This window comes from Cibotium barometz, chromosome 31, assembly GCF_041138505.1.
Source record: "Cibotium barometz isolate CiBa-2024 chromosome 31, ASM4113850v1, whole genome shotgun sequence".
NCBI classification, from domain to species: Eukaryota; Viridiplantae; Streptophyta; class Polypodiopsida; order Cyatheales; family Cibotiaceae; genus Cibotium; species Cibotium barometz.
Genome location: NC_141076.1, coordinates 22,291,627 through 22,363,715, shown reverse-complemented (window position 1 = coordinate 22,363,715; position 72,089 = coordinate 22,291,627). Strand labels below are relative to the sequence as shown.

At 44.7% G+C, this 72,089-nt stretch overlaps 1 protein-coding gene across 3 annotated transcripts; it reads left to right on the top strand.

Moving 5' to 3' along the window:
- Positions 1 to 25,827: 25,827 nt before the first annotated feature.
- On the top strand, positions 25,828 to 56,247 carry ERS (glutamate tRNA synthetase). 3 transcript variants are annotated; one of them, XM_086824872.1, is made up of 13 exons: positions 25,828 to 26,365; positions 26,816 to 26,934; positions 27,113 to 27,234; positions 45,096 to 45,278; positions 45,377 to 45,495; positions 45,746 to 45,794; positions 46,861 to 46,962; positions 47,041 to 47,143; positions 47,249 to 47,312; positions 47,501 to 47,615; positions 48,021 to 48,121; positions 48,260 to 48,416; positions 55,742 to 56,247. In XM_086824872.1, the coding sequence occupies exons 1-13, from the start codon at positions 26,031 to 26,033 to the stop codon at positions 55,982 to 55,984; spliced, it is 1,812 nt and encodes a 603-aa protein (XP_086680998.1). In that variant the 5' UTR covers positions 25,828 to 26,030; the 3' UTR covers positions 55,985 to 56,247. The 3 variants fall into 3 exon arrangements, with proteins under 3 accessions (XP_086680998.1, XP_086680999.1, XP_086681000.1); XM_086824873.1 differs by lacking the exon at positions 27,113 to 27,234 and having other exon boundaries at positions 25,847 to 26,365; positions 45,079 to 45,278; XM_086824874.1 differs by lacking the exon at positions 27,113 to 27,234 and having other exon boundaries at positions 25,979 to 26,365.
- The last annotated feature ends 15,842 nt before the right edge of the window (positions 56,248 to 72,089 follow it).

The window sequence follows — 72,089 nt, the reverse complement described above, 5'->3', positions numbered from 1 at the left end:
TTCATATCCCATTAGGGATAAGTATTCCACAAAACACTCAACAACAAGCATAGACAATGTAAACAAGACTCCCACCTTATCAAGAAGCCCACTATAGAAGCTTCTTTACCACAGAATCAATATATCTATATCTCAAGGATGATGTCCAAATTTGATAGAACTAATCAATACCTAGAAAAGTTTGATCAAATGTGCAAGGCCATGGAAAGGATTGATAATCCCACCAAGATTTGTTTATTTAGATGTCACCTCTAAGCCAATGGCTTATGTCTCTAAACCCACTTGAAAAGACTAGCTACAAGGTCTTGAGACATACATTCATTGTGGGATTCTCACCTAGTGGAGCTAGATAAAGTTCCATTACACAAATCTATAATCTCAAGTAAGAGGAGGGAGAAACAATGAGGGATTACAATGCCGGAATCATGTATCTCCACATGAGATGTAGTCCTTATAAGACTAGATGCATTATCACCCCGTCAATTGATTTATGATCAATCTCAAGAGCAAGAGGCTTTATGATCATGTCTAAAAGTCCAGATACTACATTTTGGTTGAGTGTTTCCATGAGATAATACACCTAATAGATAATATTAAAGATGTGAGACCCCTCTGCCCCCTCTGCCGTGCACCGGATTCCCGATTGTAGCAGCGGAAGTAGCTTCCTCTTACGCGGGGTAGGGTTTCTCACTCAGGGCCTTGCCCCCTCGAATGTCCGGACACGAGACTAACCAGGTGGTCATTCCAAAACCGAAACTGGGAAAATTTCCCTTGCCTAAAAAACGGGGATGATTCCACCTTTTTTATTTTCTTAACGAATTTTCTAACGGGGTCAAGAGACTAAACTAACCTTCACTTGATTAAACCAGATAGAAGGAAAACTATCACTGACTTAGTTTGAAGAAATCAATGCTTTTTTCCTAACCGAAATCGAGCACATCTCGTTGATCTAATCATTTGAGAAAATCAATGCTTTTTTCCTAACCGAAGTCAGGCACACAGCCATTGATCTACTCACTTGAGAAATTCTTAAGGTTTTTATTTAACTACTCGAATTCTAAACGTATTCCTATTATTTCAATTTAATTATTAAAACTCTGCTGATTCCAACCTCTAACCCCATCCGGCCCATGGGTTAGCCACCACCCAACCTCTGGAATCAAAGTATGGAGTGTTTGATAGTGAGGCTTAGATAGCAACAATATTAAGCTCATTTCCAGCACCATGGGAACCATGATACAACTCATTATTACTGCTAGGTAAAGCCCAACACCACAACCTATGCTCTTAGTTGCAAATCACGTGTAGAGGGGAGACTTATTCATATATTCCCCCTTAATGCCATTAATGCCATCACAAGGCTCTAAACATCGAAAGTTGAAGAACCCACTTACGAGGCTCTTCAGCCAAACAGTCCACCCTCCCAGATTTTAAGCCACTATGTGATGGAGGGAGACCAAATGTTCCATGTATACTTAGCCGCCCCGACTCCATGGGGACAGGACATGAATACTATGGCTAAAAGACCACCCATGCAATGTTACCATTGTGCAAGACCTCACTGACTAGCTGAGTGTCCAATTAAAAAAAAAGATGGAAAGTACCTCCATAGGTGCTTTCGCATCATTAACCCCTTTATACATTGGGTGTGGGATAGACCACATGTATAAGGATTATCCGCTGCTGAGAGTAAGGACAGTAGGAACAGCTCGTGAAGCTTATCCTAGCACCAGCATTAACTTGCTAAGTGTAGAGATGGCTTCATCCATATAGTCCCTCTCAACACAGTAACTAGATTGCAGAATAGACAAAGGGCCGTAGCTTATGCCTATGCAGAGGCATAGACCTCGCAAAACTAGGGACACGCAAAGGTTTTATCTTCAAAGAATATCCCGGAACAAACCCACGCAACTAGTGCTCGCCAAAAGAAAACCATAAAAATTGGCAAGGGGATAACCGGGTAGTTATTAAAAGTGGTTCATAAGATGGCACAACCACCCATGCATCAATCTCTTCATCAGAAAAGAAACATCTACTACTTTTAGCCACCCGTGCCAAGGGGGCAATTGACCCTAACCAGCTCCCTAAAAAGCTAGTTGAATACCCTAATCCCATCGAGGAAAAGGAAAGGCTCTTGGTAGCCCAAGAATTGGTCAAGGACTACCAAGCTCAAATAGAAGATGAGCTTCTAATAGCTTACCTAGAGCCATGCCCCTCGGTCTCCAACATGCAACCTACCGAAGAGGCTCAGGTATATAATAGAGAGCTCCCAGAATAAGCACCCCCTAATAGGCCAACACAAGTAGCACAACACCCACTGCAACAACTACCCCCCACCACCAAGTAAACCGGGTAGCTGAATATCTCAAAAAACTAGGGGATGACCATCTCAAAAGAATAGACACAGAGGTCCAAATCCCAATACCCTATACGAATAAGAGCTTGACAATGCGACGACAAGCCAAGGTGACCTTCCTTAAGGAACATCTGCTCCTTGAGACATTGTAGGTATCTCTTCCTTCCTCTCTTCTCAGATCCATATCCCCATTGGCACCTTGCTTCAAGGTAGCCCAAGCTTATGGAAGGATCTAAAAGATTGGATGGAGGGACGCATTGGGACATGCATGTAGTAATCTGTGGAGCTAGATAGCTCTAACGAGGCTGAGGAAGATGAACTCACTGAACCCCACAAGATGACTAGCACCCCCACAGTTCAAGGCAACAAAATCGGGCAATATTTCAAAGGTGATGAACTAAATGCTGCATTGCGAATAACCTTCGATGGCTTCCACGTCACTGCCATCTTGGAAAGGGAGGCAGGAGTGAGCATTGTCACCAAACAATGTTGGGAAAATGGGGGGCACCAACCATGGATGACATGACCTTATTGGTAAAACTCGCTGATGGAGCCACCTCTAGACCCATTAGTCTTTTGAAGGATTTAAAAATCAAGATCCTTGGAACCACCTTCCGCCACACCTTCATGGTGATGAACTTCAACCGATAGCTAGTTTCATACGACTGCATCCTTGGACGACCCTTCATGAGGGAAACAAAAATAATCCATAATTGGGATACCAGCCACATCTACATTCGAAGAAAAGATCAAACACTCAAGATCAACGTACGCACTTGGAAGGTTCATCCCATGAGCGGCTGACCCTTCGCGCAAAGGACTCTACCCAATCCACTGCAATCCACCTGTGTCAAACGTGCCATAAAACAATAGATGAGGAAAAGGATAGTGAGGCATGTGCACCCATTCTAGAGCTAGAAGACTCTGATAATTGGATGCATATCCTTGCTACCACCTTGGACATACTTCCAAAGCGCACGGGAACCAGGTTTGTGACAACCATGATAGGAAGGAGATTATGTCCCTCTACATGCCTTAGCACTGCTTACTTGCTGATATCACCACTCATGAACGTGAAAGAGCCGATAATGTGGAACCACCATGGGGAACACACTCACATAGAACTCGCAAACCCGATGGATTCCCTAGACAAGAACACTATGTTTTCCCTACTGATTCAAACACCCACTGGCTTAAACACGTAGGGGCGATTGAAGCACATGAACACTTCAACCAAATCTGGCAAAAGGAGTTCACCAATAACTCCCTCTTGGTCCACACAACCACCCCCAAGCCAATGGAACTCATTGACACTCAACCTGAACCCCAAAAGCTTTACTGCTCTGCACGCAAAGCATGCAACAAGAAGTTAGTACTAGTAGAAAAGGAAGCCAGAAAACTGATAGAAGAGGAAAGCACTAGGGAAAAAGAGACTAAACAAGTGCCCAAACACTTTAAAACCTTCTAGATGATTGATAGACTTGTACAATATGACTCAGCCCAAAGGTCCCATAATGGATAGCCAGGGACCTCATATGATGGTCCAGCCAAGGTGGAGGAAATTAATCTAGCAGATCCAGGTGAAGACCCAAGACCAATATACGTTGGGGATGACCTCTCGACTGAGGAAGATACCAGACTCATCGGTCTACTCACTGAATTCCAGGACTGCTTTGCCTGGAAGTACACAGATATGAAGGGTGTACCTCTTGAAGTAGTCACACACACCATTCCTATGGTTGATGGAGCGAGTCAGGCAAAGAGCTTACCCTATGAATACAAAGTATTCCAAGATGGTCCGGGAAGAAATCAATCGACTCATTGATGCCTGATTCATCTATGAAATTGAGCACATAGTGATAGTGCCCAAAAAGAATGGTAAAATACAAGTGTGAGTGGACCTCAAAAAGGTCAATGCTGCCACTATACGAGATCACTGTCCCTTACCCTTCACAGAGCAAGTGCTTGAAAGAGTCACAAGAAAAGGAAGCCTACATCTTCCTCGATGGATTCTCTAGCTACAATCAGGTATTGATCAACCCCAAGGATCAACACAAAACAGCCTTTACTACTGAATGGGGAACTTATACTACGTACAGCTTCCAACATTTGATGTGCATAGCCTACAAGGAGTATCTTTGGAAATTCCTTCTTGAAGTCTTTATGGGTGACCTCTATGTCAATTCCACGTGGAAAGCACACCTCGAATGTTTACGGAAGGTGCTAGAAAGATGCAAGTTGTACCGTTTCATTGAACCCTCTCAAATACTAGTTCTAGGTTAGGCATGGAGTTATCCTAGGACACATTGTCTCCAAATAAGGAATCTCCATTGATGATAGCAAGGTGCGGCTCATCCTTTTTTAATCCCATTTTGGATTAACAACATGATCCTCAATTGAGGACATTAATAAGTGTCATGAAAAGGCACTATAAAGGTTATACATTATGAGATATTGGCCACCTAAGGCCTAGTAAGTAAGTTTTGGGTGCCCAAGTGTGAATAAGGGCCAATTGTATATAAGGCATTTTCTCATAATGTAAAGATACAATCCCCTTTGTGCTATTGAGAGCTCTCCCCTTGTGACTTGAGAGAGATTGAAGGAGTGAGAGCATTCTAGCATTGTGCCTTTTTCATGCTTATGTGAGAGAGTGAGAGAGAGATTGATTGGCCTATGTGATGGTGTGAGCGACTCCATGGTGACACTGTGGAGGTGGAGCTTGGAGTTTGGAGCTTGACAAGAGAGCTTGGAGGCCTCAAGGGACTCGAGATCGAAGCATTGGTAAGTACCCTATGATGGTTGTGATCTATTGCTCATCCATTAGGTGAATGTGTAGAGTTCCCTCTTGGAGGTGTGGTAGCCCATAACATTTTTGGGGCCGCTGTCGGGGAAACACCTTTGTTTCTTTCATCCTCTTTGAGTTTCAGCTCCCATTTCATAGGATTCATTATTGCCTTTGCATTCTAGTAGTGCATTGTGTGGAAAAAATGAAGGGATAAGGTATGTGTAGTAAAGAAAAGATATGGGTTATGATGCTGTGTATGTTGTGGTGGAGTAGTTTAGGAAAGGATTCACTGGTTATTCTTGATAATTTTGATTTTCGCATCACTAAAAACACCAACATGAAGGAGCAGGTTGGGTATGGTGTTCTTCCTTTTTCAAAAAATTCATAAAAATCAAAAACATAAAGGACCATTGATTGAGCCAGGAACTTGCATTTCGTTCCTTAGGAGTGGAACAATCTAATTGTCATCATTTGGAATCACAGACTTCCGACGCAAGAAGTTCCATGTGAAAGTGCAGCAGTCGTTCACGCCATGAACCATTTTATGCAGTTTCATGCCACGAATTGCTCACTTAATCAGTGTCGTGATTATCGCCGAAAATCACGAGATTACCTTCCAAAAATATAAAACCCTATCCTGACACCTCTGACACAATGCAATTCGCTAAAATTTTAAGCACGTGAAAGTTTAATAAAACGTTCGCAGCGTGAACCATTTTTGAAGCGGTTCATGACATGAAACCCTTACTGTTTCACGACGTGATTCACGTGTAGGCCAAACCAAGGCTGCGAGGGTCGGCTAAGGAAAGTGACTTCGACTAAAATAAGGTATTTAACCCTAAGGTAGAAAATTTTTGAGCACGTGAAAGTACAGGAAAACCGTTCATGCCGTGAACCATTTCCTGCAGTTTCACAATGTGAAACATTCTCTGCTGTTTCACGGCTCCTGAACAGAGCGATATAATCAGAAGTGAAATCAATTTGGTTGGATTAATAGCTTATCAAAACATATATATACATGCACTTAAGATCTAAAAAACATATATATACATGCACTTAAGATCTGAAAAACTCATCGGAGACGATCTTATGCTTGGTGATAGTGCATCGAATCACCCAGGAACTTCCCACCAAAGAAGTGTGGGATCATGACATTCCGCAAGCACACACTTGAGTGTTTTGAGAAAGTTAACCGTCATCACTGAAACTAGTAGCAAAGAATCCATGGAAGAAGGGTTGAGGTACGCTGGGTTTGGGGAAGAGGATAAACCACATTCCCCAACCAAGTCCAATGGGATCATTGATATCGCCCGATGATTTTTTGGCCTCCAAACCAGTCATGTGATGAAGAAGTGCAATCTCCAGGGATGGGTCCATCAACTAGCGCTGGACTCAGTCCAAGACAAGAAGTGCCATTCCAAATGTTGAATTCTAGGCTGTCGAATACTGGCACCCCTCGAATTAGACGAGATGTGAAAAGTGCCGCTAAGATAATATTCTTTCCCACCACACCGACGAGGAAGTGTAATTAGACCTCCAACGAAGTGAGGTAGGACAACAACTCTGAGAATTGATCTTAAGGATACAAGAGCTTGATACTCATAGAACAAGAGCTGAGAGAAAGGAGATAGGAAGTGTTAACCCACTCCAACCATGAGGAAAGGAACCTGAAATAGTTACAGGTAAAAGTGAGGGAGAAATTCTGAACTTAGAACCCATCAACGAGGAATCCAGAACGGAGGAAGGGTTTACAACCAGAGAAGAAGAGGGTAACCTAGCTAACATGGCAGTAGAAGTAGAGAACCAACTCTATACCAAAGAGGATATTGAGCTAATGATCAATAACCCTACATTCCTACACAAGACATGGAGCTCTTAATTATACAAAAATGCACAGAGGCGACTAATGAGGATTCCCACAAGGGCAACTGGACCATTCCATGAACCCGAGATACCAAGAAGAGCCAATACAGGCAGGGGACGAAGTCTAGGAAGGGGGGAGCAATTCCCCAAAGGCCTAGGAGAACGATCCAGCCATGGACCTTAATGTGGCCACAAGGGCAGACCTATTAAATATGGCAGCAAAGACAGGGGATGGTCAGGGAACTAGGCTCTACTCTAAAACCCCGACCTTCCCAGATGAAACCCCATATCATTTCAAAACTTGTCCAAAAGTTCTGGGGATGAATATCCTATCCAACATGTAGAGATTATTGAATCCACATATGAAACCTGCGGACCGGTTAGTGATGTGATAATGATACATGCCTTCTCGCTGACCTTAGAGGGAAAAGCTCATCAGTGGTTCCGAACCCTTAAGCCTAAGGATAAGGTTAACTTCACAAGGTTAAAGAATATTTTTGTGCCCAGTTTTTGCCCACAGTGGTGACAGATGGAGCCCTATGGCACAATTACATTACATCAAACAAAAGAAAGATGAGTCGATGAGAGACTCTCTCGTCTAAAGCACTTAATTTAAGGTGCAAACTTGGGGAAAGGTTAACAGATGATCAATTGTTGCCTTGTTTTCGGAGGGGGGTTATAGACCATAAAATGCATGATTACCTGTACTAGCCCGACCAGCTACTCTTGATGCATGATGCAAATTGGAAATCGAATATGAAGATAGTATGTTAGAACTACCACAACCCGAAGATGTTAAAACATCTGCAACAACCATGACTTCGCGTGTCTCTCGAGTCACCAAGAAATTGGAGCTTGAAGTAAGCAAGTCGAAAACATAACTGTGGATGAGCTCAGTAATGCCATATTAGAAAAATTAAAAGTCAGGGAGGGAAGAGAAACATCTAGGCTTGGGCATAGCCACCTTTAGCCCGCAAGGAATTGGTGTGGTGCTCTATGTGTAGATTAAATCATACCACCACCGAAGGTCCACAATTAAGAGCAAGGCCATTACTCTATTGTGCTCACCGTGAAAATTTGGGAAATCATGACACTTCAATGTGTAGATATCCAAGGTTTCAAAATGTGGCACAGCTACCAGCACTTAGAGCCCCATTGGCTTTGCCAACACCACCTATGCAGATCACCACCACTGTTGGACAACCCAACTCCTCCTACTTACCTGGGGGGATATTCCGAGTACAAGACGCTTCGCCCTTGCAACACCAGTTCTACCGCCACAACCATCACAGGCAAAGATCAATCAAGTAGTGATTGAAGAGCCATTAGAAGATGTTGACATGGTGTGGGAAATAGAACTTAGCGTGGCTGAGGTTATACCAGAATACTACGTCCTACAAAATAACATGCCAGTATTTGTGTTTCAAACCACGGTACAATGGAAGGGCAGGGACATAAACTCGAATTTAAGAAGAGAACCTTTACAATGCTTTGGCTGTGGAGGGCCACATTGAGTAGCCGAGTGCCCAAACAAGAATATGAATCATACACATCAACCACAAGTGGCGACCTCGCCCAATGGCATGCCAGTGCTCACCATCCGGACCATTAGTGTACAATCTGGGAAGATCACACTGCTCAATGTCCTAACAAGAGCTAAAGCTCAACTTGGAGAAAAGGGAAGAAACCGGGTGGATGTGACTATTTCCAAATCTGGCCGCCATACAATCCAAGAGACGGATCCGAAGAAGATACAATTGATACCAGATCCACCCAAACAAAGGAAGTGGGGGGATCAAGGGATCAATCTTGGAGGATTAGACCAGTGAAAGCAAGGAGAACAACCAATAACTCCTAGGGGGGTTGGCAAATATCCCAATGCCAACGAAGAAATAAGAAAGCTCAAAGATGCCAAGGCCTTAGTCAAAGAGTACCAATGATTCAGGAAACTAAGCTAAGGACAGCCGAGTAAGGGATACCATCCATCCATGAGACGAGCCAACCCGGAATAGGGTATTGAACATGCCAGTCCCAATTTCAGAAGGAATAGAAGAGGACTCCCAAACAACACAATGTCTAGAATTTTTGAGGAAAATGAGTTGGGGGGTCCATCCATTCCTTCCCTATGGAAGAATACGAGACACCTACATGGGAAGAACCCTCTATATTTAAAGAACCCAGGGATATAGGAAGCCTTGCTGGCTGTACTATCCATGCCTGTCCAAATTCCATTAGGGCAACTGCTAACGCAATTCACCAACCCTATGGATGGACATAAAAGAATGGGTAGAGGGCGGCAGTCTATGGCCAACTAAGACTATAAATGAAACTATGCTACCCCTGGCAGACCAACTGATTTGCAAGCTAACTCTACAGGCAGGGAAAAGATAAAGTTATCAAACGCTATGTCCGAGAAGATGAATATGTCTTCCTTTTAGAAAAGACTCACTTTGCCTGTGGGGGGGCACTTCACAGCAGATATCACTGCACACAAAGTCCTCACAAATAACTGGGCTATGGTGGCCCACCTTAGTGGCCGATGTAGAGGAATATGTCAACCGCTTTAAGGACTGTATGCCCCTGAACCCCATTGTGTCCTTGCAACCATTCGAAAAATGGGGCATTGATTTCATTGGACCCATTAGTCCCGCAGCTAGATACACTCAAGCATGCTACATCATTGCAGCCACATATTATTGCACAAAATGGGTCGAAGTAAGGGCTACCCGTAAAGCTGATACGCGATCTACAGCTCTGCAAAATTCCTATATGAGTCAATAATCACTCACTTTGGATACCCCTTGAGATTGTGAGAGACAATGGCACACACTTTATTAATGAGGTAATCTAATTTCTCTTACATGAATTTCTCGTCACTCCATAGGAAATCTTCCCCATATTACCCCCAACAAGTAATGGCCAAGCAAAAAGCACCAATAAAGTTCTATATGCCTTTCTCACCAAAACGGTTGAAGCCAGCCGCACGATTGGGAACAAAAGCTGTCGGTAGCAGCACTCTAGGCCTATTGAACATCCTACAAGGTTGCTGCCAATGCGACACCCTTCAGTTTGACCTATGGTACTAAAGCGGTTATGCCTATGGAGTTCTTAGTCAAGGTTTGTGAATTATTGTAAAAGAAAAACTCACGAGCAATGTTCTAGGTTGTCCCCTGTTCAAGCTTGAAAAGCTTGACGAAACACGCCTCCTCGTTGTCTATAGTATGATTGTAGAAAAACTGAGGCGTAAACAATGGTTTGATTGATGACCAACTGAAGGACAAACAAATGAACAAGAGTGACATGGTCCTCCTCTTTAGCACAAAAACCCATAAAAAGAAACTCAAGCTTAGAGGCTTGGGACCTTTCCTAGTCACTAAGATAACCCCGCAAGGCGTAGTGCACATAGAGACGATGGCATCGAGATGGCAACATATTTCAATGGTAGCAAATTGGAACACTACTATGGCCTGTTTACTAAAACCACCCTCAGGGCCATTCATGAAAAAAAAACAATGAAAAAAATGAACATGAAGAAATGAAACAAACAACCTAATAAGAGGCTAAAGAGAGGCAAGCCAAACTTCGGGGGAAAAACATTGAGGTCAACATGGCCGAAGTTGTAGACCTTGAAGAAGAATATTGGGAGGTGAAACCTGCTTGGTTATGATTAGGAATGACTACCCCCGACAAGATTCACCCAAAAATTAGCTCTTATAGATATAGGGGCTAATTACAACTTAATGTCTTATGGCACATGGCTTTCCCTCGGGAAACCCCCATTAAAAGAGACTCTTGCCATAATCACAACAGTGGCCTCTCAAAGAAGTTCATTGTTTAGGCAAAATCAAAATCTTAATCCACATTTGAAATAATCCCTTGGAAGGGAAGTTTTATGTGATGCTTTACAAGAACCATGGAAAGAATCCCTTGGAAGGGAAGTTTTATGTGATGCTTACAAGAACCATGCGTGAGGATATTCTTCTCAGATGAGGTTGGATGGGACACAATCGATGCAACACAATTGGGATGCAAGGACTACCACCCTACAAACTGGCCTCCGACCAAGTTACAATCCTAATGACGGATGAAGAACCTGTGCCCTCTGCTCCCTCATGCCAAGATGATACTCCTCTCCTCACCACTGTTATTCCACCCTTCGATCCACACCGATCCATACCACTCAAAAAGAGGCCGCTCCCCACTCTAGACACTCGACTACCTCGAGTATCCTCTCAACTACCCAACTTGGCCGCCTAATCCGTACTCTCAAATGCCACCACTGTTGTCGACCCCCCCCCCACACAAAACTTACAACACTAACCCTATTAACAACTCTAACCAAATCACACAAGGCAAGCACTCTCGACAGTGGGTACCTAAGTAGCTTCTCACCACCTAAGGGTATTATGAAGGTACTACCACTCTACGGACCCCCTAAGGGTATTATGAAGGTACTACCACTCTACGGACCCCCCGCTAATTCACTTCCCATACTCATATACTGGCAACACAAGCTCCTAGTCCCTCTCGAAGGCAACCCATTCGAAAACCCCAAGCCCACAAGGTATAGGACCATCGCTGGCCCAAATGCTCCCCAAGGCCAAACCATCCTCGCTCACACCCTAAGCCTTTCCCAACAACAAATTATGGGTGGATCCCAAAACCTCTACTTCAAGCTCAACATTACTATGAAGGCAATCGCCAAATTTGGGTCCCCAAATCACCAAGATATAAACTCCCTACTCGTGTCATCCTAGTCTTGTCATTTCGCAATTATTACCAACCCTCCAAAGTGGCCTCTACCACTAATACTACACAGGAGAAAGGGAAGCAAAAACTTCACGAATGACCCCTTGCACTCCCAACAAAAGCCCATGGTCCATAATAATGAGATACCCTCGACATCGACTACTCCCCCGCCCGTCATTTATCAAGGTACCTCGGAGTACTCCCACTAAGCCTATAACCTCTCCATTCTTAGCTACTCCCTCCTTACAATCCTCTGAACTCCCCAACAAGGAGATACCAACCTCGCCATCACCCAATTGGAACCGTCTTCTCCATTTGGCGAACAGTGCACAGAATCAGTACAAAGCAATGGGGTGCTGGTGGTTACATAGCCCATGGGTACAAAACCTGTTTGCAGGGTGCCCACCAAAAAAAAGAAGCCACGGTCGTACCAACCTCTACCACCATTGCCCGGTCGTACCATTCTACATCCATTGTGCCATAGTCGCACCAACCAAAAGTCACGACCGTACCAACCTCTACCATAATTGCCACAACCGTACCAATGGCCATATCAACCAAAATCCATGACTGTACCATTCAATATCCCATCTGCCACACCCATACCCAACCTTGCCATGCCTGTACTAATTCACAAGTGTACGCTCGTACCCTGGAGTTGCCACACCCGTACCAGACTTTGCCACCACGGCCGTGTTCTTCCTAAAAACCTATAAATATGGACCCACCACTTCCTTTTCCTCACTTTTTGCTCTCAGCCTAGCCAAACTCTTGTAGATTCTTTTCCTGAGCATGCACTTCTTGTCCCCTATCCTCCACTCCGTGGCCGAGAACTTTGACTCCTCCCTGGCGGTCCACCCCCACACTCCCTAGAGAAAGAAGCACCCAACAGGGGGACGCTTTAAGGAGTATGGACGCCATCCCTCATAGCTGTCACACCTCGGGGAGAACGTGATGGAGGTCAGTGGAAACACTATCCACAGCCTAATGAAGAACAACCATAAGGTGGAGCACAAGCCCCTTTACTACACCAGGCTTGTTATTAAGTTGTTGTTACCGATCTAGCCCGCCTTGAGCAGATTAGGCTCGGTGGGCTGCCAACTGGAACCCTAGGGCCCAAACCTTTTCAATTGCCTCTATTTCATAGAGACTTACAATGCAAATGCCGCAACTGGCCAGGCGTTAGATACCACAGTTAAGCCCCAGACAGTGCATCTAAGTCTTGATGTGGTCCGAGAGATGCCCTGCACCTCCCTAGGATGGAACAGCCTTATGTGCATGTCACCAATGCCAACTGCCTAACACGCAGCATGTTCCAAGGCTCCGCCACCAAGGATGGGGTGGAATGGGCCAACATCACACAAGAGAAGCTTGTAATTCTAGCCAGGGCCTTATCATTTTTGCTCACAACCCAGTGGACATATAGTTTCATCAGGTGCAACCTCTCCACATTTTGGCAAGAGTCCATTAGGGCACACTCGTTAACTGGGAAGAATAGGGAGCTGCATTCTATTTGTGCCAACCCCCAAGGAAAGCTCATAGCCGCATCCCTAACTACTAACCAAGGTACTATAACACACTGCTGGATGGGAGGAGCTCCCCAGGGCAATTCAGCGTTGCAAGGTCCCAATATCATGCCAGCATCTCTCCCTCCCCCCCAATCCTCTCCCACCTCTCCACCCTAAAGCACCATCACCTGGAACCAAAGCAACATGAGAAAATTCCACTCCAATCTAGCCAGGGCCCAAACACAGAGGAGATTGCTGCTGAAGCCCAATGAAAAGCTGTTGAGGACGAAGCACAACCGAAAAGCATTTTTTGACCAAAACTTATACAAAACCCCACCACGTGCAAGCTCCTCTCCTTTCCCTAAGCATGTCAGAATGAATTCCAGTATAGGGTCCCAAAACCCTAGTTAGAAACCCTAATCAAGCTAGTGTTTCCATTAACAGATTCTCGAGATGTGGAACTAGAGTCACCAAGTGTTTGGAAACCCTCTAAGGCCAAAGAAAGCCTCAACAAAACAAACCTTGACTTCCAGCACTATCGTGAGGTCCGAGAGGGGAGGCTCTTCATCAGAAAATAGCAGAGCTGGAAGCTGCGAAAGCATGGGCCACCCACTCCCTCTGGCCCTCTCCCTAGCACAGTCGAAAGAAAGGTCGATGCATTGTGGACACCGCTCTATGGAGCTTCCCATCCCTACCATCCCTCCCTAGAAGCCCTCACAAACCCTTGAGCACAATTTCTAGACCATACACCTTAACCTACTAGAGCATGACATATTTATTGATGAACCCCTATCCCAAACCACCTTTTCTTATATACTAACCAAACTCCCAACCCATTGCATCTCCCTACTAGCACCTTCTTCTTTCAAGGGTAACTTTCTTTCACCCACCCTTCCATCTTTTTGACCTCCCAGTCCATCCTCTCCAAGCAAACCTTCTCAATTGGGCCCATCTCCTTTTGCTACAGCCAACCAACCAAACACACAAAACCCGTAGACCTAGCCATACTAGATGGGCTATGCCCTTACCCTTATTCCTCCCCCAAAACTGGAGAAGGCCTTCAATTCCTACTCCAAACTCCCTGACGATACCAACTCAGATGAAGACAACAACAACAACGATAGTGGAGGAGCCCTGGGCACCCATCCCCCTCAACAACCTCCATCTTCATCTCCCCCCCATCAGACTCCTCCTCCCAAATCCTCTCACCCCAGCACAAGCACCCAACCACCCCCACCCCCAACCAACACCACCACACTCACTCTCTTCCCCTCACAATCCTCTACACCCCCCCATCTCCCCACTCCACCTCCCTCACCAGCTCCTCCCTCACCTACCACTTTAACCCTCAACTTAGGCTTACCCATAGCCATCATAGATTTACCCTCAAAATCAGCTAGGCCTCCCCCATTATTTACCACAAGACTTGCCACCATCGCCTGACATTAGCCACCCCTCCACCTTCATCACAACCGCCAGCCGAAATCCCTTCCCCCACCCTTTTGAAAGAAGGAGAAATCCCACCACACCACTACCACCACCACCACGAGAGTAGGAGGAGATTGACCCTCTGCTAAACCCCCTCAATTGGCATGATCTACTCAATCGAATGGAGTTTGAGCAAGCCATACAAATCCTACTAGGAGGTGCCCATCACTATTGTTGATGATTGCATAGACCTCCATGTCGTGCGACGCTACCTCCATGCCAAGCATCGTAGCTAGAAGCACAAGCACCACCCTCGACAACGTGGTGGCTACCACAAGCCACCTACCCGCTACTCATCCCATTATGTTTGATCTCATTTGCAAGCAACCGACCTAGCGGCCTCCATTCGTTCTCAAATATTGTAAGGCGTCTCGCCAACTCCGGATCAACCTCGAGTATCTGCCGATCCGTCGTCGTCGTTGCTAGGCATGGAATCTCTTCCATGAGCAGCAGGCCAAGAACCTAAAACTCCTTTACAACTTCCCATGGTTCACTCCTCTAACGCCACAGAACCCATGCACTGAAGCTAACATGTTCAAGCACCTACATAATTTCATCAGCAATACGAGCAGGTGCCAAATCCCACCATCATAGCCACAATCCGGTTCTTCCACTTATTATCACACTATGGAGATATTCCCGGATTGGAGCCATTACCACAAAGGCACTCAAGGCTTGGCCTTGGACATCAACAAAGGCCCAACATTGAAGCAACTATTTGGCTAACGAGGATATGATGGAGACAACCTTATGGAAGAGTTACCGAGTTTTCCATTGAGCCCCCCCACATCCTACATCACGACGTGACTTCGTCTAAACGTACTCAATCTTCAAGGATATGATGGAGACGATCTTCTGGATGAGTTACCGAGTCTTCAATTGAGCCCCCCCACATCCTGGTACCTCCAAACCTTCAAGGATATGATGGAGACAACCTTCTAGATGAGTTACTGAGTCTTCCATCAAGCCCCCCACATTCTACCTCGTGACGTGACTTTGTCCGAATGTACTCAATCTATACTACTGTTAGATCCTTTGCTGAGTTTGAGGATGGAACTGAATTAGGGAGGGGGTATATTAACCACTCCGGTTAGCATCATTTTTCAAGCATGGTCACACTTCTTGTAACCTATCATTTTGTAACCACGTAAGGTGCTTATTGATAAAAGATATACATTTTTCTTAATTGAGTCTTGCTCTCTCTCTCTCTCTCTCTCTCTCTCTCTCTCTCTCTCTCTCTCTCTCGCTTATGGTTGCATGCTTGTATTGTAAATGCTTGCTTGTTTGATTGTTGTGTATGCATGGAGGGAGTGGATGGTGTTAATCTAGCTTCTCTTCTCCTCTCCCTTCTCTTGTCTTTCTCTCAAGATCCCTCTTGGATGCACATTGGCATTGAGTGGAGGTAGATATCTCTGTAGCTCCCTTCTTCTTTGCTCGTTACCTAGCTTATGGATCTCCACTTGGGTAACACAAGTGGTGGTGGAGTGAGCCCCTAACAGCCTCACAAATGGGAGTTAACCCTCATTAGAGTTGGCTAAATGCAAGTCTCAGAATCAACCCTTGCATGGCTTTATTCTCTCCCTCTCTTGTGCAAGGTAGTATGTCTTGGTTAACATCTTTGGCACTATTGCTATAGCGGGCAGGGAGAGACAAGTTCTCTGACAAAAGGCCAATTGGGAGATTTCTGGAAGGCCTAGATGACGTGCCCCTACATAATTCTTTGTATGCCTTGGCTCATACCTCCTTTGAGCAATGTTGCATGAGTGCTATGGACTTCGAATGATAACTTCAGAGAACGTGTTCTCTTGAACTCCCCAACACGAGAGAACCGACCAAGGCCAAGAACAGGTTGGTCAACCCCATCTCTACCCTAAGAGGGAGCTAGTGTGGTGCCCGATTTAACAAGATAACCATACTAGCAGTGTCCATATCTGTCACCTCATCCCAACCTCTACTGCATGTACTGCCAAAGATGGGGCAATCATGAAATCACAAACTGCTATTAGCAAAGGGCCGCTTAAGCCTGAGCCCTGCCTTAAACCCTGTCAACAAAACCAAGGCAACCGCTAGCCTTGCCAGCACTTGCGCTTCATAACATACCTCAATTAGGCTAGGAAGTGGCCCAAAGAGGAATCTTTAGGGTACCAGAGATGCCCTATATCCCCCCAGGATGGAACAGCCTTATGTGCGGCTCACCAACGCCAACCGCCTGACACGCACATCTTCCAAGGCTCCACCACCAAGGATGGGGTGGAATGGGCCAACATCGCACAAGAGGAGCTTGTAATGCCTGCCAAGGCCTTAAAATTTTTTATCACAACCTAGTGGACAGATACGTTTAGCAAGTGCAGCCTCTCCACATTAGCAAGAGTCCACCCCGCTATTAACTAGGCATAATAATATCTGCATACGGAGCTGCATTTTATTTGTGCCAACCCCCAAGGAAAGCTTGCAAACACATCCCTACTAACCAAGGTACTATACCACGTTGCTAGATGGGAGGAGATCCCTAGGGCAATTCAGTTGTAAGGGCCCGATGTCGTGCCAGTATCTCTCCCTCTCCCCCAATCCTCTTCCACCTCTCCACCCCCAAAGCGCCATCACCCGAAACCAAAGCAACAAGAGCAAATTCCACCCTAATCCAGCAGCCAGGGCCCGAACAAAGAGAAGATTGCTGCTAAAGCCCAACGGAAAGCTACTAAGGAGGAAGCATAACAGAAAGCATTTTTTGACCAGAACTTATACAAAACCCCACCACCCGCCAGCTGGCTTCTCTCCTTTCCCTCCTCATTACACGATGGCCCCTCTTCTCCTGCCTCTTCTCATAGGAATACTTCTGAAACCCTCCGCTGTGCATGCACATGAAGTTTTTTGATCACATGAAGCCTACTCTAAGAGCGTCCATGCATCACATGGGGAAGTTCCAGACTTTGCCCATGGCTTTTCCCGCATGGCCTGTGAAATTATCACTCAAATGATGGACTATATCTATCAGCACAACAAGAGATTCCAACAGTGGCACAGCAACAGATGTTGCTTGTGAAGACAGCAAAATGCAAAGGCTCTCTATACTCCCACCCTCAATATGCCACCCTCAATAATATCAACCTCTAACATGCCCTGGATGAGAGTGAGCGGGTATTGGAAAGCACCCTATCCTCCCTTTCATAGCTTCAAATGCAGCACAGGATATAGAGCAGCAACCTCTAACATGCCCAATGAGAGTGAGCGGGTATTGGAAAGCACCCTATCCTCCCTTTCATAGCTTCAAATGCAGCACAGGATATAGAGCAGCAACCTCTCCATGAACTCTCCCTCGCCTAGGTTGCAGCACAAGACCTCCTCCAAAGGTCAAGTCGAAGAAAGCCTCAACAAAACGAACCTTGACTTCCAACACTACTGTGAGGTCGTAGAGGAGGCTCTCCATCAAAAAACAACGTAGTTGGAAGCCGCTGAAGAATGGGCATCCCCGCACCCACCCATTCCCTCTGGCCACCCTGTCCCCACAGCACGATCGAAATAAAGGTCGACGCGTTGATGGACATCGCTACGAAGCTTCCTATCCTGGCCATCCCTCCCCAAAACCCCTCACAAACCCTTGAGCTCAATTTCTGCACCATACACCTTAACCCACTATAGTATGACATATTTATCGATGAACCCCTATCTTGTTTCCTCCCCCAAAACTATAGAAGGCCTCCGATTCCTACACCACACAGGTTGGGAAATCGTATATGATTCTTACAAATCCCTCAAGCAATACAAACTCCAGCCATACTCCGCAAAAGGCCTCCTCATCCTATACCAGCCCTGTCATTTACAGATGGAGATTACCCAAGCCACATGCAGTTTGATGACTCACATGTGGCTTTCCCAATGGAGCACACCCCTGAAGAAGCCGTAGCCACAAAAAGCTTTTTTCCACTCCAAACGCCCTAACAACATGACTCAGATGAAGACAACAATGACATCGGTGGCCGAAGGAGCCCCGGGCACCCATCCCCCTCAACAACCCCCATCTTCATCTCCCCCCCATCAGACTCCTCCTCCCAGCTCCTCTCACCCCAGCACAAGCACCCCCAACCACCCCCACCCGGCACCAACACACTCACTCTCTTCCCCTCACAATCCTCTACACCCCCCCATCTCCCCACTCCACCTCCCTCACCAACTCCTCCCTCACCTACCACTTTAAACCTCAACTTAGGCCTGCCCATAACCATCACATATTTACCCTCAAAATTGGCCAAGCCTCCCCCACCGCAAGCATTGCCGCCATCGCCTCGACATGAGCCACCCCTCCACCTTCGTCCACAACCACCACCCGAAATCCCTCCCCCACCACCCTTGGAAGAAGAAGAAATCCCCCCCACATCCTACCTCACAACAACGTGACTTCGTTCGAACGTACTCGATCTACTACCGTTAGATACTTTGCCAGCTCCGAGGATGGACCTGAATTAGGGAGGGGAGTATGTTAACCACTCCGGTTAACATCATTTTGGAAGCATGGTCACGCTTCTTGTAACTTATCATTTTGTAGCCGTGCAAAACGCTTATTGATAAAAGATATATGGGATGACCAAGCTTACGGCTTGTGTAATGCCAGTCATAGGAATGAGCTAGATGTACATAGAGCTAGAAAGCCAATTTTGGGCCCCCAATTGTAAATAGGCAACTAGCCATTGCAAAAAGTGAGCTCATGTATATAAGTCATTTTATGGAATATGAAAAGGGACAATCCAATTTGTCTCAATTGATTCTCTCTCTCTCTCTCTCTCTCTCTCTCTCTCTCTCTCTCTCGCTTATGGTTGCATGCTTGTGTTGTAAATGCTTACTTGCTTGATTGTTGTCTATGCATGGAGTGGATGGTGTTAATCTAGCTTCTCTTCTCCTCTCCCTTCTCTTGTCTTTCTCTCAAAATCCCTCTTGCATGCACATTGGCATTGAGTGGAGGTAGAGCTCTCCATAGCTCCCTTCTTCTTTGCTCATTACCTAGCTTGTGGATCTCCACTTGGGTGACACAAGTGGGGGTGGAGTGAGCCCCTAGAGGCCTCACATAGGGGAGTTAACCCTCATTAGGGTTGGCTAAATGCAAGTCTCTGAATCGATCCTTGCATGGCTTCATTCTCTTCTTCTCTTCTTCTCTGAATCGATCCTTGCATGGCTTCATTCTCTTCTTCTCTCCCTCTCTTGTGTAAGGTAGTATGTTTTGGTTAACACACATAGTTTGCGATAGGGAATCGAGTGTTGATGTGAAGTGGTCGATATAAAGTGGGTGTGAATGAGGTTGGATTTTCCATGAGTATAGAAGAATTCAGGACATCCAATGTAGCATGGACGTGGGTAAATTGTGACCTATGGGGGGTGACTTGCCAAACATGGCTAAGTGGATCTAGCCGTTTTAGCCTCTTTTTAAAAAGGTGGTAGCTACTCGATCCACGTGCTTAAAGCATGCAGTGGAAGGAAGTGAAGCATTATAAAGCTTGCCTAGCTTCGAGGTGAAATTTGGTATCTTTGCATTGGCCAGGGAATCTCTACCTTGCTTAATATATTAGCATTGTTGTTTTGCGTGCATAGCCTAATTGATTCTTGTCAGCTTTGGTTGCATTTTACCAGATCTTCTCCCCGATTAGGTTCTTTACCTAGTCCTCTTCTTAGGGGAGGTTTTCATGCTCTCTCTCTCTCTCTCTCTCTCTCTCTCTCTCTAAATGTAAATTAGTGCTTTTTAAAAAAGAAATTGGACTGGTATGTGGCATCATGGGCTTGCTTAGCCATGTGGTATAACAACCCTTATTTTTTTCTAAGATTTTTTTCGGTGCTGATGTGGTAGTTTGAGCCTACGTTTTCACGTAGCACATGTAACCCTAAATTTTTTTGGGTGATGATATGGCACTGTGGGCTTGCATTGCCACTTCTAGCTGGTGAGTTGGTGATGTGGCATGGTGCACATAGGTGTTGTGGGATCGTGGTGATCTTTTTAAGCCTTGGGGTTACTTAGTGATGTGTGGCTCTTCTTTGATGGGAACAGAGATGGGTAAGGCCACTGCGCATGGGCAAGGTATTGCATGCTTGGCATCTGTGAACTCCTTTGGCTTCTCTATAGGTGGCATCGGCACATGAGTCAAGGTGCAACCCACTACTCTCCATTCCTGCTTAAGCTTTGGGGATGGTGTTGGAGGCATGGCTTTTGACCTCCACTCCATCTTTGGTCAGACATTTGATGGCATGGTTACAAAGGCTTGTGATGCAGGTTTTCTCTTAACTTTGGAACCTTGAAGCCATTGCCTTACTCTCTTTGGTTTTGGAGATTGGGGTGTAGTCCGCGAGGTCTTTGGGACCAAACAAAAGGGTTTCTGTTGTAGCATTAATCTTCTAATACAAAGAATCTAATGGGGCTCATCGTGGGGTGGGTAAAACTTGTTCCATGGGTCTCCCGCTTGGAAGACCTTTTACTCATGGTAGGATTCTAGCTAAATGGTAGCTACCAGAGGTCTTTTGCTTGGGTATAGTACTTTCCTTGGCTAGCAAGGTACCCACTCCTTCTTTATGACCTCCCTCAAGGGTTATTGAGATTGAGGTTTGGCTAGCAAGGTACCCACTCCTTCTTTATGACCTCCCTCAAGGGTTATTGAGATTGAGGTTTGGGGAGTGGTCTTTGTCTTTGCCCGCAAGATTTTGGATCTCTAGAATTGTTTCTCAAACATGGCAAGGCAAGAGAAGTGCCGAGTGTTAGGGGTTACCAAAGATTTTGGATCTCTATAATTGTTTGTAAAAAATGGCAAGGCAAGAGAAGTGTTGAGTGTTAGGGGTTACCGAAAGTTAAGGGGTAGGGCTAGTGGTTGTTTTACCAACAATGGGTTCCATTGTGCTAGCACAATGAGCATAATATTGTTGTTATCTAGGCCTTAAAAGGAAGACACTATGTGCTTGTATAGTTTCAAGTAATTTACACACCAAACCATATCTCTCCATGGAAATAAATGTGAGTGTCTCGCTTGAGGAACTGCTGGTTGGGGCTGGCCTTAGGGTTTCCCTTGGGGCTGGCATTACCGCTGCTGGCCTAAATAGTTGAACATATTTTCTGCCAACTCATTCATTCTCATGTCCTTGACTAACACTCTAGTTGGTGCTAGGCCTCAGGGGGTTCACTTAAAAATATGTAAGTCTACTACATGCGATCATTAAGAGGGGTTTTTAAACCAATATTTTGAGAAAAATTTACAGAAAACTACTTACATAAGGGGGTTTTAAATGGCATTTTGAAAAAAAACCCGTAAGTTTATTAAAAAAAGGGTTAAGTTAAAATTCAGATAAAAGGGTATTTTTAAATACCCTTTAAACGCACGTTGTATGTAGTTCTTCCTAAAAGTACACCCCTTGAGTGCTAGGCACCCTTAGCCGTTGGAGGCTTTAGATGATGCAAGATGATGCGTCCCCTATTTCATGGTTTGGATGGATGACTTCTACTTCATCCTTGTCTTGGAAATTGTCTACTCGGTCTATTGCCTCATGGGGTGACAACACTCATCAAAGATGTGGTGTCTAGACTTGTATAGATGGTCATGAAGCTTCTTGCTCTTGAGATTGCTGATAAATCGATTAATAAGTGATAAGTCATCTAGTTTCTCATGGGGCTACATCCCATGTGGAGATACTTGGTTCTAGCAATGTAGTCCCTTATTGTTTCACCCTCCTCTCACTTAAGGTTATGGATCTGTGCGATATGGCTCATCTAGCTTTGTTGGAGCGAGAATCCTACAATGAAAGTGTGTCTCAAGACCTCATAGTAGCTGGCCTTTTCAAGTGGGTTTAGAAACTTAAACCACTGGCTTGCTTTGCCTCAAGGCAAAGTCCAAATGAATAGATATTGGTGGGATCATCAATCCTTCCCATGGCTTCACAAATTTGATCAAACTTCTCTAGATACTATATGGGATCTCTAGTTCCATCAAATTTGGTCATTATCCTTGAGATATGGATTAGCTTTGTTTTGCCCAACTTTGAGCCTCTAGGTGCTATGTTTGTTAGAACCTCATTTCCCATTTCAAATGCCATCCTAAGCATGTCTTTTGTGTATTCACGTGGTGGTGGAACATAAGGGAGTGGCTGTACAAAACCCTTTCTATCAAGTTTAAAAAATTCTTGCCCCATGGGGTTGGACTGTGTGGTTTTTCTAATGATGACACTTGTCTTATGCTAGATTGGCTTTGAGGCTACAAGCTTGCTGCATTTAAGGACACACCATGTGATTGCCCTCGTGGATCCCTTTGGTTTAAGGTAGTCCTAGACATTATCTCTTTACCCTTTCTCATCTAAATAGAGAAGAATTGGAACTTGGTTCCATGGTGAAGGAACTTGTACAGTGGGCTCCAAGGAGAGTGGGACTTTGTTTGCACTATGTGTGCTTACTACTGTATGTTTTGAGGAATTTTCATCCCTAATGGTACAACAAAGGAGACATGTCATGATTACTATAACTACAGTTATTGGGTTGCTTGTTGTTGCTAGTGGTGAGCTTGGGATAAATCCAACTCAGGATTGACACCAAATTGTGGCATCATATAGTTTGTCCACTTCCAGAGAGAGCGAGGAGGGGGCAAACCTTAAGGTTCTTTGTCCTACTTCTACTCCTTCACCAAGGATTTGCTTTAAGATAGGGCGGTTTGGGCCCCTTTTATGGAGTTTATAAACATTGTTCATAGAGCCAATAGATGCATCTAGGGCTTAGAGGACCATGGCAGCTCCTGTCTTCCTTCGCTCATAATTGTCTTTCATTGGTCATTTCTTCCCAAAGCTCCTCGCTAGAGGTGGATCCGAAGGAGTTTTATCTTCTTAATAGGGAAGAACATAAATTTTTCTCATTTTTTAGATTTTTTTTAAATTTCTAGGCTCACGTCTCTAGGTTCCATATATGTTGACTCATGCCTCCAGAATCACCTCTCTACGTTCTATATGTTAACTCATGTTTATTGACTCACACCTCCAGACTCATGTCTCTAGGCTCACGTGCGTTGACTCACACCTTGTTGACTCACATATGTTGGCTCACGCCTTTTTCTATAAACATTGGACAAAAAATTAATGTCTCAATAATTATACTTTACTACCCCGATAATTTAAAATTATAGTTGGTACAAACTTTATGACAAGAAAATCCTTAAAGAACATGAGTAGATATGTCCTTACTAGTCTTTTAGTAATAATTGGTTGGTATAATATTAGGTATACCTACCTAATAATCCTTAAAGGACATGAGTAGGTATGTCCATACAAGTCTTTAAGATAGTAATAATATTAAGTATACTTATCTCTAGACTCGCATCTATTAACTCATGGCTCTCACATGTCTAGACTCACAATAGTCCTCCATAGCGCAGCGGGCACCAAATATGTTTAAGTCTAGAACTCACCTTAGCCTTTCATTGGTCTAGGGCCTTATCTCTAGACTCGCATCTATTAACTCATGGCTCTCACATGTCTAGACTCACAATAGTCCCCCATAGCGCAGCGGGCACCAAATATGTTTAAGTCTAGAACTCACCTTAGCCTTTCATTGGTCTAGGGCCTTCGACGGAGTGTAACTTCCCGATGTGGGTGTGCTAGCTTGTCCATTGCACCCTCACTTCGTTATCACTCCATTATCACACTAGAATGCTCCTTTGTCCTAATGGGCTAAAGGAAGAGCTCTCTATGCCTAGATGGAGATAAAAAAAGATAGCCTTCGTGATGGTTATCTCTCACAAAAGGCAAGGGAAATAGTATACATACATGCAAGAATAGAGAAGAGAAGACTTGACAAGTATTCTATTGCAAGGGAATGATTGTGTATTGCTAGTTTTCACACTTCTCGATGTGGGTGTGCTAGCTCGTCCATTGCACCCTCACTCCGTTATCAATCCATTATCACACTAGAATGCTCCTTTGCCCTAATGGGGTGAAGGAAGAGCTTTCTATGCCTAGATGGAGATAAAAAAAGATAGCCTTCGCGATGGTTATCTCTCACAAAAGGCAGGGGAAGAAGAAGTAGCTAATGCAAGAGGGAAACCTACAAATAAACCTATCTGGCATGCATCCATTAACAAGTAAGCAAGATCCAATAGTATACATACACACAAGAATAGAGAATAGTTGACAAGTATTCTATTGCAAGGGAATGATTGTGTATTGCTAGTTTTCACACTTCCCGATGTGGGTGTGCTAGCTCGTCCATTGCATCCTCACTCCGTTATCACTCAATTATCACACTAGAATGCTCCTTTGCCTTAATGGGGTGAAGGAAGAGCTCTGTATGCCTAGATGGAGATAAAAAAAGAGAGGGAAACCTACAAATAAACCTATATGGCATGCATCCATTAACAAGTAAGCAAGATCCAATAGTATACATACACGCAAGAATACAGAAGAGAAGAGTTGACAAGTATTCTATTGCAAGGGAATGATTGTGTATTGCTAGTTTTCACACTAGGCCAAGCCAAACTAAAAATGGACTAGCCTCTATTACTAGTCTTAAGCAAGTATGTATATAAGTCCTTAGACTTTCCCTATTTGACATTAAGCTCAAAGTACGATCGCTTTATATGTTCCATCATAATACAAAAGATAAGTGCTCGTTCAAGTAGGTAAGATGGCAACGTGTAGGTTGAGCGGGTGAAAACATGTTAATCCTATGGAGTGGTTAAGTGTGTTGCTTAATGGTTTCATTAGTCTCATTGCTTAAGGTGCATCATTATGTGAGAACTCAGCTTAATACATCATTATGTGAGAACACTGCTTATGCTAATCCAATTAATTTTGTTGATCTCTTTGTGTGGGTGTTGCTCTTACAAATACTATGTCAAAGTCCCAGATCCCACTAGTCATCCTCATCCTCATCAATAAGGCACCGAAAGACTGATACGAGAGACCTCAATGAAGGCCCTACTTTTGGTGCAGATCAAATGCTATGGCATGGTAAAATGCTTTCATGGGCACAGAGTCATTCCCTTCAAGGATATGCTGACAGAAGTAGGCTTCCGGAAGAGGTTCGTCTTGTTTGCTTTCTATTTCATAAAAATGTCCATAAACTGACGGCCCAAGTTTCCATGAAGAAAGCCTCTCTAGAAAGCTGAATTCTATGCCCTCTCTCTAGAGACTCTCTCTCGTGTCTACCGACGTTAATACCTCCTCTCTCTCTCTCTCTCTCTCTCTAGAGACTCTTCTTAAAAAAAGAAGGTTTAGGATTGGAGCAGCCAATGCTATATATTGTTGGTACGACAAGAGGAAGGAGTGAGACAGCGCTATGGCAAATACATGTGTGCCATGGCTCGCCCACAGCGCTCCTTGCCTGCCTCACTTGATTCACAAGGCTCGCTTTTCCTCATCCGCTGCGTCCTTGGCTCGTCTCTCTCACCTTTCCCTCGAGCAGCTTGTTACTAGCAGGTGGAGCAGAGGCAGGTATCAGAGAGGCTCTGCCAACATCTTCATACAGGCTTACTCACAGAGCAGCAATAATGGAGCACCCGACAGAACTCAGCAGAAGTCCGGCGGCGTCCGTGTGCGGTTCGCTCCTTCGCCAACAGGCAATCTTCACGTTGGCGGAGCCAGGACTGCGCTCTTTAACTACCTGTTCGCCAGGTACATACATACAATTTCTGTCTGGGTGGACAATGATGCAAAACAAAATGCATTGAGCACTGTACAAAGGGATAATACATCAGACAGTAGCAATTACCTCACGGGGTGGGAGGGGCAAGGGTTTTGGGACCATTAATAACACGAGGAAGGCTAAGAATGTATCACTGTCACCTCTGATGTTATGTCTACTTCATGACTATGCATTCTATTACATCTGTGGGAAAGAAACGTGCCTTTTTTTCATCTTTAATGTGGCTGTTAATAATTTTTTTTTTCTTAAAAATGAAAAGATACTTTCTACCCTACAGAACTCATTAATCTGGGGACTGTTTTAGGAAGAAATGAAGGGAGGCTTGGTTATGAAGAAATAAAATGCACCGTAAGCTTCTTCTACTTCTCTTGTGTCCCCCCAAAGTCTGTACCCCAACCCAGCTTGTTTTGCTGTTTCAGATCACAAGGAGGGAAATTCATTCTTCGGATTGAAGACACTGACTTGGAGAGATCCACTCGTGAGTCGGAGGAAGCAATGCTGCGTGATCTTCTATGGCTTGGCTTAGAATGGGATGAAGGTTAGTCTCCCCTCCCTCCCCCCCTCATCTTTGTCCGATCTTTCTTTTGTCATGGATACATAACAATTCAGATTGTTACAAATTTAGTGTATGTTGTCATTGTTTTAAGATGTTTGCACAGCTGAAGTTGTTTGTTTTGTTCATAGAGTAGGTTAATATACTATTTTTCTACAATTAGGTCCAAACAAGGAGGGAATTGTGGGTCCTTATCGACAGTCAGAGAGGACTAGTCTTTACTTGAAGTATGCAGAGCAATTGCTGGCATCCGGTCATGCCTACAAATGCTTTTGCACTGATGAGGTTAGTTAAGTCTTTTTGTTACCTTCAATGAAACACTCGTTAGAAAATCAAAGGTTCTTAGATGCAGCCATTTTCTGCGTGAATTTACAATCAAAGGAGAAAAATGTGTTTTGCATACATCATAAGCCCATCTCAAACAAAAGAGTCACAATATCTTACCAACTTGAAATGTGAGCCCGATGATGTGGATAAAATGGGAGTGCTCATCAGGAGCGTGAAGGGGATCACTCTATTCCAACAAACTCTTGAGGTTTTACGTCTTGCTGCTACTACTCTTGATGATATGGTATCACTTTTAATTGAGGAACAAAGAGTACCAACCTAGTATTGGTATTGATCAAGGCATCATCATCACAAACAAGAATCAGAAGATCAACAATAAGATTCAATGCAGGTACCCCAGAAGGATGGGCCAGAAGGTGGCCAGTTGCTTCAAAAAGCAGAGCAAGAATAGCATCAAGCCAATCCCCTTGAAGAAGATGTTCCAGACTCCTTTGAAGAATATGCCGTTGATAAAGAAGAAGTTCATGCTCAATGGTCTAGGTCAAAGACCTCACTTTAGCCGAGGTCGAGGACGAGTGGGCTTTTGTCACATGCACTCTGCACTCAGTGCATGGTGACAAGATGGCTCATCATTAGCTGAGCAACATTTGTACATTATTAGAACCTAGTAGGATGATATTTGTCGTACACCGTGATCCCATTGTATATCCTCAGTCCAGGATAAGTCAGGCACGAGCTACGTAGGTCATTCCTCAATCTTAGGGGGTTAGTCAATCAGTCAAGTCCCTTAACCCACTTGGAGAGAATCATTCATGCATGTAGAGTCAGTAGAAGCCTTAGGGTTTGCATCAGAAAGCACTCTGCATCCTGCATGATATGCATTCATATGCTGTGCATCATTTAGAACATCTCAGAAGCCTTAGGGAATTTACGAGGATTTATCTGGTATATTTTATGGTATTTATTTAGCATTTAATATCATTTATAAATATAAACTTTATTAAATAAATGACCAGCCAACTTGACCAGCCGCTAGTTTGTATAAATAGGCTTGCATAGGGCTTAGTTCTCCCATTTAGTCTTCAGTGAGCTAGGCACCTTCCTCCTCAGCACTAGGAGCATTCCCCGCCTTTAGCCTAGATTGGTTCGTGCCCTTCTGAAGTTTGTGTTGTGCTTTAGCCTTCTTGCAGTCTCCTTAAGGAGCCCACAGCTCCGCAGTCATCAGGCGCAGCCCTTCGTGCAGTCCATTCGGTAGCCAGCAGCTCCACAGTCCCTATAGCCATCAGGCGCAGCCATCTGTACTCTAACGCAGCAGTTCTATCGCTTCAGCCCATAGGCGCTTGCGTACAGCAAGTTCCCTCTGTGTTTGAGCATAGATCACAGCCAGCAAGTATTCTAGACAGTTCAGTCCTGTGTTTGCAGATCTACAGTAGTTTCCAGCATTGCGTTTCAGTCTATAGTTTGCGTTTCAGTCCCGCATCAGTTCTACAACAGTATTATACCTTCTGTGTATCATCCATACATGCAACAGTCATCTGGTGAAGGTAACATATCATTCATAAGCATTTACAGCATAGTTACATAGCTTAGAACAGTCCACCGCAGTCCTTTCTCAGCCTCAGGTGTGCAGCCCTTCCTCATGCCCTTGGGAAGAGTGCATAGGCTCGAGATCAGTTCATTGAGGTGTTTCTATAGCTGTGTACAGTTCAGCCAGGCTTCTGATCCTCCGAGATCTTGCATTTGGCTTATCTACAGTCCACAGTCATTCTCTCTAAAGTAATAAAGAAAATACTATCTCGTTATTGGAATATTGTTAAAGTCACGAAACTCAGGTTACAGAAGATGGTGTGAGCATTTGTGTGACAGGATCCTCCAATACGAAGATTTCCGTTGCATATTACATTGGTATCAGATTCAGATTGTCCACACACACCGTATCCTAGCGTGGGGGCATCCTTGGATGGTTAGATTGGATTGCGGCACGACCACCGAATTCAGCATCATGTCTATAGAAGAGAGTACTCATCAGTCGGAAGATGTCTCTCCCGAATGAGACCATGTTCTTCCGCCTATAGCAGACACCATAGTTCTTCTGAGAGCTCAGAACCAGCTGCTCATGGAGCATCTCCAACTCTTAGAGGCAGCAGCAGCAGCACGTCCTCCTCCGCCTCCAGCAGCACCCGACTACATCTCCCTCTTCTTTCAGATGGAACAACAAAGGAGAGAGGATGACGCCCGAAGGAAAGAAGAAAAAGCAGAAAGACGGGACTATGAGGAAGCCCAGCGCAGGATCGACGAAGATCGGCATCAGGCTGAACTCGCCGCTGGGGAACACCAACATGAGCTTGATCGAGAACGTATGTTACTCGAGCACCAATGGGAAAAGGAGGCCATACACTTGAGGTATCAGCAGCTCTCCTCAGTATCCCCAGCCATAGGTGTCACCAGCCCACAGTCCACAGCAACATCAACCACCGTCATTCGCAATCAACCAAACTTCAGTAAGTATGATGGTAAGTGTGATCATTCATTAGTTAATCAATTTATTCATCAGTTTAATACTCATTTTCCATTAGCTAGGATCACAGACCCCCAAGATAAAGTCCACTTAGCGGCTCCCCATCTCACTGGTGAGGCAGTCACTTGGTGGCAACATTGGTCTAGTATTCATATAGACCAGGCCACAGGTGTCACAGCCTTTGACTGGGACATCTTTGTCCATGACCTGAAGACCAGATTTCTCCCGCCCCAGTACATGACCGGTCTGAAAGATGAGTTCTATGGACTTAGACAGAACGGATCCCCAGTGCTTCAGTTTTCCGGTAAGGTTATCACTTTAGCACAGCAGTTAGGGTTATCTGCGCAGGCCAAGATGGAGCAATTCATTCGTGGATTGGATCTTAACATTCGGTTCACAGTTCGTAACTTTGAACCTAGTACATATGACCAGGCTTTGACTCTCGCTCAGAATGAAGAAATGAAGATGAACGGAGGCAAGCCCAAGCAGTCATCACAGTCCAGTACCAAACCCCAACAGGGGAAGGGTAATTCGTCTTCTAAAGACACTAAGACAGACAATAGTCCCAGCTCTAGTTCAGGGGGTAAGGAATCCAAGCCTAAGAAAACCCCTGAGGAAAACACTCAAGCAGGCATCATTGGAGGCTATCTTCCTCCAGAGGAGCAAAGACAATATCAGTCAGAAAACAGATGTTTTTTCTGTCACATCATAGGGCATGGTAAGAAGGATTGTCCAAAAAGGCAAGCAGAGCAAGCCTCCAAGGAGCCTTCTGCCACAGTTGCCGCAGTATCCCCCACTCCTCCAGACCCTTCTACTACCACCAATGCGGTTCAGATCTTACCTTCTATGCATTCCATGCCATTCGTGGTACTTGATGCTAAGCAGGAGGGTGAGGCAACAACCACACAGAAAAGCCTAATTCGAGCTTATGGCTCTGCCAAGGGCCAACAATTCATCATCCGTTTTGACATGGGTAGTTTTGAGGACGCCATCTCTCCCCAGTTGGCTACCAACATGAGATGTACCTTAGTGCCCTATTATTTGGAGGTAGATGGGTTCACACCTGGTCTCCGCACCCACATTTCCCAGAAGGCACAACAATTTACCTTTGAAGTTCAAAAGGTCTCATTCCAGCGAGATTTCATTGTCTCTCCTCTTTTGGGATGTGACACGATCTTAGGAATTCAGTGGTTTCGTCAGTATGAACCTATTCCCAATTGGGGGCAGGACATCTTTATTATCTCTAAAGGTTTTCTTGAGTCTGTTATGATTCGGGGCGATAGAAGCATTCCTAGCATCCCTATGATTTCTCATCTCCAGGCCAATCAAGCTATCCGCAAGGGAGCAGAAGGAGCATTGATTTATGCTCAGACAGCTTCTATCTCATCGATAACCGCTGTTTCATCATCTTCAGTCCCTTAGTTGGCAGATCTCCTTTCTCATTCAAACATTTTTAAGAATGATCTCCCACCCAGTATCCCACAGTTAGTAGAACCTCCTAGCAAGTTTCCCTCTTGTCTTTCCAAGATTTTCAAGGGCACGCTAGAATAGCAGTCAGTTCTCAAACATTTGAAACCTGTTCCTTATGCATACATTTTCACAATCACCACAGACCACGAAGCTCTTAAGTGGCTCCCGACGATGCCAAGTGCCCAGTGGAGTGCACAACACACTCGACAGGGTCAGCTCTTCCACCAGGTTGGAGGAATGATCAAGTACATCCCTGGTCAGCATAACCCAGTAGCAGATGTTCTTAGTAGAAACACCAGCATCCCGACCAGTCAGGATCTCCGGAAAAGACTTAGCAAGCATAGAAGATTACATTGTATATCCTCAGTCCAGGATAAGTCAGGCACAAGCTACGTAGGTCATTCCTTAGCCTTAGCGGGTTAGTCAGTCAGTCAAGTCCCTTAACCCACTTGGAGAAAATCATTCATGCATGTAGAGTCAGTAGAAGCCTTCGGGTTTGCATTAGAAAGCACTTTGCATCTTGCATAATATGCATTCATATGCCTGTGCATCATTTAGAACATCTCAGAAGCCTTAGGGAATTTACTAGGATTTATTTCATATTTTATGGTATTTATTAAGCATTTAATGTCATTTATAAATATAAACTTTATTAAATAAATGACCAGCCAACTTGACCAGCCCCTAGTTAGTATAAATAGGCTTGTTTAGGGCTTAGTTCTCCCATTCAGTCTTCAGTGAGCTACGCACCTTCCTGCTCAGCACTAGGAGCATTCCCCGCCTTTAGCCTAGACTGGTTCCTGCCCTTCTGGAGTTTGTGTTGTGCTTCAGCCTTCTTGCAGTCCCCTTAAGCAGCCCACAGCTCCACAGTCATCAGGTGCAGCCCTTCTTGCAGTCCATTCCATTCAGCAGCCAGCAGCTCTACAGTCCCTACAGCCATCAAGCGCAGCCATCTGTACCCTAACGCAGCAGTTCTGTCCCTTCAGCCCATAGGCGCCTGCATACAGCACCCTGCCAGGCCCCATTACAGCAGGTTCCCTCTGTGTTTGAGCATAGATCACAGCCAGCAAGTATTCTGGACAGTTCAGTCCTGTGTTTGCAGATCCACAGCAGTTTCCAGCATTGCGTTTCAGTCTACAGTCTGAGTTTCAGTCCAGCATCAGTTCTACAACAGTATTCTGCCTTCTGTGCATCATCCATACATGCAAAGGTCATCTGGTGAAGGTAACATATCATTCATAAGCATTTACAGCATAGTTACATAGCTTAGAAAAGTCCACCGCAGTCCTTTCTCAGCCTCAGGTGTGCAGACCTTCCTCATGCCCTTGGGAAGAGTGCATAGACTCGAGATCAGTTCATTGAGGTGTTTCTACAGCCATGTACTGTTCAGGCAAGCTTCCGATCCTCCGAGATCTTGCGTTTGGCTTATCTATAGTCCACAGTCATTCTCTCTAAAGTAATAAAGCAAATACTATCTCGTTATCGGGGTAGGGGGCCCTTCAGTGGGTAATTTAGGACCCAATCTGGTGTACAGTTCTCATATATCTCTCTCTCACCTCTTTAAAGTTTGAAGTATTAAAATGGATTGCTAAACTCACGAAACTCAGGATACAGAAGACGGTGTGAGCATTTGTGTGACAGGATCCTCCAATACGAAGACTTCCGCTGCATATTACAGCTTTCTAAGCTCCTTTTTCATTATGTGTGAGTCATGGGTTTGTTGCCCGAGGAGTCTCTCGAAATCTGAGTTAAATAATCCTGGTGTGTGTTTTTTCTTTATATGTTTGTATTGCCTTCATTTATAAAAGGCTTTGTGTTATGTTTTATAACTATTAGGAGCTAGGGAGGGTGACGAAGAGTTGCCCTTGCTACTTCGGTCACTTGCTGATCGGAGGATTAGCATGGCACGGGAGGTACCAAATACTCGCTTTGCTTGTAATTTTCATACGCTTTGTCGTCTATGTAGCCAGAGATTGGCATTGAAGTGGTAAGCCTAGAGCGGGCATCTCGGCCTACTTCAAAGGCAGCGTTGGGGCAACTTTTTTTTACCAATATCGTACATGATGATTTTTGGCCGGAAGTCAAGCATTTGCTTTTTATTTGCTTGCCAATTGTAAATCTCATGTGCTTGGTGGATGGAGATGTACCATACATGGGAAAGATTTACCAGGCAATTGAGAGAACGTGGAACAGTAGAGCACCACGCGCGAATTGGATGAGCGGAGGCCAACAACCGGCCGGGTCCCCCCCCCACTCGAAGATATCGTGAAACCACCGTAAAGGTGGGGGACGAGGGGAGACCAATGGGCATTTAGCCCTATAGAGAGGGGTCAAGCCGATCCCAACCCACTATGTGGGATAATACACTGCCACATGGCAGTGTGACACCCCTCCTGGATGCGAAGCTCGATTCTGAGAAGGAGCTGACGAGGCTCTGATGCGAAGCCCGATGCCGAGCAGGAGCTGACCAGGCTTTGATACCATGAGAGAATGTAGAACATTAGAGCACCACGCGCAGAGCGGAAGTAGAGCATGTGAGCGAATGCCAACAACCGGCTTGGTCCCCCCCACCCAAAGATCTTGTGAAACCACCATAAAGGTGGGGGATGAGGGGAGACCAATGGGCATTTAGCCCTATATAGAGCGGTCAAGTTGACCCCAACCACTATGTGGGATAATACACTGCCATATGGTAGCGTGAGGAGCACGAGGGCAAGAATTCTTTCCAACAATGATGGATCGGATGATTGAAAACATCCGCACCATTGAGACAAATGAGGGTAGGATTTAGGAGCTGGAGGATGTTACGACCCTGGGTTTTTCCCTCTGGACAACAAGTAGGTGGGCACGGGCACGGGATGGACAAGTGTGAACAGGCATCAAGTTTGGGTATGAAAAGGAAACCAATATGTGGCCAGCCCAAGTGTGAAAGGGGACAAAAGGGATTTTGATTTTGATGATTTAAAATATTATTTTTATGGAGGCATGTGTTTTTAAATCCTTGCTTTTGGCGTTTTTGAGAGAAAGCGCATCACCTCCTTATAAATCGAAGGGTGGCGAATTCGAGAGCAGGGAAGGTGGCCGGATGGTTTACGCATCTCTTGGAGCAGCAGCCGCTGCCGCTGCCGCTGCCGCTGCCGCTGCCAACGAGTGCAGCTACTGCTGCCGCCGCCGGGTGTTGCTGGTGCTGCTGGGTGCTGACAGGCGGGCTGTGCGCATGGCTACAACTAGGCGGGTTGCTGCCAGCGAAAGGACACCAAACGAGCTGCTAGCAACGAGCAACCAGACAGGTGGGCAGCCAGGCAAGCGTTAGGCGGACAACCAGTCGGGCAGCCAAGTGGACGCCAGGTGTGGGAAGGCGGTGCAGAGGATGGGCACATAGGAGGGAATATGGCCGGGTGCTGGCGCCGGGCGGTCGTGGAGCAGGTTACTTGCATGTGATAGCGAGGCGGGCGGTTTTCTGTAGCATGGAGCAGACCGCATCATTGAGGCATCTCCGCAGCTAGACCGGACTGGCTTAGACCAGCAGGATGGAAGCGGGTCTATGGGTCTTTGGCACCGTGATTGGATGGTGCATATGTGGATTTATCTCTCATGGAAACAGGACATTGGTCTTTCGAGAAGAAACAGGACTTTGGTATTGAGGATACAGGTCTATGGTTTATGGATACAGGTCTATGGTTTATCAGATACAGGTCTTTGGTTTCGTGTGGAAAGCATGTCTTTGGATTCATGTGAACAGGTTCTAGTTTTCTCGAGGTTACATGCAAGCTGTGACTATAGGAAGGACATGTGGTTTGGTTCAACACTACTGCTGATTAGGAAAGGGTTGTGGGATCCATGGTAGAGATGGGGAAAACCTTTTCAAGCAAGGAGGTGTCGTACAGGTGTGCCTTCTCTATGGAATGCTTTGCTGTATAAATCTAGACAGGAGATGACTTCTAACACCCCCTCTCAGCTCCTGGCTGTGTAACCAACCACTGGGAGCTGGGGTGCCGCCTGAGCAAATCCTGAGAGAGCGACTTCGTGAAGAGGTCCACCGTACTGTCCTCCGTCGAACAGAACTCTAGCAAGATGTCATCAGCAACGATCTGTTCACGAACAAAGTGCCTCTGGATGACCATGGGTTCCTCCAATGGAAGCCCAAACCTGCAATGTAACCTCCTCTTGCTCCGTAAAACTGCTCCTGGGCCATAAGTAGATCGGAGATCCCCTCGTGTCCGAATCTCCTCCCCAAACCGAGTCACTCCAACCGTGGAGTTGGACTCCATCCAACAATCCCCCTCCTGTGTACAAGAGTCCATGATCCTTCGCATGTCGCAGAAACCACAGGAAACGCAATCCTGCCTCCCAAAGAGACATCTGCAACCATGAGCTCAACCGCCTCATCAGGAAGCTCCCGTCCAATCTGGTGTCCATCTACCAGATCCATGAACCATACAGCTTCTGAGTCACAGAGACATCACACTGCTCACAAGGATCACCACCTGTTACGGTGCACAAACAAGTCCTGGAAACCTGATGAAACCTGTCAACCACCCCCTCTGAATCCGGAACCACAAAGCCTGGAGAAACCACCTTCTTCTGCAAGTAAGCACCTGCCACCTGCCTGGCTTTCCGAAAGGTCCCCGTGGAAAGAACATCCTCAACTACTGGAAGTTCTATGTCCCGAACACTACGAGACATCAGAGCATAAGTGACCTGTTTAGCTTCCTCTGACTCACTAACACAAGAACTACCAACATCAGTACTGGAAAGTTCCTGCCAACTGCTGCCATCAACAGTTAAGCTATCCACCACCTGGTCTCGGAAAGCTCGCACCTGCAGTGTATCCACACTTAAGTGGCCATTACCAGACTGCCACTCATCACAAACCTGAGGACCTGGGAGAGAGAGTGCTGAAAGCCTGTAAACTCCATTCTCCACTCCGCCTTCCCAAACCACCTGGCCTGTTGCTTTGTCCCGGAGAGCAACAAAATGCTCGTCAAACTCCACCCGTACGCCAGTCTTGCACACCTGATGCACGGACAACAGATGAAAACCAAGTGCCGGAACATACAACACCTGGGAGGAATGCTTCCCCCCTCTGCCATCGGGAACTATCTCCATCGTGCCCTCACTGTGAACTGGGATAGTGGACGTATCCCCAGTAAGAATATGACCAAAAAGCTTGCAGAGATCGTGTAAACCGGAACGGGAAGGAGTCATGTGCCTAGAAGCACCACTATCGAGAATATACTCCCGATTATCCGTTGCGGAGAGTCCTCCAATCTCCTCCCTGCCTGAAGAAAATGAAGCATCGGTGTCCATCACCTCCAGGTGCACAAAAGCCGGAGTCTTGATGATTGCTGCTGAGGAGTCTTCACCCTTCTCGGTCTTCCGCTTGGGACATTGCCTCGAGTAGTGGCCTTTCTCGCCACAATCATTACAGGTCCTCTCTACCTTCAGTTTCTCGCGGCAGCGTCGGACTTCTCAGAAGACTTCTCCGATGAAGCCTTCCCTTTGCCCGAGTTACGGCCTTTCGATCGTTGGCCAGTAAAGGCCTCCGAACCTCCACCCTGAGGAGGGTTCGTAAATCGTTCCTCCTGGTCCAGGACCATGGGCACAAGCTCTTCCCACGTGATGGTGCTGAGCCTGCCACTGGTAATCAAAGAGGAGTAAAATGCTGAGTACGAAGAGGGCAAATGTGACAGCAACGTGATGGCCATGTCGTCTGACGATGTCTCCTTCCCAGCCTAAAGAACTTCCTGCTGAAGAGCCTGCAGCTTGTTAATATGCTCCCGCATCGTCGACGACTTTGCAGGGCTCATAACCCGCATTTGTACTTCCAAGGAAATCCTCTTCATGGGCGATACCCTGTTGTAAAGTGAGGCCAAATGCTGCCATATACCTCTGGCCAGCGTCATGTGCTTTACATGATTGATTACCTGTGGTGTGCAGTTGAGGAAAATAAACGAACGGACCCTGGCGTTGACACGATCCCACATCTGTGTCAGAGCCTCCCGGTCCTTTCGGGTTGACGGTAACTCCCCTTCCTCTACTTCCGGCCGTGGAACACCAACAACGACGAAATCGGCGAGGTCGTAAGACTCCAGAACAGATTTCATCATCACCTTCCATATGCCGTAGTTGCTCCTGTCCAACTGACGGTCCACCGGGAACGTGGGGAGTGTCGGGATCTTCACATGTCTCTCGGCCATCTCAAACAGATCTGCCATAGCGGGGATGTACTCTGAAAAGGGTGGGTGGGTGGGAACAAAGAAGAACTGATACCTACCAGTGGCTGTCCAGCAAATCAGCCCGCCTTCCTCTTGCTTCTCCTCTTCCCGATCAGCCCGAAACAGTCCACCAATCAGCCACAAAACAGTCCCCTCTTGCTCACACAAATCCCAAGACCTATCTAGAGCCTAGTGCTCTGATACCATGTCAGAATATGCAGCGGAAATGATGACCAAATCTGGGAACACAAGAGCAAAAACGCAGGCAGAAAAACAGCACAAGAGAGAGAGAGATGTAGGCGTGTAACTCTGCTCTATATACACAAGAAGATCCCGAGAAATGATACAAATAGTGGTATGGGGCTGGGGGCCTATATATATGCCCCTGGGAGAGCAGTCGGCCACCATAGGAAGTGCCCACGACTACTGAAAAATGTCCACGACTGCATAAATGCAGTCGGCCAGCAAAAAAGTGCCCACGACTGAGAAACTGTAGTCGGCCAGCAGTCCAGTAGCCCATGACTCATGTGTATGCAGTCGGCCAGCACTGGAGTGCTCCTGGCATTCTCTGGCAACCCTCCCAACCAGTGGAAAAATGGGAAAAAATAGGGGAAAAATACGGGGAGTGAGGAAAAATGATAAAACACCTGATAAGGGTGGGCACACCCACAACAAAGGCCCTGGTGTATAAATCTAGACAGGAGATGACTTCTAACAAGCGCATCACCTCCTTATAAATCGAAAGGTGGCGGATTCGAGAGCAGGGAAGTTGGCTGGCTGGTTTACGCGGGCGCATCTCCTAGAGCGCTGCTGCTTCTATTGGGCGCCGCCGCCGCCGAGTGCAGCTGCTGTTGCTGTTGGGCGCTGCTGTCGCCAAGTGCTACTGCTATTGTTGGGCGTTGCCGCCGCCGAGTGCAGTTGCTGCTGTTGTTGGGCATTGTCACTGTCGCCGCCGCCGCCGCCGGGTGCTGCTGCTGCTGCCGCCACCGGTTGCTGCTGTTGCTGGGCGCTGACAGGTGGGTTGTGCGTATGGTTACAGCCAGGCGGGCTGAGCGCATGGCTACAGCCAGGTGGGTTGCTGCCAGCGAAAGGACACCAAACGGCTGCCAGCAACCAGCGACTAGACAGGTGGGTAGCCAAGCAAGCGTCAGTTAGGCAGACAACTAGTCGGGCAGCCAGGTGGACACCAGGTGTGGATAGAGGATGGGCACACAACAGTGAATATGGCCGGGTGATGGCGGTCGTGGAGCAGGTTACTTGCATGTGACAGCCAGGTGGGCGGTTTTCTGCAGCATGGAGCAGACCGCGTCACTGAGGCATCTCCGCAGCCAGACTGGACTTGCTTAGACCAGCATGATGGAAGCGGGTCTATGGGTCTTTGGCACCGTGATTGGATGGTGCATATGTGGATTTATCTGTCATGGAAACAAGACATTGGTCTTTCGAGAAGAAACAGGACTTTGGTATCGAGGATACAGGCCTATGGTTTATGGATACAAGTTTGGTTTATCAGATATAGGTCTTTGGTTTCATGTGGAAAGCATGTCTTTGGATTCATGTGAACAGGTTCTAGTCTTCTCGAGGTTACATGCAAGCTGTGACTATAGGCTATAGGAAGGACATGTGGTTTGGTTCAACACTACTGCTGATTGGGAAAGGGTTGTGGGATCCATGGTAGAGATGGGGAAGACCTTTTCAAGCAGGGAGGTGTTGTACACGTGTGCCTTCTCTATGGAATGCTTTGCTGGATTAGCGAGAGTTCTTATTTGGAAAGTCCTGGGTGAAAAGCTATAAGGGATCCTATCGGTAGAGGATTCGACAAGTTGTACTTTGTACTCATATTTGATCAAGTAAAGAAATACTGCAAGGGGCGCCACTGCGTTTTGGGGCCAATCGGTTGTTAGAAGTCATCTCCTGTCTAGATTTATACACCAGGGCCTTTGTTGTGGGTGTGCCCGTCCTTATCAGGTGTTTTATCATTTTTCCTCACTCCCCGCATTTTTCCCCTATTTTTTCCCATTTTTTTGTGGCTTGGGAGTCAGCCCTGAGTTGGCAGGAGGATCCATTTGCTGGCCGACTACATCAGATGTGTGTACTGGAGCTGGCCGACTGTACTTGATGCAGTCGTGGACCCTCAGAGCTGGCCGACTGTATATGCAGTCGTGGAGCCTTTTTTAGCAGGCCAACTGCACATGTGGGGGCATATAAATAGGCCCCCACCCCCATACCACTCATTGTATCATACTGGGATCTTCTTGTGTATATCAGAGCAGAGTTACACGCCTACATCTCTCTCTCTCGTGCTGTTTTTCTGCATGCGTTTTTTTGCTCTTGTGTTCCCAGATCTGGTCATCATCTCCGCTGCGTATTCTGACATGGTACCAGAGCCTAGGCTCTAGACAGTTCTTGGGATTTGTGTGAGCAAGAGGGGGACTGTTTTGTGGCTGATTGGTGGACTGTTTTGGACTGTTCGGGAAGAGGAGAAGCAAGAGGAAGGTGGGCTGATTTGCTGGACAGCCACTTGCAGGTTTTATTCCTTCTTTGTTCCCACCCACCCACCCTTTTCAGAGTACATCCCCGCAATGGCAGATCTGTTTGAGATGGCCGAGAGACATGTGAAGATCCCGACACTCCCCACGTTCCTGGTGGACCGTCACTGTCAGTTGGACGAGAGCAACTACGGCATATGGAAGGTGATGATGGAATCTGTTCTGGAGTCCTACGACCTCGCCGATTTCGTCGTTGTTGGTGTTCCACGGCCGGAAGTAGAGGAAGAGGAGTTACCGTCGATCCGAAAGGACCGGGAGGCCCAGACACAGATGCGGGATCGTGTCAACGCCAGTGTCCGTTCGTTTATTTTCCTCAACTGCACACCCCAGGTAATCAATCATGTAAAGCATATGACGCTGGCCAGAGGTATATGGTAGCATTTGGCCTCACTTTACAACAGGGTATTGCCCATGAAGAGGATTTCCTTGGAAGTACAGATGCGGGTTATGAGCCTTGCAAAGTCGTCGACGATGCGGGAGCATATTAACAAGCTGCAGGCTCTTCAGCAGGAAGTTCTTCAGGCTGGGAAGGAGATATCATCAGAGGACATGGCCATAACGTTGCTGTCGCACTTGCCCTCTTCGTACTCAGCATTTTACTCGTCTTTGATTACCAGTGGCAGGCTCAGCACCATCACGTGGGAGGAGCTTGTGCCCATGGTCCTGGACCAGGAGGAACGATTCACGAACCCTCCTCAGGGTGGAGGTTCGGAGGCCTTTACTGGCCAACGGTCGAAAGGCCGTAACTCGGGCAAAGGAAAGGCTTCATCGGAAACTGAAGGCAGAGAGGACCTGTAATGATTGTGGCGAGAGAGGCCACTATTGGAGGCAGTGTACCAAACAGAAGACCGAGAAGGGTGACGATTCCTCAGCAGCAATCATGAAGACTTCGGCTTTTGTGCACCTGGAGGTGATGGACACCGATGTTTCATTTTCTTCAGGCAGGGAGGAGATTGGAAGACTCTCCGCAACGGATACTCGGGAGTGGATTCTCGATAGTGGTGCTTCCAGGCACATGACTCCTTCCCGTTCCAGTTTACAGGATCTCTGCAGGCTTTCTGGTCACATTCTTACTGGGGATACGTCCACTATCCCAGTTCACAGTGAGGGCAGGATGGAGATAGTTCCCGATGGCAAATGGGGGAAGCATTCCTCCCAGGTGTTGTATGTTCCGGCACTTGGTTTTCATTTGTTGTCAGTGCATCAGGTGTGCAAGACTGGCGTACAGGTGGAGTTTGATGAGCATTTTGTTGCTCTCCAGGACAAAGCAACAGGCCAAGTGGTTTGGGAAGGTGGAGTGGAGAATGGAGTTTACAGGCTTTCAGCACTCTCTCTCCCAGGTCCTCAGGTTTGTGATGAGTGGCAGTCTGGTAATGGCCACTTAAGTGTGGATACGTTGCAGGTGCGGGCTTTCCGAGACCAGGTGGTGGATAGCTTGCCAGTAGATGACAGCAGTTGGCAGGAACTTTCCAGTACTGATAGTTCTTGTGTTCGTCAGTCAGAGGAAGCTGAACAAGTCACTTATGCTCTGATGTCTCGTAGTATTCGGGACAAAGAACCTCCAGTAGATGAGGATGTTCTTTCCACGGGGACCTTTCGGAAAGCCAAGCAGGTGGCAGTGCTTACTTGCAGAAGGAGGTGGTTTCTCCAGGCTTTGTGGTTCCGGATTCAGAGGGGGTGGTTGACAGGTTTCATCAGGTTTCCAGGACTTGTTTGTGCACCGTAACAGGTGTTGATCCTTGTGAGCAGTGTGATGTCTATGTGACTCAGAAGCTGTATGGTTCATTGATCTGGTTGATGGACACCAGATTGGACGGGAGCTTCCTGATGAGGCAGTTGAGCTCATGGTTGCAGATGTCTCTTTGGGAGACAGGATTGCGTTTCCTGTGGTTTCTGCGCCATGTGAAGGATCATAGACTCTTTTACACAGGAGGGGGATTGTTGGATGGAGTCTGACTCCATGGTTGGAGTGACTTGGTTTGGGGAGGAGATCCGGACACGAGGAGATCTACTTCAGGCCTAGGAGCAGTTTTTTGGAGCGGTAGGAGACAGTCATCTTTTGCCTTGTCGAGAACAGAGGCAGAGTACCGGGCTGTTTGTGATGCTGCTTGTGAGGTGGTGCGGATGCAGAGGTTACATTGCAGGCTTGGGCTTCCACTGGAGGAACCCATGGTCATCGAGAGGCACTTTGTTCGTGAACAGATCGTTGCTGATGACATCTTGCTAGTGTTCTGTTCGACGGAGGACAGTACGTTGGACCTCTTCACGAAGTCACTCTCTCAGGATTTGCTCAGGCGGCATCCCAGCTCCCTGTGGTTGGTTACACAACCAGGAGCTGAGAGGGGGTGTTAGAAGTCATCTCCTGTCTAGATTTATACACCAGGGCCTTTGTTGTGGGTGTGCCCGCCCTTATCAGGTGTTTTATCATTTTTCCTCACTCCCCGCATTTTTCCCCTATTTTTTCCCATTTTTCTGTGGCTTGGGAGGCAGCCTTGAGTTGGTAGGAGGATCCATTTGCTGGCTGACTACATCAGATGTGTGTACTGGAGCTGGCCGACTGTACTTGATGCAGTCGTGGACCCTCAGAGCTGGCCGACTGGCTGCATGCTGCTGGCCGACTGTATATGCAGTCGTGGAGCCTTTTTCAGCAGGCCGACTGCACATGTGGGGGCATATAAATAGGCCCCCACCCCCATACCACTCGTTGTATCATACCGGGATCTTTTTGTGTATATCAGAGCAGAGTTACATGCCTACATCTCTCTCTCTCTTGTGCTGTTTTTCTGCATGCATTTTTTTGCTCGTGTTCCCAGATCTGGTCATCATCTCCGTTGCGTATTCTGACATCAGTGTCCTTGTACTATTTGCAGGAGCACTGTAGCTCCCCCTATTTGTTTTACTTTTTTCAGGTTCCCATGAGTGATGAAGTGTTTTGTGTGCGAGTGTTTTGTTCCACCGCCCGTCAGATTTCTGAAGGCCGGTTTCAGAGGAATTTGTTGTTGGCAGATGGAACGAGTACTATTCTCCGCTTCGTAGTGCTGCACATGTGTTGGACCTTGAGTCTCAACACAAGGGAAGACAACAACAGGTAGATAGTGAGGTAGTTCAAAGTTCCTCTATCGAGGCAAGGAGGGCATGTTTGGATGGAGCGATGCTCAGCGTGACAGGTAATCTTAAGGCTTTTAAAATTGTATAGTACAATGAGCATTGCAAATCTCTTGCTATGAACATAGAGCCTATCATTATATATTTCTCAGGTTCCATGTTGGTGGTGGAACTTGGTGGGAGGACTTTGGAGCTGATTCTCCTAAGCTCCAAAACTTGGTGTTGCATGCGTGGAAGCCTTACTGTACTTGATCCAGCCCTAAGCCTGTTGATTAGAAACAGTAATGCAATCACAATGAATGGACGACAGAGAGGAGAGAGGGATCAAGCGTATTTTAAGTATATTGATATGGTACGAAAAGATGTATCTGATTGTACAATTGCTATGGCCTTTGGCCTTCCCAAAGAGGACTGAATTATGACTTATCAGACTTATCTAATGACCGACTGTGACCGGCCCCAAGTGCGGAACAAACATTATGACTGAATGCTGGCCTAGCCTATACGTCCTGTAACCTGGCTGACTGCTGCTGTCGGCCAGCTCTAATTGTCCACGACTCAGGTAAAAATGCTAAAAGCCTTGAATACTTGTGTTGGCAAGCCTTGATGGTACCCATGTGTGAGCACCTCCTGTCGGCCAACCTCTTGAAGCCTGATAATGGTGGACTTGCTGCCTCTTCCTTGATTGAGCCTGCTAGTGCCCTAAATCTACCCCAAAATTGCTACCTAAATCAAGGATTGGATTTGAGGTTAGCCATGTCCACAACTGTGCATGTGAAACTTGGCCATTCGAATATTGAGCCAAGTTTTCTCTTGCTCAGCATTGGAGCGATTGTGGAGCACCTTCAGCCACATCCACACAAAGAAGAGAAACCGGCTTGGAACGCAAAAAGCAGATGATCTGGTCTTTGTTAATGCAAACTTGCGCTTGCTAACAAGGATGAAGCAAGAGTATATCCAGGATTTATACATCCCCTTTCACAAGCTCGATGAAGATGCTGGTACAGTTTAGGAGGTTGTGCAATGTGGAGGCGGCATAAGATTTTCACAAAAAGCATTTTGAGGCCCAAGATGATGTTCCAGCAGATCACGGTGAGTCAAAAGCTTTAAGGAATAGGAAGTGTTCAATCCTGAGGGGTAAGCTGTAGAATCTACGTCTTAGATTTCAGAGTGTAGAGTCTACACTCTTGCTATGTTTGATTTTATGGCATGTTTCAATTTATTGTTATATGAAACCACACTGCCCCCCCCCAGCAGCCTCCCTTCTTTTTTGCTGACATGGTGTTTCCGTTTCAGTCCCCTGGAAAAATCTGCTTCCATTTCCCAGTTTCCCACAACTGTGGTTCACAGACACCCTGGCTGTAGAGCAGAGCTTCATGGGAGCTGGTTGACCACTTTCAGCAGGAGGTACAGCCATGTCTAAAGCTGGTTTGGCTGTACAAACAGCGTTGCAGGCTCTAATGATGACATGGCAGCTGGTACAACAGGTACAGTTTAGCCAGCAGTAGCTGTGGTACGCCCGGTAGCTCTGGGCACCTGCGATTAGCGCCAGGAGGCAGCCAATCATGCACATAACAGCCATGGGGTTTTCAGGTGTGATTTAGACAGGTCATGTGCCAAGGGGAGCTTTGACATCATGAAAGAAATCATTTCATTCCATACGGCTCTTTACACATTTTTGAGACACTTATTGTACATTAGCATTAGTTTTCTGTGATGTTAGAGGAGGTTCATGAGAGCATTATCATGAATTCTGATAAGAGCTTTGCTTTTGCCTGCATTTGACTTTGGAAATTTATGTACTTTGGCTGCAGTTTTTGATTCACTCAGGCAAGTTGATGACTATTTCAAGATTTTCTCATTCCTTGGGGTTTTTACCTGGAGTGATTTTGTAATTTCATTTTTTTTTCTTCATGCTCTTCTCTTAGGAGTGAGATCTGTTGCCATGCCGGGAGCTGTCGTAATATTCTAAAGGCTGAAGGTGTTGTTACTCTCCAGGAACTCGAAGCAATGCGCGAGGAAGCAAAAGCTAAGAATCTTCCACCTAGGTACAATGGAAAGTGGGCAAAGGCCAGCCAGGATGAAGTTGAGGCTGAGCTAGCAAAAGGCAAGCCATACACGTATCGGTTTCGTGTTGCAAGTGAGGGCTCTGTCAAAATTGATGATCTGATCCGTGGTGAAGTAAGTTTACACGACGAATCCAGCAATCAAATCAGGTCCTGTTAGAAAGTTTCACATGGTTTCACACTTAATGCTGATGTGTTGTATCTAATGGGAAGGTATCATGGGCTCTGGATACTCTTGGGGATTTTATTATTCTGAGAAGCAATGGACAACCAGTATACAATTTTTGTGTGGCTGTTGATGATGCTACCATGGGAATTTCTCATGTCATCAGGTCAGGCACTTGAACAGCTTGGCCAGTTGTTTTTCACGACTGTTTTTTATTGTTCAGCTATTTGGTTTCACGAGCGCTTTCCCTTGTGCCTGGTTAACAATGGCTTTCCATAGTGTTTTGGATACTTTTACTACAGTCTGGTTTCATGACGATTCCACTTTGAAGTTAAGTGTGTTCAGAAAAAAGAGTTTGATTATAATTCTGTCAGCTTGACTGAATGTTTCAAGATTTGACATCTTACTCTGTTCAGGGCAGAGGAGCACCTCCCCAATACATTGCGCCAGGCTTTGATTTATCAGGTAAAGTTGCTGTAACACCACATGAAGATTAGAAGTTTCATTTCATCATCTTATTCTTGTTCTTGTGCGAGGGAAAAGGTTATCAATCTGCATCTGAATTCTTTTCTCACATTGCCATCAAGGGCATTACAAGTCTGTCTTGGAAATCTAATAAGCCCATTGGCATAGCCATTAATGCCTACCATTGGGTTTGGGAATACAGTAAAGTTGGCTGGCACAACGGCAAATGCCTACCACACCAATGACATAATCTGGCTGTTAGGGGGTTGCATTGAGCATTAGCGGTATGCCTCCAAGAGCTTTAATCCTTTGTACATTTTGTACAGGAAAACTTGGTTTAAGCTCGGGGGGGTGCGGGGGGCGGGGGTGTGTTATTCTTAAATTTGATTCCTGAGGAAACAGGCACATTTTAGTATGTTTTATTTGGGAGAACTTTTACAATCATAGGAAGGTTTTACACATGTTAGTTTTGTGGTAAGCTTGATGGAATTGCTTGCATGGTTCGGAACAGCTTGATATTCTAGAGTCTACCATGCAAGAAAAAAGAAGTTACTAAAGGTGGTAGGAACTCCATAGCTAGCTCGTGCTATGCATGAATAATTGAATGTTATACAACCTTGTGAACTACCACGAAAGGGTTGAGAATGCACTTGAGCTTTGGTTAGGTTTTACACCAGTTTCCTTACTGTTTGATTCTCAAATTTGATTCCTAACAAAACAGGCAATATTAGTATGTTTGATTCTCAGATTTGATTCCTGAGGAAACAGGCAATATTAATATGTTTGATTTGGGAGAACTATTATAATCATGGCAAAGTTTTACATGAGTGTTACATGGATGCATCCTCTTTCGTGATCGACCTCATCGGTGAACAGTGATGGCTTGAGATGCGATAGACTGATTAAGGTGGTAGGGACTAGCTCGTGCTATGCATGAATAATTGGATGTTATATAGCCTTGTCATGATGCACTCATGCTTTGGTTAACAGGGCGAGGTTTTACAGCAATTTTCTTAAGGGGCAGGACACCATTTAAACTAGACACTTGTGTCTACAAAATTTGCAGGCCTTGGGATTTGCAATGCCTAAATTTGGGCATGTTTCCTTAATTTTGGCGCCTGATCGAAGCAAATTGTCAAAGCGCCATGGAGCGACTTCTGTGGGTCAGGTGATTTTTTGTGCTGCTTTATATTCTTTCTATAATATGCAGTATCGTGTTTAAAGCTTTTATGTTGGCTTATTTCAGTTCAAAGAAATGGGTTTTTTACCTCAAGCAATGGTAAATTACCTAGCTCTTCTCGGATGGAATGATGGCACAGAAGATGAGATCTTTATGCTAGATCAACTCAGTAAGTCTATGAGACAGGTTCAATGACCTCAGAGCTTGCTTGGTTTACCTACTCTTTCGTCAAAATCTTGTTTTCTGATAATGACCCATGTCTAATCTTTTGAAGTTGAGAAGTTCTCTATTGAGCGAATCACTAAAAGCGCGGCGATTTTTGACAATACCAAACTTCGGTAAGTAAGCATGGCTTTACGCTGGAAGGTAGTGGTGACCAAAACCTCTATCAGAAAGGCAATGTATGAGTAATGCATAGTCACATGGATTGTAGATTTCACTCCTTAAGTCGTATGAAATTGTGCTTTTTTTTTTTTCATTTCAGTTGGCACTTTGAAAATTAACTCAATTGTTTTGATTAACACAGGTGGATTAATGGGCAGCATTTGAGAAGCCTGCCAAATAAGGAACTCACCCAAATTTGCGGAGAATTCTGGAACAAAGCTGGTCTCCTGGCAGAATGTGAAGGGCCATTTGTGGAAGTAAGTCTGGAACTAGTTTTGCTGAAGAAAGTCTGTTTCTAAAGTTCTGCCTTACTCTGTGAAACGTGTCAGCTGGAAGTATCACTAATGGGTTCAAATTACAATCGGAAAAAATAGGAGGAGACACACATCTTTCCCAGTACTTACGAGGCAACTTACCATAAAGATCGAATAGGAAGGATTATAATTCTTTATGAAAGACGGATAGAATGTCAAAATGTTGGTTGTCTCAAGTTGGTGACACGAACTTTGAATGTGTATATTTAATAGATGCCTTTTTTTTTTTTTTGCTTTTGTTTGTCATATGATAAATTTTCTCTATGCTTGTTCGGCATCGATGACTCTCCCACTTGTCATGTATGCACCCAAGAAGCTTATCCGTCGTGTTTCTTTTTTCTTGAATAGGATGCAGTTCAAGTCCTCAAGGGTGGCATAGAGGTGGTTTCTGATGCTGGAAAAGGGCTGACTGATCTATTATCATATCCTCTGAAGGAATCTCTATGCAGGTAATTTTCATGTAGTGCCTTACGCGTTAGGCTTGATGCTAAAGAGTCTTTCCTGGTCGTCCCTACCTACCTTTCTATTCGTATTGAAAGAAATTACCCCCTGTGATTTAGCCTGAAGTTTCTGTCAATTTGGTGCAGTCCTGAAGTAAAAGAGATTGTGGATGACAACTTGCGGGAAGTGGCAGAGGCCATCCTTAATGCATATGACAGTGGAGAGTTACAAAATGCGATCAAAACTGGGCATGATGACTGGCAAAAATGGGTGAAAGGTGTTGGAAAATCTCTGAAGAGGAAGGTGTGTTTATCAGCTTTTTTTCAAAGTCTTACAAACACTTGTTGATGCTGTGTTTGCATGATACTTGTGACTGCACCTGTTTTGTATCACTCTTCTTATTGCATTTCTAATACAAAAATTTCAACTGAATTACATCTTCCAGTGGATCAATCTATGATGCTTCTCAATCTAATGTATATGCCACTCCATGTTAGAGTTTACTGCTCCACCCTTAGGACCCAGTTTAACATGATCATTGTTCTCCTGTAAGTACTTCAACCTGCACGTCAGCTCTTGGATCTTAACTTTATGCTCTGCTAGTGTAAGAAACATGTAACTTGAAGCCTGTAAAGACGTTTGGTTTGAAGGGTTCTTTTGTTGTTCACCTCCCAGGCCTGACAACCTTAAAGCGAATACCTTGTTCCAAGTTTTAGGATTGCATTTAAAGAGAGACTAACTGGGAACCCATTAATTGAGCGCTTATATGAGTTATCTGAGAAATGATAACCTTATTGATCTAACTTGGCTGCTTCCATGGATAAACTTGTTAACCTTGAGATGTAGATTCTTGGTTTTGTGAAACTTGTGCAGGTGGTAAGTTCCATCTGTAGGACAATGATCCCTCGTCTTCAATCATCACAATGCACCAGCAGCAACATACATGAACATCTTCATAGACACCAGGCACAGAAGCTCTCTCTCCAATGAAGGTGTAGGAGGCAGGAGCAACTGGTTCTGCTTCAACTGGCTGTACAATGATGGATACAGGCTGTACAGCATGTGGATTAGGCCGTACAGGCATTGGGCAGTATTAGCAGCAGGCGGGTATGCTCTGTACAGGCGGCCATTCAGCAGCAGATGGTGCTGTACAGCTGTACACAGCAGGCAGATATGTTGATCTGGCTGTACAGGGTGTGCAGCTGGAGATGGTACAACTGATGGGGGCGCATAGTCTAGGAGATGCTTGGAGTGGGGTAGGTGACCATGCATGGGAATGTTTTGCCAAGTGCATGGCAAGCCCACCGCCAATGGTGCCCACACTTACTCAAAATGTGCCTGGGCACCCCACATAGGCTATAGAAGAGGGTGCCTGGCTGAAATGAGGTACAGGGTGCCCATCTTACTCAAGTGCCCAATGCCGACATTAATGGTGTTCACAGTCACTCATTAATGAGAGTGAACACATAAAACTGAATATTTGTCCAAGTCCCAAAACAAAGCTTTTGGGCTGCACCACTTTGAAGCCCTGCAAAATGTCAAGCACTAGTCAACAAACACGTCCCGGACACACACACGGTCTTGTAGCCCAATAGTTCCGGGAGTCCCTGATGCTACAAGACTGACCCATGGCAGCGCAAGCAGCACACAAAATCAAGGCATTATTATAGCAATTCATCTAACCAGCACATGCATAATGTGCATATGTAATTTGGAAATCTACCGTTTACAGATCTTGTACTTGACCACACGATCGTCCAGTCCGGTCTTACTGGACACTTGTTAGAAGTGGGGATGTCAAGACCAAATGGTGACATCTCCCCTCCTTCGAAATAGTTCCCCTCAATCGTAAAATTCTCCTAGTCGTACTAAAGAGTAAGGTAGATCTTGTTCCAACTCAGGACTGTTGGGTATTAGGGTTTAATCACAAGGTTAAACAAGAGTGATTAGTAAGAGGGGGCACGAGATAAAGTGAAAGATTAGGCACGCTTAAATCATTATGATAATGGTCCTTTTATGGGAGAAGTGTCACCTACATACATCATTGCTTACATAAGATCCTCTTAAGAGGTGGTTCCCACACAAAAGAATCCACACTAGCGGCTGTTCACTCAGTAGAACCACTTTTATTAAACCTAGAATTAGATGTTAGTTTACACAACCACCTAGCACCTGTTTATTCCCACACTCATCACTATTAATATTTAACATTCCCTTCCATAGTGATAATATGGCTAGAAAGCCCACTCATCATGGACTATGTTTGCTTTTCATCTAGTTGCTGCTTCTTGTCGTCGGAGGTAGAAGTATCAGAGTTTGGAGAGTCTTCATCAGCTTTCAGTTTTGCAACTCTCTTCCGATACTCTTCGATGTAGTGCCCTGGCTTGTTGTAGTAAGGACACTTCCCTTTCTTCTTCTTGGTGTCACACTATGACGAGTTCACTTTGCCTTTTGTCCCTAGAGAAGAAGTCTTGGTCTCCTTTGCTTGCATCAGGATCTGTTCTTCCTTGTTCGCTTTTCATGGAGAAGTAATCCAACCAGCACCTCAAAGGATATAGGATTGTCTCCTCTCATAGAGAGATTCAGAGAGTGTGAAAACTCTAGTAGGAGTCAGGTAAGGAATTAAGAATGGTGGTGACCAAATTTTTTTCCTGTTATCAACTACCTTATCTATATTCAACAACTGTTCTTTTAGGTTTGTTACCTTGGTAAGGTGGTCTGCGATGAAATGTAAGATCCCTGTTCCCACCGAGCAACGGATTCGGGGTACTGGCAGCGGAAGTAGCGCTTCTCGCGCGGGACAGGGGTCCCACACTCGGGGCCTTGCCCACGGATATCCAGATAAGCGACTAATCCGTCGGTTGTTCCAAAACCGAACCCGGAAAAACTTCCTTTACCGGAAAGCACGGGCGATTCCACCAGGATAACTTTTTACTCTAACGTAGTCAAGATCATTTCTGATCGAGATGATCCAATTACATCTATAAGATACTTAGTCAGTTCAAGGAAGAAACTTGCACTTGGATCATTGGGATCAACGCTTTTTTCCCCATTCAAGAGGCACAGCCGTTGATTCCTATCCATAGAACAGTTACTCACTCTTTCCATTGTTCAATGTAGGACACATTGATGTAGAGCAGTTGGATACTCAAAGGAATGCTGAAAATCAGCCAACAGAGGTTACAAATCAGCATGTTTTTCAGCCTATTGATGGCCTCAGGGGTTAATTAAATAGATATCTAATTCTTTTTGGACTCTTCCTCTGGTAGTGATAAGTCTATTTGCTTGGCATCTTTTGGTTAATTGTAAGATACCTCCATCTCTTTTTGTTTCTCTCTTTTTAATGTTGTTGTGCACACCTTGCTGCTTCTTAAGATTCTTCCTTTATTTGTCTCTCATGGATGACTTTATTTTGTCTTCTCCATCTAAACTTAGAAGCCTTTTTGGAGTTGATTGAGGCTGAATCGATAGAATTCTCCTTTGTTAATGTTTTGGCAATTATGTGGATGATGCATTTGATGAGGAAAGAAGGGAAATTGAGGAGTTAAAAAGTATGCCAAAATGGTTGGTGCAAACACTACTCGACAGTAAATTGGCCACACCTTTGCCTAGCAGAACACGTGTAGGTTTTCATCACGTATCTCATGTCAAGTCATGTCATGCTCTTATTGCCAATTTATGTAATGAAGAGGAACCTGTCTTCTTTGATGAATCTGAAAATTAGATGAGTGCTATGCAATCTGAGTATGATTCGACACTCAAAAACGATACATGGGATTTGGTAGACTTACCTCGTGGTGGAAAGGAGGTCATTGATACGAAATAGACTTACAAGCTTAAACGTAAAGCTGACGATAGTGTCGAGCGATACAAAGCAAGGCTTGTTGCAAAGGATTATGCATTGGAAAAAGGCATCGACTATGGTAAAACCTTTGCACCCACATGTCATATGACTACCATGTAGAGTATCATTGCATTAGTAGCACATAAAGGTTGGAATGTATGTCAGTTGGATATCAAAACTGTTTTCTTTAATGGAGATTTGCATGAGGAGGTCTATGTATCTCAGCCTTGTGGTTTTGTTCAGAAAAGGTAGGAATCAAAAGTATGCTTGAAGAAAGCTTTATATGGTCTTAAGGAGGCTCCCAAAGCATGGTCCGAAAAGATATATGCATACTTGGTTGCACAGGGTTTTTACACCGGTCTCAATATTGAGCAGATTTATGTATAGCCTAGACATAAAGCATTGGCAGTTTGTCAAACGGGTGTTCCGTTACCTGAAGGGCACCAAGCACTTTGGGTTATTTTATCCCAAGGGAGGTAAATCATAACTGCATGCATTTACAGACTCAGATTGGGCTGGATGTTATGACACATGAGTGTCTTGGAGTGGTTTTTGCTTTCATCTTAGTGATTCATGTATATCATGGCTCAGCAAGAAGCAACCCACTATGGCCACTTCTAGCTGTGAAATTGAGTACATGGCCACATTTTACAACTATAGTTGAGTGTGTTTGGCTTAGGCGCCTTATTGCTGATTTGGGTATTGGCGAGTCCTCAGTCACTACCATCTTCACTGATAGTCAAAGCGCTATGGCAGTTGCGAGGAATCCCGTTTTTCATGCTCGCACAAAGCACATTGAGGTGCACTACTATTATGCACTGCAGGGGAAATCATCCTGGCTTTGTGCCAACACAGGACAACTTGGCAGATTCATGAAGTTTTTCGCAAAGCCTTAAACTTACTTTTCTTTGGGGACTAGTCTGGGCTCCCTATCAAAGTCCAAAGAGCCTGGCACGTCTTTGTACTTGTAGTGCCAGCTCATCCCTTGTTCACATCATCACTCCAGGGGGGATTTGTAGCCATATTTGGTAGTGATGTGTGTGAACACACTAGGACCAACCGGGACACTTTTTTCCTCTTTAGGAGGTTTTTTTCCCTTGTGCTAGTATACACCATCTTGGGGTATTCATCTTTGTACAGCACACATTCATTATCTATCTATTATCTCATTGTGTGCTCCTTTGAGCTTCTTCATTGTGTGCGCGCGCGCACATTCCTGCAACCATATTTCCAACATCGATATCCTCACAATGCTGGATTTCCCAAAGCAATATGATGTGCAATGAAAACTTGGATGAGAACTTTTTTGCACTCAAAGCTTATAGGAAACACACTAGAAAACAGGAATGTGTACACACAACACCAAGATATGACAAAATTAAGGATGCAATCGCCAAAGTATACCAAAGAAAGAATGTATACTCGAGCGAGTACAACAAAGCTCTGAGATATGTGCACAAGAACTAGAGTGCCTATGGATCATAGTCACAAGAAACGTGAGAAACGGGGGTGGAAAACGTGGAAACGCGTTTCCCATCCCCTTCACACCTAGAAACGGCCGGAAATGGCCATGCCTATCTTGTTACAAGAAATGGGTCCGGAAACTGCAAGAAATGTGCGTGGAACGGTGGGAGACCTGGATAAATGGCTGGAGAAAATGTACGTGAGAAAAATCGTAAAAAAAGGTCCTAATCGTTTTTTTATAAATGTTACCCAATATGTTTATTTATTAAACGTAACCCACATTATAGCATATCGTCGTGCAACAAATAAAAATAACAATGTTTAGAAAAAAACGTCTCAATCAGAATTCAACGAGTACATTTTCTCTCCCTTTAAAAACAGCCAGATGCGTGCACACATAGAGATGCACACAAGGTGCGAGGAGGAGCTTGTGGTGATCCTCCATGTGCGACATGGCAGCGGCCGTGGCCAAGCTGTCGGGTCGGCCAGCCGAGACGTCGGCAAAGTGGCTGAGGCAGAAGTGTCGGGTCGGGCAGCCGACCTACTGGCTGAGTCTATGTGCCGTTTCCTACCTGTTTCCGTTTCCGATTCTGGGGGGTGCCGGTTTTGTTCCCGTTTCCCATTTCTGGTGACTATGCTATGGATGCCATATCACCAAGAGAGAGCGCCCCCCCCCCCCCCCCCCCCCCCCCCCCCCCCCCCTCCCCAAAAAAAAAGAAAAAAGAAAAAAGAAAAAACCAATACCTCTAAGTCTTGCCACTGATGCTGAACAAGATCCCAGGAAGCTGATGACGAGGGCAAATTGGAGCTGCCGAGGAGTGTGCTGGACGGAGTGCATGGGCAGAGATGGAAGATGAGCTGTACAGGTGAATGGCAGGGCAAAAGTTGGGCCGCCAGTACTGGACTTGCAGTGGCGGAAGCAAGCTGAGCGATCTGGACAGAGTTGTCACAAGGTCAATTGATATTGGGCAGAGCAGCTGGATGTGTCACGAGGTCAGCGGAGCTGCTGTGGATTCAGACAGTGCTGGGTGGAGCCGCTGGTGGTGCTGGCTCTCTCTGCACTAGTGCGGTGGCTTGCTGTCCACTAGCACGGCCACAATTGGTGGCGCAAATCGGCTCTGGACAGGCAGAGGTGCAGACGCTCTCATACCAGATGTTTGGTATTAGGGTTTAATCACATGGTTAAACACGAGTGATTAGCAAGAGGGGACATGAGATAAACTAAAAAATTAGGTACGCTTAATCATTATGATAATGGTCCTTTTATAGGAGGAGAGACCCTCCGTTACAAGGTGCATACATATGCTGCCACCACATGTCAAACTATGATGCCAAGTGTCCCTAAGAGGTGTCAATTACATACATCATTGCTTACTTAAGAGGTTGTTCCCACACAAAAGAACCCACACACTAGCGGCTGTTCACACACACTAGAACCGCTTTATTAAATCTAGAATTAGGTGCCAATTTACACAACTATAGAGCACCTGTTTATTCTCACATTCATTACTATTAATATTTAACAAGGACCGAGTTAGATTCAACTTAGAATCACTTCCTTATTCTCAACTTAGAGAAGGTGGCTTTCCCAACATAGGGTTCTTCACTACAACTGAAAAGTGATCGACATCTGCTCCAACTTAGGAGAGGAGGCTATCCAACTTAGGACGAGATCCCTGTCTCAATTTGGAGACCAGAAACTTCCCAATAGGGTGTTTTACTTCAACTTAGAAGCAATAAGAAGCCTCTCCCCAACTTGGAGCAGGTAGGGCATCCAACTTAGGATCGGCGTCTGAAAATTCAGCTCTTCACTTCTTGTGACAGAGCTGAAAATTGCTTTCCTGGCATGCATCGTCCATGACTCATGGAGCTTGCAAAACGCATCAAACCATATCACATATGGTAGCTTTTGGATTTGGAGATACCATCAATTCTTCTGCATTTTTTGTCAATCCCCAACATAGGGTGTTCAATTTAGATAATGCCATCAGACAGCATGAAGAGAGCTTCATTCAAGAATGTTGTCATGAAGAGAAGGGAAATGTTCATGGATGGTGTGACATCTTCATTCTCAACTGCATTTGACATTCAAAAGCATCATAGCCCCCTTGATTGTCATGATTAAGGCCACACAATGAAGAGGCTTGCTTATGGAGTATCCTCTGCCGTGCTGCAAGCCTCTTTGTAAAGCTCCAGCCAAAGTTGGAGCTAGACCAGATTATGCCCTGGTCTGATTTCTAGGCTGCTTTATTGTCATTTTAGCAGAAGATGTACACATGGGAGTATTTTGACTTATGGTGTGTGTCCTGTTATTTTGCAGGGTAAAAGGCTATTTATGCCCATCAGGCTCCTCCTCACTGGGAAAACAGTGGGACCAGACATTGGAAGTGCTATTGACTTACTGTACAAGGCAGGGAACAGTGGCATAGTTAGTGCCCAGGCAGGTTTGGTTACATTGGATGAACGTATCAGAATGTTGAAAGAAATGAAGTGGGATGATGTGTCTAGTAAGGCTGAATTGAGTGCGAAGCCTCCTGAAAGTGTCACAGTGTTGACTCCTTGATTGTTATTCGGATAATAGAGGTATAGTTTTGAGTACGCATGCCAGTGCAAATACAAGTGTGAATTGCCCATTTAGATGGGTCCTAGCAATAACAGGGATCACACTTTTTGATGGCTCTCTTTCGGCTTCTTTGTGACATAGACGGAGATTAGCTCAGAAGCCAAGTTGTATAGATTCAGTATTCTACAAAAAGGGCAATCTTGACCCATAAGTCTACTGCCCTTGGTGTCTTTCTAATCTAGTAGAGTATTTTTTTTGTGGAAGGTACTCGTGTGTCTCTGTAAGAAAGCAGTGTGTTAAGGGTTCGGAAGTCGCATGCCTTGTATTTTCAATTGATCTGTTTCTATGCAGACAAGCAAGTGGTTTATGCATCAAGGGGGATGGCATTTTTAGTGTCCTTCATCGCAGAAGTTGTTTTATGTTTTTGGGTTCCAAAGGTGCTAGCCCTACACGCTGAAGTCAGGTGTTTCTAATCAGGGCCTAAATTTGACGGCTGTTTTTCCTGTCAAGGGCCATTTTGCCTGTCAAAAAAGGTAGTTGAAAAAAATTCCTATCAAACGACAAGCCCGAGAAAAAAATTTGCCTGTCACCGCGACAAGCTATTCCAAATACTGCCAGTCAATTGAAATTTGACATGCTTAGTAATTATTACTAAATTTCCAATGGCCATGTGTGGGCACTGAATGATGCATTTATGGCAATTAAGTTTGGTTGTTCCAGCAAGTACTGCTGCATGTGAGCGCGGATTTTCTCGCCAAAATTTCATCAAAAGTACCTCAAGATCTGGCTTACGACTAGACACTTTGGATGCTTTGATGTTTCTATCTATTGATGCACGTGGGAGTTCTTTGATTGACTGGGACGATGTCTTTGATATTTGGGGTAAAGCAAAAAAGAGGAGAGCTATGCCATTAGAGTGATTTTTGGATTGCACAACTTTGATGATTGTTTAAATTTTCAATCTTTTGTCCGAGGTTTATTGTGATCTAGTGGTTTTTTATTTGATATCTTTTGATGATTAGGGATTTTGCAGTGGCAAGATATGCATGAATGTGATTTTAAAGAGAGCCGGTCCGTAGGTTATTCTCTATTTTATGTGTCTTCTTTTTATGGTATCTGTGTTGATATAAATTTACATGTCATTTGACAAGAACTTTTTTGTTGAAACCTGTCAAGCGAAAGGCGGGAAAAAAAATTACCTGTCATAAAAAATTTCATAGGCACCCGTCAAATTTAGGCCCTGTTTCTAATAAGAGAATCCTTTACTTGTGCCAATCTAGTGTAAGGTCCAGCTTTCAAGATATGCTAATACTCATCCCATGACATTCCAAGACTAGAGAGTTGATTATGTGGCTAGGAAGAGGTGCGAAGCAGAGGCTTTCCATTTGATGTGAAATACTGGAAAAGGATGTGTAGTACCTTTAAAATGCACACAAGAGAGGTATGGTTGAGGCTTTGTTCGTGCCCTCGTAACATGATGTCAAATCCTTATGCTATAGTCCTTTTTATTTAACATGGAACTCAACTAACAATTCCTCTTTATTGATACAACCATAGCAACACTCTCCAAATTCTCATTTCTTAAGTGGGCCATTACTCTTCAAATCAAATTTTCTTGATCATGTAGAAATAGATTAAGGTTGAACAATACACTTAAAAATGGAACAATCATTTGCTATTAACATTGGTAGTTGAAATATGGCATTATCAAAGGAAGATTGGTTCAAATGGTAAATTAATGCTAGAGTTAGACAACAGTAAAGTGTCAACAAGATGAGATGGCGTGATTTGTGACGAATAGTCATACTAGGTGTTCATGTCAAGAGCTTACTTTAGCCTTTATTGAAACAAGTGTTGTTTGGTACTTTGTCTTAAGAGTTAAAAATGAAACAAGTGTCGTATGGTACTTTGTTGTAGAGTCATAAATGCTACTTCCCTTGTGGGTGCGCTAGGTCGTCCATTCTGAACTCACTTCATTGTCACACCGAAATGCTTCCATGGCTATGGGAGTGAAGTAAGAGCTATCTATGCTCAGATGGAGGTAAGAAGAGGAGCATTTGCGATGGTTCTCTCACACAAGAGGTGGATGAAGTAGCAGCTAATAAGAGGGAGAAGCTTGCACTCGAACCTATTCCAGCAAGTAAACCATCAAGCATGCAAGAATCCAACAAAGCACAAGCAAGCAAGAGTAGAGAAGTGGGAGAGCTCACAAGTATTTGATTGTAAGATATTGCTTAGTATCAAAATTGACTTATATACAAATGATTTTCACACTAGGCCGAACGAAACTTCAAAATAGTCTTGAGCCACTAGTTCTAGTCTTAAGTATGTACACAAAGTTGAGAACTTTTTCTTTGGTATGTATAACCTGGGAAGTGGTTAACAGATGCCTTTTCCTAATGATGATCCCATCCTTTGGCATCACCAAGTTGCAATGATGAAGATGTCAGTTTTGAAAAGGTGTAAATGGCCAAGGATGTAGTCACTGAAGAGATCAATCCAAGTGATTTGGGACATGTCGGAGATAGGGTTTGGTTAGTTAGGAATCATGTCGAGGCCACATGCGGCGCAATATCTTCATGGTGGTGAATAGTGTGGGGTTTGTCAATGTAAGGAAAGTTTTGTAGACATGCCCTTTACTTCCCGTTTGCAATAACTTGTGTTAGAACCACGTTCTTTGGATCGGCATGAATTTTGGGTCGATGGAGACTTCTCTTAGCACGGCCATATACTCTCTCCACAACTTGTGATCGTTTAGGAGATAGGGCTTGCGCCACTTGGGTTGTACTTCCAGCAACAGATGAACTACGAATGTGTAGTCCCTTGGATCAATAAATTACCAGCCTCTAGTGCGCTGTGGGTAGTCGATCTTCCATTGATGTAAGCAAACATGTTCTCCATTTGTTGATTTAGTAGTTGAGACTTCGAGCCATATCAAAAGGTGTGTCAAGGATGTCAAGAGGGGAGGGGGTATATATGGTTTTGGGGGTGTGAACATTGAAAAAAAAGGGGGGTGGGGTGTGGTGGTGGTGGTGGTGGTGGTGGTTAATTGAGGGTGTTTGAAAATGTAAAGGCAAAGAGAAAGGGGTTTTAGAAAGTTGTGTGTATGCATGTGTATGAGTGTAGAGTGGGTGTTTTTGGTTTTATTGCTTTTTAAATTCAAGTTTTTATTTCCATAATTTTCAAGTATGTTTGTCTATACAATTGATAGAATGTTACATATGTACACATGGGGTTCAAAACTTCCAACTTAACATGTGAGGTCAATGAGCAAATGCAAAATACCGTTTTCCCATCCACGACGAAAGGTTTGATGACACCACCATTGGCTTTGCTAGCATACGTGATTGAGCTTTGTCCTTCTAGTTCACAAGCTGGTGTGTTGCAGCATATGCATGGGGGTGTTGTGGGACTATGATGATCCCTTTGAGCCTTGGGGTTGCTTGGCGGTGCTAAGGGAGTGTGTGTGTGGCTCTCTTGGGGGCTTCACACCATGGGTGGCTCTTCTTTGATAAGAATGGAGTTAGGCATACGTCCATTGCACACTAGCTTGGTGTCCATGGAATCTTTCAACTCCTTCGAAGTTGGTGTCAATACGTGATTCGGGATGGAAGCCACTGCTCTCCATTCTTGCTTAAACTTTGGGGGTGGCTTCATAGGCATGGCTTTAGGTCTATCTCTGATTTGATGTTTGATGGTGTGATGTTGGTAGAGGCACGTGGTGCAGGTTTTGTTAACATTGAAACCCAAATGTAGGGGTTCCCTTCGTAGAAGTCTTGAGGCTCTAACAGCCTTATTAGGATCCAATGGGGTTTTAGCAATTGTTAGAATGTTTGGGGGGCATCGCTTGACTCTTTTTGGCTTTAGGAGTTTATGGAATGGGGAGGACGAGGTTTTTGGAACCTAGACGAAAGGGTTTCCCTTGTAGAAGACTTGAGCTTCTAACACGTTGAGGCAAGGATCCATTAGGGCTCGGGTTGTGGATAAAAATCTTTTCTTGAGGCTTCTTCTTGTTGGTGTATTTCTACTCATAGGTCGGCTTTTGGCTAAACGATGGCTGCTAGGTCTTTGCTTGGGCATTGTACATTCCTTGGCTAGCAAGGGTACTTTTGGGTATCCATTCCTAAAGTGTTGTTGTGGTTGACGTTTGGGTGGTGGAATTTGTCTCTACTACGAGCTTTTCGATCTTCATAATAGTTTGAGGGGGTGTCTTGAGCGAGAGAAGTGTTGAGTGTTAGGGGTTGTTACTTGAGTTGATGACCTATAAGTGGAAGACGAGGCCTGAGATGTTGATGGCTTTGGGGTGTCCATGTCCATCACCAAGGATACGATAACTATGGGGAAGCTCGAGTGTCACGACTCTTTGTCTCCAATTGATTACATAATAAGTGGTGGAGCCACTTATTATGTCACGACTCTTTGTCTCCAATTGATTACATAATAAGTGGTGGAGCCACAATTCATCTCCTCTTTCATTGTACCTAGGGGTGTCACATAAAACTTGCAAGACACAAAAAGTTTAGTTCCAATGTAAATTTTCGCTTAAAAACAATTGACGATTATGGATTGGGAGTTGTTGGACCGCGGTGAGGGTAGTTGTGGACGGTGTTAAGGATGGGGTGGCAGCCTAATGAGGTCCTTGTTTCCCAAGACATTACGTTGTGACAAGCCATGATGTAAACAAAGGCGGGTGATGCAGCTAGGTAGTGTTTTCGAGAAAACGCTCGCTCAAGGCAAGCATGTTCCACCATTGTTGCTATTTTTATTGCACCTTGAAGGTTGGCTTTTTGTATATAGATTTGTACACTTGGTACGGCCACTTTGGATGTATTTTTTTTGAGTAATCTCCTCGAGAAAATAGAGAAACGAGGGTGTCTTATGATCGACATGCCAAATAGGTTGACCTAGCACTACTAGTTAGGGAAAGAGCCAAAAAAGGTTTGGATCTCTACTGACTTAGACTTAGAGGAGGAGATTGAATTAATAGTGTTACTCAAAGAGTATGGAGATGTATTCGCTTGGAGTTACTTAGATCGTAAGTGAGTCCCTCCAAAATTCTACCAGCATATAGTTCCACTGGTGGATGGTGCAAGTCCAGTTAAGCAAAAGATTACATGTACAATGAAACCTCGTCCAAGACCATCAAGGAAGAAGTCAACAAACTTATTTTAATAGGTTTAATATATGAGATTGAGCACACAGATTGGGTACCACGAGTGGTCATAGTACCAAAAAAGAACTACAAGATCCGCACGGGTACATGTGAACTTGAAAAAGGTAAATGTGTCGCCCCACCATGGTGAGAGATCATTACCCACTACCTTATACTGAACCTATGCTTGAAAGGGTAGCTAAAAAGAAGCTTATAGCTTCTTGGATGGATTTTTAGAATACCACATATCAATAGATCCCAAAGACCAACATAAGACCGCCTTCACTATAGAGGATGGAAATTTTACATATAAAGCAATGCTGTTTGGACTTACAAATGTGCTAGCTATGTTTCAATGATTGATGTCCACCACTGCTGCTTACAAGGATTTCCTACAAAATTCTTAGAGGTATTCATGGATGACCTCTATGTGAACTCAAAGAGCATATCCCTCATCTGTGGGTAGGTGTTTAAGAGATGATGGTACTATAGGCTGTGCTTGAACCAAAAAAGTGCAAATTCATGGTTAGGCATGGGAGAATCCTAGGACATGTGGTGTCCACAAATAGGATCACAACCGATGAAGGGAAGATCCGAGTTATTGTAAAACTCAAGAGACCAGAAATCCCAAAGGATGTCCAAAAGTTTATGGGATACACATGTTATTATAGAAGACTTATATTCATGTATGATGAAATTGCTAGATCTCTATATGCCCTATCGGTATGTTTTGTGTGGACAGAAGAATGCAAGGATGCACTCCATAATCTAAAGCAAGCTCTAATCTCATCTCTAATTATGAGAGCACCAAGATGGGATATTATCTTCCATGTGTACATTGAAACATTGGCTTATGCCATAGAATGCATATTAACTCAACTAGGAGAAAAGATTATGGATTTCCTAGTTTGCTATGCGAGTGGGTGTGTTACAGGTATATATTTTATCATATTTTTTATGAATTAATAATCGTACAAAAACATGTTTAATTTAATTTGTGCAGGATTCAGCTTAATGGAATGTGCAAGTGAGCACAAGATTAATATATGTGCAAATGTGCACAAAGTCATTTTATGTAACAAGGCCCACTAGCAATTATATTTGGGCAAAAGTTTTTATATGTACAAACCCTAGGGATTTTAATATGGTCAAAAATATGTAAAGCAATACCCGAAAAGTGGGAAACGCAAGCCCAATTCGTATGCACATCTATTCTTAGCTCCTTGGACTATTTTTATAAATAAAATTCTCTAAATACTCATGTCGTAAGTGGAGCTAACACGACATGGGGGGAGGGGGGGGAGATTACACTCAATCTTATCTTGATGGTGATGTTATTTTAGTTCCCTTTCCTTGTGTTATGCTATGTTATTTGATTTCAATTTAATTCAAGTCTTTGTTTTAAATTTTGATATATTTTATGAGTTTTTAATTATTTCTTCAAAGAGTCCCGTGACAGTGGTATCAGAGCTTTGGTTTAATTTAATCTTCTTGAAGCGGTCAAAGACTTATGGACAAAGGCACATGTGATTTTGGTAATTTTTTTGAATTTAAATTGAAGAAGAACACGTTTATGGATTTATGTTTATGTATGGTGGAAAGAAGGCTTGTTTTTAACCATTGGATAACCAATCTCCATCAATCTATTGCCCAAAGGGTAAAGCAAGGTGGAAAACCATTTTTGGGTTTGCAAAACCACAAAACCACCTTTAATTTCACTAATCTGCTTCATAGTCCGTCTTTATGGATTGAATCAGCAAAGGAGAGGAGCATGGAGAGCCATAGTCAGAATTGCTAAACCTAGTTGCTCCTCAATTTGTATAATGGAAGGCTATTATAAATCCTGCAAATTGGAGGACTCAAAAATTTATCCTTCTGTAAAAAAATGTCTATCGTAGACAATGATGATGGGAAAAAAGATGTGAAGCCCATAAGCCTTTGCTTGGATTTCCCCACCACCACAAAGGGTATATCCAACCTTTCTCTATTAGACATTATAGAAGGAAGAATCTTAAGTCCTATATGAGACATGGATCTCGTTAGGCAAATGAGTCCTTGAGCCTACAAAGACACCTTAGTGTAAGCGTTTTTAGACTATATAATGAATGTGAAGGTGTTGCAAAGCTTAAATTCCACATAAACTCTTATCCCGTGGAAGGTAATTTCTTTATTACGATTATAGGAACTATGCTAGAAGAAATCATCCTCGAAGAGGATGGATTTCTAAACATGACTACAACATCAAATTTGAGCAAAGAACCATGAATGGTTCTCCTTGTAGGAACAAGACAAGTCTCCTCATGCTTCTAGAAATTGCTCACTTTGTTACAAGTAAGTGCGATCGAGCCGGTAAAGTTCAATCATCTACAAACTCTAAGCCTCATCAAAATAACCACAACCACAACCCTTCCTAACTCTACCACAAACAAGAGCCTATAAGCCAAAAGTCGGACCAAAGGCCGAGAAGCCTAGGCTAAAACCTAGGAGGAACTAGAGAAGAAATAGAAAAACAGCCAAAGAACTAACAATTCCCATTGTCTTTTTTCACCACTAATACCCAAGGGTAAAATTAGGTAGGTATGGGTGCCAAAAGTCTTAATTATTCCAGTTGTTATACCCTATACTTCTCCAAAAGCCAAGGTCAAACAATTAAAATAAGTGTGGATCATCCCAAGAGCTAGTATGCTGAACCTACAACAATGTACAACATATGACAAGTTGGTATGAGAAGGAGAAACACTAAACGTAGAAATGATCCAAACATCCAAGGATGAATAACCATAGAGTGCTCCTTCAAAGCCCATGGATATTATAAAGGACAAAAATCGATCTAGATGCCAAAGATAATGCCAACACATGATGGCCATCAATAACCAGGCATGAGAATAAAGCACATCACTCAAGAACCATCATCATGATCTGAGCCAATACACAAACCAACTGAGCCAAAGCAGAAATGGATACCTAAAAGAACCAATAAAGGCAAGGAAAAGGTAGAGGAACAATTGACCAAGGAAGAGAAGGAACAACTCCAAAGACAGATTTAGGACCTTCTCTCAACCTCTAGCATGAAGAAGATTCCTTTGAGGTCAACAAATGTGTTGAGACTGACAAGAAAGCCTTCCCACAGAATCGCCCTAAAGACCTTGAAGTCTTCAATCTTTACATGAGCATTGACCTTGTTTATAAAGAGGAGGCTATCACATTATAAGTGAAATTCCACAAAGCAAAAAGAGAAGACCAAGGGGCTACCGCTGAATTATCAACAAGTCAGTAGAGGAGGCAAAACATGCCAAGGGCATAAGAGTTAAGAATCAAATTACAAAAGCCCAAAATGTGCCCAAGTGTAAATCCTAAGTAGAGCAGAATATGTTATTCTCAAGGTCTTTTACTCGCTTGTGTTGGAGAGACAAGCATAACTATCAAGTCAAGTCACCTATGTGGGATGTGGTATAGACATGGAGAGACAAGCATAACTATCAAGTCAAGTCACCTATGTGGGATGTGGTATAGACATAATGGCCAAGTTTGAGTCAAGGTCGACAGAGTGAAGAAGTAAGTCCCACTCACGCAACACTAATCACATACTACAATTAAGTGTAAAACCTTGACTCCGAGAGTCTCTCAATTATATTCCTAGATGGGGGGAGGAGAGAAGGGAAACCTTCCTCTTCTTGGCCTAGTGTACGACTCATCGCCTGATAATTCCATGATATAATCATCTCTTCCATTATGAGACAAATTCCAAGGTAAAAACCTCGTCAACAATAGCCCATAGACCCTCACCATTGAGTGTTTTTGCATCACATGTTTCATGCATTCTGTTGCATCCATAGGTGTGCCAATATTATATAGACACATGTATTAGGCACCTTGATGTTGTTATGATCCTTGTACTAACACCCAACAAAAACTAAACAATTCCCAAATGAAGAAAAAGGAAAAATATAAAAAATATAACTGCCAAGTTTTAGATCGCCTATCCAATGATCCCAAAATTTCACATCGACAGTAGACTCTTGATTGCTGATCCCAATGCTTTGATTCAAATCAACGATCCTAAAATCTTCACTTTCGATTGTGTGATCTCAAATCTCTTATCTTGATCACACTGATCGTGACTTTAATCGATCGTGCCTTTAATGGATCCTAACTTTTGATTGTTGCACATATTTAGATCACAATCTTGCATTCTATCATTCAAATTGCCGATCCTCAACTATATCACATTGTGCATACTTCTGATCATCAATGCCGATCGTCGGATCATCTAGTCACTTTCAGCTTGTTAATACTTTTAGAGATCGGATCATGGTATTTTGCAGACAGGGGTGCTTTTAGATTGCTTCTAGTCCAGATCGCTCATTTCTACATATATTCCTTATTACTTCAGAGACGAAGAGATGTGGAAAGAGTGAATGGATACATGCTTAAGTTCCACATCAAGGTTGGGCACACAAATACATCATACTATGCCATGGTGTTGCCAGAGTGTCATAGGGTTATTCTTGAGGATGTGAATGCCAGCCGACTCCTATAGAAAGTAGGCCTCCTCAAATTCTTTAGGCTCCCACACCTTGGGAGATGGACTACTATCTCCAATGATTTCCAAGAAATGACATCTTATGGTGCACAACTAAAGCAATCCATTTAGATTCAACCCAGGGCCTAGGTGGGTAGAGAGTCATCTTAAGATTGACAATGGAGGCAGTGCAAAACTCACTCAAGTTTCTACGAGTGAGCGACACCTGGATTAAGCATAACACCATAGATGTAGAAAGAATAGCCCTGTGTTTGGCCCCACAAAAGCCTCACTGGACTGATGTCAAGATACCTTATCTAGTCACCCTAGCCAAGGCAATCTACATGTACTTCTCCTTTTACAAGCTAAATAGATTCATAGAGGTAGACATATGGGTGCACCTTATACTCTATAGAGCTTACAAAGAGCAAGATGCAAGGGTAGCGGTCCAAAATTTTACCAAGTTAGTGTACAGAGAATTGGAAAAATTTCTAAGTTTGGGAGGCTAGTACTTGGGAGAGAGACTTCTCTTCACTAGGATTATCTATTTGGGAAAATTTCTAAGTTTGGGAGGCTAGTACTTGGGAGAGAGACTTCTCTTAACTAGGATTATCTATTTAGGATTGGAGCACTCCAATAGCTGCTTGCACCAATGGAAAGACCCGGAGAAGGGCAAACCTCCACACAAGTCCCACAAGGGAGAAAAGAGATAGAGGCAATCACTTCCCCACCTGTAAAGAAGCCTAGGGTAGTAGAGGAGGAGGCACAAGACACATCAGAGAAAGCTCCAAAAACCAAAGGTTGAAGGAAGAGGATAAAGCTGAAGGGAATAGATTTGGTAATGACCTCAAAGTCTGACACCGACATGGAGAGAACCCCTTCTCTGAGGTCACAAGAAAAAGGCAAGGGAAAAGAAACTGATGGCTCCTCTGTCAGCACAACAACCCAAGCAACTATACCACTAGACATGGCTTGCAACAAGAGAGCATAATGCGAGGACCAAGAGCATCCAAGATGCATGTAGTTCCATGGTAGCTTCTCATGCATTGTTGGAATTGGTAGCTTAGAAGCATGCAAAATCAACAAAAATAATTAAACAACACTTAGTTACTTGTACAACCACCATATACTATGATTAGGAACATATCAAGTCCAAAAAACCTTAGAAAACTTAAAAAACTAGGCTAAACTAGCTCTCGATTGGGGAGATGCGAGTCCATAGTCCTGCAAAGTCGCACGAAAAAAGGAGTGAGTTAAACACATGAGTTAACACGTGAACTTGGAGCTGTGAGGCTGGAGGCTGGAGGCATAAGTCAATAGATTGAGTCAACTAGAGATAAGTCTACTAGAGGTAGGTATACTTAATATTGTACCAACCAATTATTATAGCCTTTAAAACTTATAAGGACATACCTACTCGTCCTTTGAGAATTTTTATTGTCATACAATCTATATAAGCTATAAATTCCAAGGAAAATTCTTGTTCTTTATAATGGGTCATTAAATATACTATTACCCAATAATTGGATATCAATCCACTGCCATAAGATTATTTCATAAAAGTACATCCTCAGGAAGGCCTACATGAGCAACTATGTGAGCCTACTACATGAGCCTAGCTACGTGAGCAACTACGTGAGCTTAGTTCATAGAAAAAAAGGTGTGAGCCAACTACATGAGCTTAGAGACATTAACAACTATGTGAGTCTATAGACGCGAGCTTATGGACGTGAGCCTAACTATGTAAGTCTAGAGGCGTGAACCTAGAAAAAAAAAGGGATTCAAAAAACCCAAAACTCAAAAAAAAAATTTGTAGCTTGAACAAAATAGACGTGTTTAAAATCAATTTCAGCTTTAGGAAGCACAAGAGACCATTTCACGAGAGCGAAACTTTTGATGCAAACTAGATCCAGACTTATTGTTGGAAATGATAATACAATCAATTATAGTACATCAAACCACACTTCCTCAATCCCACTCAGTCTTAAGTCCCAGCAAATGACCAACACTCAACAAAGTGCTCTCCTAATAACTCAATAGAGTGCTTCCCTATTAGCTCAGCAAAGTGCTCCCCTATTAAGAAGGCTAAAATCCTTTTGCTAAACTCCTTTTGATCCATCTGAAGTGAGGAGCGTTGGAAAGAAATGAACTGACTAAATGTAGATGTGAGCAAATGAACAGTGAAACACCTAGAAATAGGAGCTGCCACCATGGTCCTTTGAGCTCTAGATTTACCAATTGGCTCCATGAATAACACCATAAACTTCATGAAAAGGGCATTAACCTGCCCTATCTTTGGGCAAAGATCTAGCAAGAATAGGCCTAGAACCTCAAGGTTTGGTCCCTCATGAAGTGAAACCATGTCGCGGACACCACAATGTTGGAAATATTTAGTGTCGATCTCAATTTGTGTTTACGCCAAGCTGACCATGACTAAGCATCTATTTTCACTCAGACTTTGCGTTATTTACATACGTCACAAAGGCAACTAGTCTTTGAAAATAAACTCAAAGATAGGGAAGAATCATGCCATTGGTCAAGGCATTCTTGGTAATGAGTATGACACTACTATTCGAACCACTTCGATCAAGAAGTGTAAACATTATAGTAAGCTATTGGATAGTGAAGATGAGAACTAGGATTATGAGCTTCTTACTAGAGTGTGATGACTCTGAGGATTAGATTCATGTCTTGGAAAACCATGGACATTCTTTCACAAAAACTTGGGACAAGGTTTGCAACAACAACTGGATGGGATGAAAAAATTGGATAACATCATCGTTGGAACATAGCCGGCGCTTTGAGAGTCCAAACGCCATTACTCAGTATGCAAATGTTCCCCCCTATGTTGCAATCGTATGTTGGTCTTTGGGATGTATGGATACTTGATTCTATCCCAAAAACCCATCTAAGAAGTTATAAGCTTCCTTTCTTGCTATTCTTTTCGGCACATGTTTAATGTAGGGAAATGGGTAGTGGTCTCTCACCATGGTAGCATTTACCTTTTTCAAGTTTATGCATACGTGGATCTTGCCATTCTTCTTTGGTACATTGACCGCTCTGGTGACCCCCAATTTGTGTGCTCCATTGCATATATTAAACCTATTGAGATAAGCATGTCAACTTCTTCCTTAATAGTTCTAGAATAGGTTTATAATCCAGGCTTGTCCATGCTTAGTATAGCATCCCTTTTAGGAGTCAACAATGACTTTGAACCAAGAATCACTAGTGATTCATCTAGCAACCAAGGACTCTTCTGCATAGAAGGATCAACTTCCATAGTATAATCACCCAACCAAGAAGGTGGAAACCACATAGAAAGAAGTATCTTCTCGCCATGGTGATGGATCTTTATTAGCTTCTCTATGTTGTTATACCATGCCCCGGGGTGGGAAGACCTCCCCAAAGCCATCCAGATGGTGGAGGGTCCAGATGTAGTACCAACTTTCTCCCTCCCCCTTATTCCTCTCTCCCACCTCTCCACCCCCCAAGTGCCACCACCCCGATCCTTAGCCACATAGGAGCAGGTTCCACCACCCTAGTCTGGTCATGGCCCAATTACAAAGGCACAAGCCGTCGAAGCCCACCATAAGGCTGTTGAGGAGGAGGCACAACGAAAGGCCTTTTTTGACCAGAACGTGTATGAAACCCCACCACCCGCGTGGGCTCCTCTCCATTCCCTCCTCCGTTTTTGGAAGCTAGCCCATCTTCCCTTGCCTCCTCCCACTAGAAACACATTGGAAACCCTCGATTGGTGCTTCTGCTCGCATGAGGCATACTCTGAAGGCATTTGTTCATTGCATGGGGAAGTGCCGGACTTCGCCCAAGGCTTCTCACACTTGGCCCGAGAGCTTATTAGCCATATGATAGATTGCATGTATAGGCGCAACAAGAAATGGCAACCGTGGTGGCGTAGCAATAGATGTTGTTGCAAAGGCCCAAGAGAAACAGAGCCACGAAGCTCTTTTACAATGCCACTATCGCCAACATCAACCTCCACCAATAGGCATTGAAGGATAGAGAGCATACCCTATCCAACACCCTCTCCTCACTCTCAGAGCTTCAGAGACAGCTATAGGCGGCCCAAGAAGCAAAGTAGAGGGCACTGCATGACCTTTCCCTCGCCCAAGCCAAAGAATAGGACCTCCCGCAAAGAGCAGCCACCACAGCTGAAGAATCTCTCACAAAAACCAACCTCAACTTCCAGCAATATCGTGAGGTCGTGGAGGAGGCCCTCCACCACAAAACCTCACAACTCGAAGTGGTGGAATCTTGGGCCGCCAAACCCCCACCCACCCCACTGGCCCTATCCCCACCGCGCTTTGAAAGAAAGGTCAATGCATTGATGGACACCGCCACGAAACTCCCCATCCTTGCCATTCCTCCACAGAACCTATCCCAACTCCTTGAGCTTCATTTCCACACCATTCGCCTAAACTTACTTCAGCATGATATTTTCATTAGACGAGCCCCTCTCACACAAGACACCTTCTCCTATATCCTAACCAAACTACCACTTCATAGAATCTCCCTCCTAGCAACCTTCTTCTTTCAGGGACAACTCTCTTTCACCCGCCCCACCATATTTTTTGAACTCCATGCCCATCCCCTCCAAGCCAATCTTATGAATTGGGGCACATCTCCTTCGCTTCGACCAACCCACCAAGTAAACTGACCCAATTGACCTCGATGCCCCCAATGGGCTACTATGCCCTAACCCCTACTCCTCCCCCCAAATAGCCAAGGCCCTCTGATTCCTACACCACACCGGTTGGGATATCATATATCCAGTATACAAATCCCTTCGGCGCTACGAGCTCCCGCCATATACAGCTGAGGGCCTCCTAATCCTCTACCATCTGTGCCATCTGCAAATGGAGGTGATACATGCCACGGGGATAATGCAATTTGATGACTCCCATGTGGCCTTCCCCATGGAGATCACCCCCCAAGAAGCCACAGAAGCCAAAGCCTTCTTCCACTCCAAAATCCATGACAACACCTCCTTTGATGAAGACAACAACAATGAGACAACAAAGACATTGTTGAGGAGCCTCGGGCACCCACCCCCATCAGCAACCCCGCCCTCATCTCCCCCGCATCAACCCCCTCCTCCAAGTTCCTCTCACCCCAACACAAGCACCCACCAACCACCCCCACCTAGCACCACCACACTTCCCCTCATAGTCCTCTACAGCCCCTCACCTCCCCACTCCACCTTCATCACCAACTCCTCCCTCACCTACCACTTTGAATCTACACTTAGGCCTTCCCATACCACTGAAAGACTTACCCTCAAAGACTTACCCTCAACATTGACAAGGCATCCCCCTTTATTCACTACAACCCTCACCACACCATTGCCTCATCATCAACCACCCCTCCACCTTCATCACAGCCACCACCACCCCTCATCCCTTCCCCCATGCCCTTGGAGGAAGGGGAAATCCCCCCACCACCACCCCAAGAGCAAGAGGAGGTCAAACCCCCTCAACTAACGTAATCCATTAGATCGCATGGAGTTTGAGCATGCCATAAATATCTTACTCAGTAAAAAACTCCAAGAGGCTTCCATCATCGACAGGGTGACAGACTGCATGGACCTCCATGTCCTGCAACCATACCTCGATGCCAAGCATCACACCTGGAAGCGTGAGCACCCCCCTCGTCAACACGGAGGCTACCACATGCCCCTCGCCCCAGCACATTTGAACTCATGGGTGAGCAGTTGGCCTGGCGGCGTCCTTTCCTCCTCAAGCCCTTCATATGGGAGTAGTACTGCAAAGCGGCACACCAGCACTAAATTAATCCGGAATATCTCCCACCGTCAGTTGGGCTTGGAACCTTTTCTAGTAGTAGTAGGAAAAGAACCAAAAGCTTCTCTACAACTTCCTGTGGTTCACTCCTCTACTGAGCCATAAAACCCATGCATCAAAGAAACCATGCTCAAACGCATCCATCACTAGATATGAGTAGGTGTCAGATCCAGCAGTGGTGGTGGCCATACGGTTCTTTAACCTCATCTCATCACTCTCTTAGAGACCTTCTAGGGTTGGCAACACTACCACGAGGGCAATAAAGGCTTAGCCTTCGACCTCAACAAAGGCCCCACTTTGAAGCAACTTTTTGGCTACTACAAGTGCATCCAATGTATGCCTGCTTAGCGCATACAAAAATTTGAAGATATGATGGAGATAACCTTCTGGACCAGTTACAAAGTCGTCCATCCCCCCCCACATCCCACGTCATCCGTGATGCAACTTCGTCTGCACATACTTGATCTACTACTGCTAGATCCCTTGCCAGCTCTAAGGACGGACCTAAATTAGGGAAGGGGGTATGTTAAGCACACTGGCTAACATCATTTTTCAAGTGTGGTTACGCTTCTTATAATCTATCATTATGTAACTATTAAGCGCTTATTGAGGAAA

Excerpts from the sequence above, each read along its gene's own strand:
- ERS (XM_086824872.1), top strand. The coding sequence starts at position 26,031 with ATGGCAAATACATGTGTGCCATGGCTCGCCCACAGCGCTCCTTGCCTG. Across the intron at positions 45,496-45,745 it reads GGAATTTCTCATGTCATCAG|GGCAGAGGAGCACCTCCCCA; the intron begins GTCAGGCACTTG and ends TACTCTGTTCAG. Across the intron at positions 47,616-48,020 it reads GTGAAGGGCCATTTGTGGAA|GATGCAGTTCAAGTCCTCAA; the intron begins GTAAGTCTGGAA and ends TTTCTTGAATAG.